This window comes from Gadus macrocephalus, chromosome 18 (genome assembly GCF_031168955.1).
Source record: "Gadus macrocephalus chromosome 18, ASM3116895v1".
Taxonomy (NCBI): domain Eukaryota; kingdom Metazoa; phylum Chordata; class Actinopteri; order Gadiformes; family Gadidae; genus Gadus; species Gadus macrocephalus.
In genome coordinates this window covers 18,910,062-18,982,150 of record NC_082399.1, presented here as the reverse complement: position 1 = coordinate 18,982,150, position 72,089 = coordinate 18,910,062, and the positions used below count along the sequence as shown (strand labels likewise).

Below are 72,089 nucleotides of genomic sequence, written 5' to 3'. Positions count from 1 at the left end.
AAGCTTACCAAAGGGTTGAAGGGCCAAACTCCACCATTTGGAAATGAGCAAAAAGTTATTCTAACGCTCAGAAAAGCATTTTGTGCTCATAAAAACAAGAAATTTTGATATCTCTGTCAATTTCAATGCAAACGTGTTACTAAGCTCAGCAAAGGGTTATAGGGCTATACTCCACCATTTGGAAGTAGTTTTGAGCAAAATCAACAATGTAAGGTCGAAAACACATTGTTGGTCAAAAAGTGATTCTTACGCTCTGAAAAGCATTTTGCGCACATAAAAACAAGAAATGTTGATATCTGTCAATTTCAATGCAAACGTGTTACTAAGCTTACCAAAGGGTTGAAGGGCCAAACTCCACCATTTGGAAGTGATCAAAAAGTGATTCTAACGCTCTGAAAAGCATTTTGCGCTCATAAAAACAAGAAATGTTGATATCTCTGTCAATTTCAATGCAAACGTGTTACTATGTTTACCAATTGGTTGAAGGGCCAAACTCCACCATTTGGAAGTGATCAAAAAGTGATTCTTACGCTCTGAAAAGCATTTTGCGCTCATAAAAACAAGAAATGTTGATATCTCTGTCAATTTCAATGCAAACGTGTTACTAAGCTCAGCAAAGGGTTATCGGGCCATACTCCACCATTTGGAAGTAGTTTTGAGCAAAATCAACCATGTAAAGTCAAAAACACATTGTTGGTCAAAAAGTGATTCTTACGCTCTGAAAAGCATTTTGCGCACATAAAAACAAGAAATGTCGATATCTCTGTCAATTTCAATGCAAACGTGTTACTAAACATACCAAAGGGTTGAAGGGCCAAACTCCACCATTTGGAAGTGATCAAAAAGTGATTCTAACACTCAGAAAAGCATTTTGCACTCATTAAAACAAGAAATGTTGATATCTCTGTCAATTTCAATGCAAAAGTGTTACTAAGCTCACCAAAGGGTTATAGGGCCATACTCCACCATTTGGAAGTAGTTTTGAGCAAAATCAACCATGTAAAGTCAAAAACACATCGTTGGTCAAAAAGTGATTCTTACGCTCTGAAAAGCATTTTGCGCTCATAAAAACAAGAAATGTTGATATCTCTGTCAATTTCAATGCAAACGTGTTACTAAGTTTGCCAAAGGATTGAAGGGCCAAACTCCACCATTTGGAAGTGATCAAAAAGTGATTCTAACGCTCAGAAAAGCATTTTGCGCTCATAAAGACAAGAAATGTTGATATCTCTGTCAATTTCAATGCAAACGTGTTACTAAGCTCAGCAAAGGGTTATAGGGCCATACTCCACCATGTGGAAGTAGTTTTGAGAAAAATCAACAATGTAAGGTCGAAAACACATTGTTGGTCAAAAAGTGATTCTTACGCTCTGAAAAGCATTTTGCGCTCATAAAAACAAGAAATGTTGATATCCCTGTCAATTTCAATGCAAACGTGTTACTCAGCACACCAAAGGGTTATAGGGCCATACTCCACCATTTGGAAGTAGTTTTGAGCAAAATCAACAATGTAAGGTCGAAAACACATTGTTGGTCAAAAAGTGATTCTTACGCTCTGAAAAGCATTTTGCGCACATAAAAACAAGAAATGTTGATATCTCTGTCAATTTCAATGCAAACGTGTTACTAAGCTTACCAAAGGGTTGAAGGGCCAAACTCCACCATTTGGAAATGAGCAAAAAGTTATTCTAACGCTCAGAAAAGCATTTTGTGCTCATAAAAACAAGAAATGTTGATATCTCTGTCAATTTCAATGCAAACGTGTTACTAAGCTCAGCAAAGGGTTATAGGGCCATACTCCACCATTCGGAAGTAGTTTTGAGCAAAATCAACAATGTCAAGTCAAAAGCACATTGTCGGTCAAAAAGTGATTCTTACGCTCTGAAAAGCATTTTGCGCTCATAAACAAGAAATGTTGATATCTCTGTCAATTTCAATGCAAACGTGTTACTAAGCTCACCAAAGGGTTATAGGGCCATACTCCACCATTTGGAAGTAGTTTTGAGCAAAATCAACAATGCAAAGTCAAAAACACATTGTCGGTCAAAAAGTGATTCTTACGCTCTGAAAAGCATTTTGCGCTCATAAACAAGAAATGTTGATATCTCTGTCAATTTCAATGCAAACGTGTTACTAAGCTCACCAAAGGGTTATATGGCCATACTCCACCATTTGGAAGTAGTTTTGAGCAAAATCAACCATGTAAAGTCAAAAACACATTGTTGGTCAAAAAGTGATTCTCACTCTCTGAAAAGCATTTTGCGCACATAAAAACAAGAAATGTTGATATCTCTGTCAATTTCAATGCAAACGTGTTACTAAGCTTACCAAAGGGTTGAAGGGCCAAACTCCACCATTTGGAAGTGATCAAAAAGTGATTCTAACGCTCAGAAAAGCATTTTGCGCTCATAAAAACAAGAAATGTTGATATCTCTGTCAATTTCAATGCAAACGTGTTACTAAGTTTACCAAAGGATTGAAGGGCCAAACTCCACCATTTGGAAGTGATCAAAAAGTGATTCTAACGCTCAGAAAAGCATTTTGCTCTCATAAAGACAAGAAATGTTGATATCTCTGTCAATTTCAATGCAAACGTGTTACTAAGCTCACCAAAGGGTTATAGGGCCATACTCCACCATTTGGAAGTAGTTTTGAGCAAAATCAACCATGTAAGGTCGAAAACACATTGTTGGTCAAAAAGTGATTCTTACGCTCTGAAAAGCATTTTGCGCTCATAAAAACAAGAAATGTTGATATCTCTGTCAATTTCAATGCAAACGTGTTACTAAGCTTACCAAAGGGTTGAAGGGCCAAACTCCACCATTTGGAAGTGATCAAAAAGTGATTCTAACGCTCTGAAAAGCATTTTGCGCTCATAAAAACAAGAAATGTTGATATCTCTGTCAATTTCAATGCAAACGTGTTACTATGTTTACCAATGGGTTGAAGGGCCAAACTCCACCATTTGGAAGTGATCAAAAAGTGATTCTTACGCTTTGAAAAGCATTTTGCGCTCATAAAAACAAGAAATGTTGATCTCTCTGTCAATTTCAATGCAAACGTGTTACTAAGTTCAGCAAAGGGTTATCGGGCCATACTCCACCATTTGGAAGTAGTTTTGAGCAAAATCAACCATGTAAAGTCAAAAACACATTGTTTGTCAAAAAGTGATTCTTATGCTCTGAAAAGCATTTTGCGCACATAAAAACAAGAAATGTTGATATCTGTCAATTTCAATGCAAACGTGTTACTAAGCTTACCAAAGGGTTGAAGGGCCAAACTCCACCATTTGGAAGTGATCAAAAAGTGATTCTAACGCTCAGAAAAGCATTTTGCGCTCATAAAGACAAGAAATGTTGATATCTCTGTCAATTTCAATGCAAACGTGTTACTAAGTTTACCAAAGGGTTGAAGGGCCAAACTCCACCATTTGGAAGTGATCAAAAAGTGATTCCAACGCTCTGAAAAGCATTTTGCGCTCATAAAAACAAGAAATGTTGATATCTCTGTCAATTTCAATGCAAACGTGTTACTAAGTTTACCAATGGGTTGAAGGGCCAAACTCCACCATTTGGAAGTGATCAAAATGTGATTCTAACGCTCTGAAAAGCATTTTGCGCTCATAAAAACAAGAAATGTTGATATCTCTGTCAATTTCAATGCAAACGTGTTACTAAGCTCACCAAAGGGTTATAGGGCCATACTCCACCATTTGGAAGTAGTTTTGAGCAAAATCAACCATGTAAAGTCAAAAACACATTGTTGGTCAAAAAGTGATTCTTACGCTCTGAAAAGCATTTTGCGCACATAAAAACAAGAAATGTCGATATCTCTGTCAATTTCAATGCAAACGTGTTACTAAGCTTACCAAAGGGTTGAAGGGCCAAACTCCACCATTTGGAAGCGATCAAAAAGTGATTCTAACGCTCTGAAAAGCATTTTGCGCTCATAAAAACAAGAAATGTTGATATCTCTGTCAATTTCAATGCAAACGTGTTACTAAGCTCACCAAAGGGTTATAGGGCTATACTCCACCATTTGGAAGTAGTTTTGAGCAACATCAACCATGTAAAGTCAAAAACACATTGTTGGTCAAAAAGTGATTCTTACGCTCTGAAAAGCATTTTGCGCACATAAAAACAAGAAATGTCGATATCTCTGTCAATTTCAATGCAAACGTGTTACTAAGCTTACCAAAGGGTTGAAGGGCCAAACTCCACCATTTGGAAGCGATCAAAAAGTGATTCTAACGCTCAGAAAAGCATTTTGCGCTCATAAAAACAAGAAATGTTGATATCTCTGTCAATTTCAATGCAAACGTGTTACTAAGCTCACCAAAGGGTTATGGGGCCATACTCCACCATTTGGAAGTAGTTTTTAGCAAAATCAACAATGAAAAGTCAAAAACACATTGTTGGTCAAAAAGTGATTCTTACGCTCTGAAAAGCATTTTGCGCACATAAAAACAAGAAATGTCGATATCTCTGTCAATTTCAATGCAAACGTGTTACTAAGCTTACCAAAGGGTTGAAGGGCCAAACTCCACCATTTGGAAGCGATCAAAAAGTGATTCTAACGCTCAGAAAAGCATTTTGCGCTCATAAAAACAAGAAATGTTGATATCTCTGTCAATTTCAATGCAAACGTGTTACTAAGCTCACCAAAGGGTTATGGGGCCATACTCCACCATTTGGAAGTAGTTTTTAGCAAAATCAACAATGAAAAGTCAAAAACACATTGTTGGTCAAAAAGTGATTCTTACGCTCTGAAAAGCATTTTGCGCACATAAAAACAAGAAATGTCGATATCTCTGTCAATTTCAATGCAAACGTGTTACTAAGCTTACCAATGGGTTGAAGGGCCAAACTCCACCATTTGGAAGTGATCAAAAAGTGATTCTTACGCTCTGAAAAGCATTTTGCGCTCATGAAAACAAGAAATGTTGATATCTCTGTCAATTTCAAAGCAAACGTGTTACTAAGCTCAGCAAAGGGTTATAGGGCCATACTCCACCATTTGGAAGTAGTTTTGAGCAAAATCAACCATGTAAAGTCAAAAACACATCGTTGGTCAAAAAGTGATTCTTACGCTCTGAAAAGCATTTTGCGCTCATAAGAACAAGAAATGTTGATATCTCTGTCAATTTCAATGCAAACGTGTTACTAAGTTTACCAAAGGATTGAAGGGCCAAACTCCACCATTTGGAAGTGATCAAAAAGTGATTCTAACGCTCAGAAAAGCATTTTGCGCTCATAAAGACAAGAAATGTTGATATCTCTGTCAATTTCAATGCAAACGTGTTACTAAGCTCAGCAAAGGGTTATAGGGCCATACTCCACCATTTGGAAGTAGTTTTGAGCAAAATCAACAATGTAAGGTCGAAAACACATTGTTGGTCAAAAAGTGATTCTTACGCTCTGAAAAGCATTTTGCGCACATAAAAACAAGAAATGTTGATATCTCTGTCAATTTCAATGCAAACGTGTTACTAAGCTTACCAAAGGGTTGAAGGGCCAAACTCCACCATTTGGAAATGAGCAAAAAGTTATTCTAACGCTCAGAAAAGCATTTTGTGCTCATAAAAACAAGAAATTTTGATATCTCTGTCAATTTCAATGCAAACGTGTTACTAAGCTCAGCAAAGGGTTATAGGGCTATACTCCACCATTTGGAAGTAGTTTTGAGCAAAATCAACAATGTAAGGTCGAAAACACATTGTTGGTCAAAAAGTGATTCTTACGCTCTGAAAAGCATTTTGCGCACATAAAAACAAGAAATGTTGATATCTGTCAATTTCAATGCAAACGTGTTACTAAGCTTACCAAAGGGTTGAAGGGCCAAACTCCACCATTTGGAAGTGATCAAAAAGTGATTCTAACGCTCTGAAAAGCATTTTGCGCTCATAAAAACAAGAAATGTTGATATCTCTGTCAATTTCAATGCAAACGTGTTACTATGTTTACCAATTGGTTGAAGGGCCAAACTCCACCATTTGGAAGTGATCAAAAAGTGATTCTTACGCTCTGAAAAGCATTTTGCGCTCATAAAAACAAGAAATGTTGATATCTCTGTCAATTTCAATGCAAACGTGTTACTAAGCTCAGCAAAGGGTTATCGGGCCATACTCCACCATTTGGAAGTAGTTTTGAGCAAAATCAACCATGTAAAGTCAAAAACACATTGTTGGTCAAAAAGTGATTCTTACGCTCTGAAAAGCATTTTGCGCACATAAAAACAAGAAATGTCGATATCTCTGTCAATTTCAATGCAAACGTGTTACTAAACATACCAAAGGGTTGAAGGGCCAAACTCCACCATTTGGAAGTGATCAAAAAGTGATTCTAACACTCAGAAAAGCATTTTGCACTCATTAAAACAAGAAATGTTGATATCTCTGTCAATTTCAATGCAAAAGTGTTACTAAGCTCACCAAAGGGTTATAGGGCCATACTCCACCATTTGGAAGTAGTTTTGAGCAAAATCAACCATGTAAAGTCAAAAACACATCGTTGGTCAAAAAGTGATTCTTACGCTCTGAAAAGCATTTTGCGCTCATAAAAACAAGAAATGTTGATATCTCTGTCAATTTCAATGCAAACGTGTTACTAAGTTTGCCAAAGGATTGAAGGGCCAAACTCCACCATTTGGAAGTGATCAAAAAGTGATTCTAACGCTCAGAAAAGCATTTTGCGCTCATAAAGACAAGAAATGTTGATATCTCTGTCAATTTCAATGCAAACGTGTTACTAAGCTCAGCAAAGGGTTATAGGGCCATACTCCACCATGTGGAAGTAGTTTTGAGAAAAATCAACAATGTAAGGTCGAAAACACATTGTTGGTCAAAAAGTGATTCTTACGCTCTGAAAAGCATTTTGCGCTCATAAAAACAAGAAATGTTGATATCCCTGTCAATTTCAATGCAAACGTGTTACTCAGCACACCAAAGGGTTATAGGGCCATACTCCACCATTTGGAAGTAGTTTTGAGCAAAATCAACAATGTAAGGTCGAAAACACATTGTTGGTCAAAAAGTGATTCTTACGCTCTGAAAAGCATTTTGCGCACATAAAAACAAGAAATGTTGATATCTCTGTCAATTTCAATGCAAACGTGTTACTAAGCTTACCAAAGGGTTGAAGGGCCAAACTCCACCATTTGGAAATGAGCAAAAAGTTATTCTAACGCTCAGAAAAGCATTTTGTGCTCATAAAAACAAGAAATGTTGATATCTCTGTCAATTTCAATGCAAACGTGTTACTAAGCTCAGCAAAGGGTTATAGGGCCATACTCCACCATTCGGAAGTAGTTTTGAGCAAAATCAACAATGTCAAGTCAAAAGCACATTGTCGGTCAAAAAGTGATTCTTACGCTCTGAAAAGCATTTTGCGCTCATAAACAAGAAATGTTGATATCTCTGTCAATTTCAATGCAAACGTGTTACTAAGCTCACCAAAGGGTTATAGGGCCATACTCCACCATTTGGAAGTAGTTTTGAGCAAAATCAACAATGCAAAGTCAAAAACACATTGTCGGTCAAAAAGTGATTCTTACGCTCTGAAAAGCATTTTGCGCTCATAAACAAGAAATGTTGATATCTCTGTCAATTTCAATGCAAACGTGTTACTAAGCTCACCAAAGGGTTATATGGCCATACTCCACCATTTGGAAGTAGTTTTGAGCAAAATCAACCATGTAAAGTCAAAAACACATTGTTGGTCAAAAAGTGATTCTCACTCTCTGAAAAGCATTTTGCGCACATAAAAACAAGAAATGTTGATATCTCTGTCAATTTCAATGCAAACGTGTTACTAAGCTTACCAAAGGGTTGAAGGGCCAAACTCCACCATTTGGAAGTGATCAAAAAGTGATTCTAACGCTCAGAAAAGCATTTTGCGCTCATAAAAACAAGAAATGTTGATATCTCTGTCAATTTCAATGCAAACGTGTTACTAAGTTTACCAAAGGATTGAAGGGCCAAACTCCACCATTTGGAAGTGATCAAAAAGTGATTCTAACGCTCAGAAAAGCATTTTGCTCTCATAAAGACAAGAAATGTTGATATCTCTGTCAATTTCAATGCAAACGTGTTACTAAGCTCACCAAAGGGTTATAGGGCCATACTCCACCATTTGGAAGTAGTTTTGAGCAAAATCAACCATGTAAGGTCGAAAACACATTGTTGGTCAAAAAGTGATTCTTACGCTCTGAAAAGCATTTTGCGCTCATAAAAACAAGAAATGTTGATATCTCTGTCAATTTCAATGCAAACGTGTTACTAAGCTTACCAAAGGGTTGAAGGGCCAAACTCCACCATTTGGAAGTGATCAAAAAGTGATTCTAACGCTCTGAAAAGCATTTTGCGCTCATAAAAACAAGAAATGTTGATATCTCTGTCAATTTCAATGCAAACGTGTTACTATGTTTACCAATGGGTTGAAGGGCCAAACTCCACCATTTGGAAGTGATCAAAAAGTGATTCTTACGCTTTGAAAAGCATTTTGCGCTCATAAAAACAAGAAATGTTGATCTCTCTGTCAATTTCAATGCAAACGTGTTACTAAGTTCAGCAAAGGGTTATCGGGCCATACTCCACCATTTGGAAGTAGTTTTGAGCAAAATCAACCATGTAAAGTCAAAAACACATTGTTTGTCAAAAAGTGATTCTTATGCTCTGAAAAGCATTTTGCGCACATAAAAACAAGAAATGTTGATATCTGTCAATTTCAATGCAAACGTGTTACTAAGCTTACCAAAGGGTTGAAGGGCCAAACTCCACCATTTGGAAGTGATCAAAAAGTGATTCTAACGCTCAGAAAAGCATTTTGCGCTCATAAAGACAAGAAATGTTGATATCTCTGTCAATTTCAATGCAAACGTGTTACTAAGTTTACCAAAGGGTTGAAGGGCCAAACTCCACCATTTGGAAGTGATCAAAAAGTGATTCCAACGCTCTGAAAAGCATTTTGCGCTCATAAAAACAAGAAATGTTGATATCTCTGTCAATTTCAATGCAAACGTGTTACTAAGTTTACCAATGGGTTGAAGGGCCAAACTCCACCATTTGGAAGTGATCAAAATGTGATTCTAACGCTCTGAAAAGCATTTTGCGCTCATAAAAACAAGAAATGTTGATATCTCTGTCAATTTCAATGCAAACGTGTTACTAAGCTCACCAAAGGGTTATAGGGCCATACTCCACCATTTGGAAGTAGTTTTGAGCAAAATCAACCATGTAAAGTCAAAAACACATTGTTGGTCAAAAAGTGATTCTTACGCTCTGAAAAGCATTTTGCGCACATAAAAACAAGAAATGTCGATATCTCTGTCAATTTCAATGCAAACGTGTTACTAAGCTTACCAAAGGGTTGAAGGGCCAAACTCCACCATTTGGAAGCGATCAAAAAGTGATTCTAACGCTCTGAAAAGCATTTTGCGCTCATAAAAACAAGAAATGTTGATATCTCTGTCAATTTCAATGCAAACGTGTTACTAAGCTCACCAAAGGGTTATAGGGCTATACTCCACCATTTGGAAGTAGTTTTGAGCAACATCAACCATGTAAAGTCAAAAACACATTGTTGGTCAAAAAGTGATTCTTACGCTCTGAAAAGCATTTTGCGCACATAAAAACAAGAAATGTCGATATCTCTGTCAATTTCAATGCAAACGTGTTACTAAGCTTACCAAAGGGTTGAAGGGCCAAACTCCACCATTTGGAAGCGATCAAAAAGTGATTCTAACGCTCAGAAAAGCATTTTGCGCTCATAAAAACAAGAAATGTTGATATCTCTGTCAATTTCAATGCAAACGTGTTACTAAGCTCACCAAAGGGTTATGGGGCCATACTCCACCATTTGGAAGTAGTTTTTAGCAAAATCAACAATGAAAAGTCAAAAACACATTGTTGGTCAAAAAGTGATTCTTACGCTCTGAAAAGCATTTTGCGCACATAAAAACAAGAAATGTCGATATCTCTGTCAATTTCAATGCAAACGTGTTACTAAGCATACCAAAGGGTTGAAGGGCCAAACTCCACCATTTGGAAGTGATCAAAAAGTGATTCTAACACTCAGAAAAGCATTTTGCGCTCATAAAAACAAGAAATGTTGATATCTCTGTCAATTTCAATGCAAAAGTGTTACTAAGCTCACCAAAGGGTTATAGGGCCATACTCCACCATTTGGAAGTAGTTTTTAGCAAAATCAACAATGAAAAGTCAAAAACACATTGTTGGTCAAAAAGTGATTCTTACGCTCTGAAAAGCATTTTGCGCACATAAAAAAGAGAAATGTTGATATCTGTCAATTTCAATTCAAACGTGTTACTAAGCTTACCAATGGGTTGAAGGGCCAAACTCCACCATTTGGAAGTGATCAAAAAGTGATTCTTACGCTCTGAAAAGCATTTTGCGCTCATGAAAACAAGAAATGTTGATATCTCTGTCAATTTCAAAGCAAACGTGTTACTAAGCTCAGCAAAGGGTTATAGGGCCATACTCCACCATTTGGAAGTAGTTTTGAGCAAAATCAACCATGTAAAGTCAAAAACACATCGTTGGTCAAAAAGTGATTCTTACGCTCTGAAAAGCATTTTGCGCTCATAAGAACAAGAAATGTTGATATCTCTGTCAATTTCAATGCAAACGTGTTACTAAGTTTACCAAAGGATTGAAGGGCCAAACTCCACCATTTGGAAGTGATCAAAAAGTGATTCTAACGCTCAGAAAAGCATTTTGCGCTCATAAAGACAAGAAATGTTGATATCTCTGTCAATTTCAATGCAAACGTGTTACTAAGCTCAGCAAAGGGTTATAGGGCCATACTCCACCATTTGGAAGTAGTTTTGAGCAAAATCAACAATGTAAGGTCGAAAACACATTGTTGGTCAAAAAGTGATTCTTACGCTCTGAAAAGCATTTTGCGCTCATAAAAACAAGAAATGTTGATATCCCTGTCAATTTCAATGCAAACGTGTTACTCAGCACACCAAAGGGTTATAGGGCCATACTCCACCATTTGGAAGTAGTTTTGAGCAAAATCAACAATGTAAGGTCGAAAACACATTGTTGGTCAAAAAGTGATTCTTACGCTCTGAAAAGCATTTTGCGCACATAAAAACAAGAAATGTTGATATCTCTGTCAATTTCAATGGAAACGTGTTACTAAGCTTACCAAAGGGTTGAAGGGCCAAACTCCACCATTTGGAAATGAGCAAAAAGTTATTCTAACGCTCAGAAAAGCATTTTGCGCTCATAAAAACAAGAAATGTTGATATCTCTGTCAATTTCAATGCAAACGTGTTACTAAGCTCAGCAAAGGGTTATCGGGCCATACTCCACCATTTGGAAGTAGTTTTGAGCAAAATCAACCATGTAAAGTCAAAAACACATTGTTGGTCAAAAAGTGATTCTTACGCTCTGAAAAGCATTTTGCGCACATAAAAACAAGAAACGTTGATATCTCTGTCAATTTCAATGCAAACGTGTTACTAAGCTTACCAAAGGGTTGAAGGGCCAAACTCCACCATTTGGAAGTGATCAAAAAGTGATTCTAACGCTCTGAAAAGCATTTTGCGCTCATAAAAACAAGAAATGTTGATATCTCTGTCAATTTCAATGCAAACGTGTTACTATGTTTACCAATTGGTTGAAGGGCCAAACTCCACCATTTGGAAGTGATCAAAAAGTGATTCTTACGCTCTGAAAAGCATTTTGCGCTCATAAAAACAAGAAATGTTGATATCTCTGTCAATTTCAATGCAAACGTGTTACTAAGCTCAGCAAAGGGTTATCGGGCCATACTCCACCATTTGGAAGTAGTTTTGAGCAAAATCAACCATGTAAAGTCAAAAACACATTGTTGGTCAAAAAGTGATTCTTACGCTCTGAAAAGCATTTTGCGCACATAAAAACAAGAAACGTTGATATCTCTGTCAATTTCAATGCAAACGTGTTACTAAGCTCACCAAAGGGTTATAGGGCCATACTCCACCATTCGGAAGTAGTTTTGAGCAAAATCAACAATGTCAAGTCAAAAGCACATTGTCGGTCAAAAAGTGATTCTTACGCTCTGAAAAGCATTTTGCGCTCATAAACAAGAAATGTTGATATCTTTGTCAATTTCAATGCAAACGTGTTACTAAGCTCACCAAAGGGTTATAGGGCCATACTCCACCATTTGGAAGTAGTTTTGAGCAAAATCAACAATGTAAAGTCAAAAACACATTGTCGGTCAAAAAGTGATTCTTACGCTCTGAAAAGCATTTTGCGCTCATAAACAAGAAATGTTGATATCTCTGTCAATTTCAATGCAAACGTGTTACTAAGCTCACCAAAGGGTTATAGGGCCATACTCCACCATTTGGAAGTAGTTTTGAGCAAAATCAACAATGTAAAGTCAAAAACACATTGTCGGTCAAAAAGTGATTCTTACGCTCTGAAAAGCATTTTGCGCTCATAAACAAGAAATGTTGATATCTCTGTCAATTTCAATGCAAACGTGTTCCTAAGCTTGCCAAAGGGTTATAGGGCCATACTCCACCCTTTGGAAGTGATCAAAAAGTGATTCTAACGCGGTAACACTTTATAATAACTACACACAATTCATAATTTATTAAGCATTTGTTACCTATTAGGTAATGGTTTGTTCACCATTAGTTATTCATTGTTCATACATAACGTGTCATTAGTAAAGCATTTTTTTCCCACAGTTATAAATGGTTTGTTCATAGTAAATAAGCCTTCTAAAAAAGTAATTTTACCATTATTATCTAGGTACTTAGGAATGTATAAGGCCGGTTAAAACATGGAAGTTGATGATTAACAGACTATCTAGACCTACATTTGTTCATGCCTTAAATAAAATGTTATGATTTAGAAATAGGCCTCAACTAATAGCTGGGGTGTTAATACATGTGTTACAAAAACTCACCAATTAGGTTATCCATGATTAATTCATGAGTTACTACGGATTAGTTGACTACATGGTGTGAGCCCATCTAAAGTGAGCACTTTCTATGCTTTACAAAGCATTTATAAATGAATTGCAAACCTGGACACAAATATGTATTATTCTATTTGGACATGCCTTCAGAACTATGCCTACGGATAGTTAGTGTTACTGCATCTTTAACAAGCACTTAACAACACTTCAATTCATGATTAACTCATGAGTTACTACTGATTAGTTGACTATATGGTGTGAGCCCATCTAAAGTGAGGACTTGCTATGCTTTACAAAGCATTTATAAATGAGTGGCAAACATAACCTGGACACAAATATGTATTATTCTATTTGGACATGCCTTCAGAAATATGCCTACGGATAATTAGTGTTACTGCATCTTTAACAAGCACTTAACAACACTTCAATTCATGATTAACTCATGAGTTACTACGGATTAGTTGACTACATGGTGTGAGCCCATCTAAAGTGAGGACTTGCTATGCTTTTCAAAGTATTTATAAATGAGTGGCAAAAGCTAGCAAATACCAAAGAGACACAAGTAAAATAAGTATTATTTTAAGAAAAGGGAAAGAAATGTCAAAGTGTTGAAAACGTACAAATATTTATTTAAAACTAAATACATTATAATTATTATTTTCAACACAAATTGTGTTTTTAACAGTGACTAAGATCACACACCCCAGGGGGAAAAAAAGAAACTGAAAATAAACTATGAACAATGGTATTGAACAAACATTAAAAAAAGGCAAATTACAATAAATAAAAAAATACAATTAATGCATACTTATGTTGTCATAAAACAAACAAACAACAATATAAACATATGTATGTACAATTAATTAACACTACCTAGGCCTACTTATATTTTTTTGAGATGTCGTGCATTAGCCGACCAAATGCACCATGGTGGTGCTTTTTCGCCAGCCACTCGTTCCACTCTATGAGGGACAAATGGTCAGAGAGCAGACTTTCTGACCGATTTCCCCTCAGTCTCCATATCTGCTCCTTGTAAGAGCGCCAGGCCCTCTCCACGTGCTGAGTATGAGCCCCAGTACGCGGATCAACATACCACCTACTGTGATTCACAGTATGATGGTGGTACCCAAGCCCTGAGAGTACACGGTAGGAACGCCATTCATCACTTATAATTGATGTCCCTGGTCTGACATGGTGAACTATTAAAGGCACGAGGTGCCCCCTGGATCTCTTCTCCACAAGGCGCAAAACTGGCCTCCTTGCCTCTCCATTCACGCCAAGCATCCCAAATACCCACTTCCGCCGTCTCCACCCACCAGCCATCCTTCCTCTTCCATACTTATACAGGAAAAAAACAATACAGATATAATCAGTTATATATTTTACTATTATACAATCATATTACAATAAAAAAATAACTTGATTAACTACTGTTTTTCACAAGTATCAAAATGTTGTAAACTAAAGCTAAAAACATACCTTTCGTTTGTGTCGAAAATGGCTCTCATCAATAGCTACAAACTCCCTTCTCCCACCAATCTGCTGACGTGTCCGCCTCCTCAACCTCTCCATCGCAAACACACATACCTCCCTTATTTTTTTGGCCATTTTGGTCAGAGTGGCTGAACTGGCTGCAATGCTGTCTTCCATCATGTCAATTTGTCTAAGTCTAAGACCCTGTGAAAATCTTAAAAGGTAAATACAAAAAATGTTGTACTGTTAATATTGTAGAATGTATGTGTGTGTTTGCTTGGATCACTTTATCCAGGACGGTAACTCCGGTCAGAGAGTAGACGCATACACAGGGAACAGTTCAGGATGTTTATATCTCTTGCAGACGAATGACATCAATGATGGCTTCAATAAGCAACCGAATGAATGACGGAATGGATGAACAGATGTATGAATAAATGAATGATGTAGGAATGTTTTTTCTGTAAGACAGAATAAGAAATAGACAAATAGTTATTACTAGATTTACCTACTAAAACACCGGGCTCTAGTACTAACAACATCTCATAAATGCTATCTAAACATAACTGGCATAAATAGCTGCCACATGCACACGTTAACACAATAATGCAATAGTGCAATATAACGGCCGACATGGTGCGGCTGCGTGACGCACACGTGCTACACGAGGTGCAGGCTAATACACTAGCTACCCAGTTCGTGAGTAAATCAATTAACACAGTAACAGAACCACACAAATCACGGCTACTATAAGGAACCGAGTTACGGAATGTATATAACATTTATATAACGTAGATACACGTAGTTCAATATTACTCACTCTTCACGAACGCATTCTCTGTCATGGCGTGTTAAGCGGTCGCGCGCAACGAGCTCTGGCGCAGCCCCGTACAACTCGTAACTCTAGGACCCTACGGCGCTACCTGGGCTGCCCAAAGTGCCTGAATAGAAATAACGCTATATATTATACGATACGATATTACAAACTATAGGGAATTTACAACAGCCGCCCCCTGAATAGCATGGCTATTATGTAAACAAAATAAATTCCCTAAGGTGCTACAGGAGTCCCTGGATCAGCGTTGTCATCCGGAACAGCTGGCAGCCGGACAAGGCGTGCTACTGGTCGCAGGTAAGTCTTGTCCCCCACTTGGACCTCAGCAGACCGGATGCATCCATCGGCACTGGCATTCAGCCTGACCACCTTCCCAACGGGCCAATGAGCACGCGGCAGCTGAGGATCGACGATCATCACGACAGTGTCCTGGAGAAGATCATCGGTAGGTTGGTGCCACTTCTGGCGGACCTGAAGAGACGGTAAGTAGCTTCTGATGAATTGTGTCCAGAAGTGATCCACCATCATTTGACAATGACGCCACCGTCTCCTGGTGAGTGGGTCCGGAGCGTAGGACACTTGTGGCAAGGAGGCGTCCCGCCGCCCCATCAGCAACATGTTTGGTGTCACAGGATCCGGATCCCCAACGTCTGACGACACGTATCCTAAGGGCTTGGAATTGAGGATGCCTTCTACCTCAATTAAGACTGTGAGCAGGACTTCTTCTTGGAGGGACTGAGCACCAATCACCACCTGCAGGGCTTTCTTGACGGATTGTATCTCACGCTCCCAGGCGCCACCAAAGTGGGGAGCCGCTGGTGGGTTGAACTTGAATTTGATCCGTTGCTTGGCAAGTCTCTCTTGTAGCTGTGGTTCCATTGCAGCGAACGCCTCCTTCAGCTCTCTCTCTGCACCTCGGAAGTTTGTTCCCTGATCAGAGAGAACCTCGAAAGGGGTGCCTCTACGTGCGATGAATCGCCTCAATGCTAGGAGGAAGACGTCGGCGTCGATACTATTTAGCAGATCTAAGTGGACACATCGAGTGGTGAGACATTTGAATATGACACCCCATCGTTTCTCCCTGCGCCGCCCGACCTTGATGACGTATGGTCCAAAGCAGTCCACTCCCGTCGAGAAGAACGGAGGCTTGAAGATCCGCAGGCGGGCAGGGGGTAGGTCCGCCATGATTGGAACCACTGGCTGCCCTCTCCATTTTCTGCATTCCGTACAAGTCCTCTGATGGTGCTTGATAGCCTGTCTCCCACGGAGGACCCAGTACTTGCGCCTGATCTCGGCGAAGACCCTATTGGGTCCTGGGTGGAGTAGTCGTGCATCCACGTCCTTGATAAGGAGTCTTGTTACCGCATGGCAGGGATCGAGAACTATGGGGTGGATGTCGGTAGAACAGGAAGTGTCCATACGACGAAAGCGTCCACCGACTCGGATAAGACCCATTGTTGGATCCATCTCCGGTGTAAGCGTACTGAGCTTACTGCTGGGCAGTACTGGTTTACCGGCCCTGAGACACTTAATCTCTCCTGGGAAGCAGTCTGCTTGGCTAGCCTTCAGCAGGAGGGCTTCGGCGTCAAGAAGGTCCGGTTGAGGTAGTGATGGGTCAGCCGCCGCCCCATCAAATAACGGCTGGGTGGCGTTGACCAGGTCTGACCAGCTGTCGAACTGTGTGACGTCTGGTGTTTGAGGTGCCAGACTCATCTGTGTGAGGCCGCAGAAGATACTGTGCTTGAGCTCAGCAGCATCTTCTGGCTCTGTGGAGGTGGGAAGCGATGGCCAATTTTTAGGTGGACCACGGAGGAACGATGGCCCTTGAATCCACCGATTTGGCGCCGCCAGCTCAACCAAAGTCTTGCCGCGGGTGAGATCGTCGGCTGGATTGTTGGCCGTGTCCACATACCGCCAGGTGTGCAAGGACGTCAGGTCATGAATCTCTGAGACTCTGGTTCCAACGAAGACCTTGAACCTGCAGGACTCGGATGTCAACCAGGTTAAGACGGTGGTGGAGTCAGTCCAAAGGAAGGTCTGGGTGATGCTTAAGGTGAGCTCTCGATGAACGAGGGAGGACAGCTGGGCTCCTGTCAATGCTGCACAGAGCTCTAGACGTGGCATTGACTGCTGGCGCTTCGGAGCCACCCTAGACCTTGCCATAACGAATGAGACATGGACAGTGTCTTCACTCTTCGTTGTGAGGTAAACTACCGAACCGTATGCCTGTTCAGAGGCATCACAAAAGACATGCATTGTATACTTTGTGGCATCATTGGCGATGTCCTGTGGTGCGTAGGTTCGCGGTAGGGAGATATTTACCAGCTCCGGAAGTTCCCTCTCCCAGCTGGACCAGGCCTCAAGGATGTCAGGAGGAAGGTTTGGGTCGTCCCAGCTCCTCTTCTTCGCCCACAGTTTCTGGACGAGAACCTTGGCCCGCGTTGTGTAGGGAATGATGAATCCAAGAGGATCATATTGTCTGGCCAGCACCTTGTACACGTGGCGCATGGTGGGAATCTCGCTCTCCATCGGCTTGGGCTTGTAGCCAAGTTGATCGGTCGGACAATGCCACCGTAGGCCCAGAGCCGGCTCCTGAGGGTCGGTGCTCTTCTCAGCTAACCATAGCTCTGTGCTCTCTGATCTAGCAGTGGAAGGCAGATGGGAGACGACAGATGGGAAGTTACTTGCCCACTGCCGGATCTCGAATCCTCCCGAGGCCAGACACTGCCGCATCTTGTCCACGAGGAGCTTGGCAGACTCGGGTGTTGAAAGGCTCTGGAGACAGTTGTCCACGTAGAAAGACTGCTCTATGGACTGCAGGATGTCTTCGTTTCCCTCTGCGTGGTCTTTGACGTGCTTCTGCAGCGCAAACGTTGCACAGCATGGGCTGCTTGTTGTACCGAACGGCAAGACTTGCCACTGGTAGATGTTAGGTTGCTCTTCGCGTCGCAGGTTCCTCCAGGCGAACCTCAGCAATGGCCGGTCCTCTGGCAGGAGCCGAACCTGATGGAACATTGCCCGGATATCTCCACTGATGGCGACAGCATACTGCCGGAATCGCAGGAGGACCCCGATGAGCGATGGTCCAAGGGTTGGACCTGGGAGGAGTTGCTCATTAAGGGAGAGGCCGCAGTAGGTGAAGGAGCAGTCAAAGACTAGGCGATCCTTGCCGTTGTGATGGACGAGGTGATGGGGAATAAACCATGACTCACTGGACTTATCCGTCTCTTCTTTGCTGAGCTTGGTAACGCACCCCCCATCGATGAGCTTTTGGATCTCTGCTTCGTAGACTTTAGCCTTAGCTGGGTCTTTTTCCAGTCGGCGTTCTGTGCTGCGGAGCATTGGCATGACTGCTTCAGCAGCGGCTTTCAGCAGTGGCGCGTCCTTAGCCCGGAGCAGAGGTGTGGCGTACCGGAATGTGTCAATGACCTTCACCCTCTCAGTGCGTGCTTCCAGGATGCTCACGGCCTCTTGGTCCAGACGGGACCGTACTGCTAGCTTCTCGCTTCGAAACGGGAGGACGTCGAGCTGCCAGAGACGTTCAACATGTTGGTAGTAGTCGTCTGGCGCTGGCTTGAGAGATGTGAAGTAGCATGAAGCAGCATGAGACCCGAGACCATCTGGACCCTGGAGCACCCAGCCGAGCGCTGTGTGTACAGCTGCGGGTCCACCTCTGGGGCCGAACCTGACGGGCTCTTTGGCTGTGATCAGGTGGGTGCAATCTGCACCGATTAGCAGTAGCGGACGCACCTTACTGAAGTTATGCAGCTGGAGGCCCCTCAAGTGGCGATAGCGCTTCTGAAGTGCAGTTACGGGGTAAGATTGCTCTGACAGGGCTAGCCGTCCCGCTGTGAAGGCACCCTTAACCAGGTGCTGTTCTGAAGGCCGTGCCAGGGAGGCCACATGGAAGTTTACCGACGCACCAGTGAGGCGAGCCACATCTTGGCGGACCGTCCGCAGAGCGAGAGATTCGGCTTCGCCTTTGAGTTCCAGGTGACGAACGGCAGCTGGCAGTATTATTGTGCGTTCGGCCCCATCGTCAAGGATCGCGTAGGTGTGCAGCGACTTACTCCCATGGCTAAGGATGATTGGCACCACCTTGAGGTACACCTTTCCTCCTTGCTTGGAGTTGGCTAGTGAGGCGCGATCCTCTGGCGTGATGAGGTAGACACCGGGACCTGGCTTGGTGATGGTATGGAGAACTCTGAGGTGAACCTCCTGACATTCACTGCACGCTTTCTTCAGGGTGCAGGCATCTTGCTTATGGTTGGTACGACCACACTTACGACAACGCTTGCCGTCTGCTATCCACTTCTCGATCTCTTCCGGTGAGTGCCGGACGATGTCTGGACACTGTGATAGGTAGTGATCGGCACTCTTGCAGAAGAGACATATCCTCTCGAACTTCTGCTGCTTGGCCTCCGACCTAAACGTGTCTGAAAGCTGACGGCTGTCAGGTTTAGGCTTGTCGGAGCCATGATAAACTGAGAGGTTGCGAGGCCTGGGCACAGGAACTTGCCTATCTCTGTTGGGGGCCTGTGGCCCTTCAGTCCGATGGCGCTGTGCCATTCTTGCGGACAGTCTTTGAGCTTCAGCCTTCACCCTGAGCCAGTCTGAGAGGTCTCGAAGGTTGTATGGGTTTAGGCTGTTTGTATTGAGGCGACCTTGAACCTGTAGATGCTCCACGAAGCCGTCCCTCGAGTGCTTAGGGAGCTTACTCAGGAGCCGATCGACATGGCCGGTCGACATCACTTCCATTCCGTTGGGCCCTTCCAGCGATGTAAGCATTCCCACTAGCAGGTCGACGCTAAGGGCGAAGCTCTGGAAGGCTTTGGAATCTCCTGCTTTGAGGTCAGGAGAGTTCAGGATCGTGGCAATCTCACTTTGTGCGAGTTGATGTGGCTGTCCGTATTGCCGCTGTAAGGCCTGCATGGCGGCGGTGTAGGGCTGCGCATAATGCCTGCAGGACTGTGCAATCAACCTGGCTTCATCCAGAACCAGGTGCTCCATAAGTACACGGTACTTGTAATGCTCAGAGAGTTCAGTGTGGGGACTGAGTAGGTGGTCCAGCGCCATTTTAAGGTCAGTGAAGTCTCTTTCATTGTCGTTGACCAACTTAGGCAGTTTTGGTACAGGGACTGGCTGCCTGGGAGGCTGGAGAGTGGATGGCATCTGTGTTGGTGTATACTGGGGCTGAAGGGCATACTGGACCGGTGCTGGAGGCACCAGCTGATAGGCTGGCTGAGTTGTTGGAGCAGGCTGGGGGTGGTACACCGGTTGTGGATGATGGCTCAGATGGTACTGTGGTAGAGGCACCAGCTGATAGGCTGGCTGAGTTGTTGGAGCAGGCTTGGGGTGGTACACCGGTTGTGGATGATGGCTCAGCTGGTACGGTGGAAGAGGCGCCAGCTGATAGGCTGGCTGAGTTGGGATGACTGGCGGAGGCTGATACGCTGTCTGCTGGGGGACAGCAGGTGTGTATGGTAAGGGCGCCACTGCCCATGTGGGTGGTTGACAGGTAAACTGCTGAGGCATGCCTCCTGGGTGCTGGCCCACTGGCTGGAGAGCAGCTGCAGCTGGTAGCTGGTGTGCGGGGTACTGCGCTGTTGCAGTCTGGGGTTGATATGTAGGCTGTGCAGGCGTAGATGGAGCATATTGATACGCTGTCCGGGGTTGATATGTAGGCTGTGCAGGCGTAGATGGAGCATATTGATACGCTGTCTGGGGTTGATATGTAGGCTGTGCAGGCGTAGCTGGAGCATATTGATACGCTGTCTGTGGTTGATATGTAGGCTGTGCAGGCGTAGATGGAGCATATTGATATGCTGTCTGGGCAAGTGTCATTGGCGTAGGCTGATATAGGGCCTGTACGGCCGTTGGCATATTGGCGCACATGATCTGCACAGGCGATGACACATGCTGGTTTGGATGGAAGGCAGGCTGGTACCCCGCTGCTGTTGACAGTTGTTGGCCCACTGCTTGCATCGCCTGGGAGTTAGACTGTGTCATGACCATACTCGTCGCAGTGGGAACTGGCGGCCTAGGAACTGCTCCGAATAGCGGTGCAGAAGTTATTGTTGATGGCAGGGACTGAGTCAACGTGTAGCTCTGCTGCCTTTGGCCTAGTGTACAACCTGTTTGAGACCGCAATACTGCGGTTGTTGTGCACAGCGACGATGTTAGCGACAGGTTATCTTGAGGCTGGGTAGATGGTCCCGGCTGGGGGGATAACGACTGCTGCTGAATAACACGTCTGTCTGGTTGGGGGTCCAACCAAGGTGATTGGTTCGACGGGACACCTAGACCAGTATATGGCGTGTGCTGTTGCGTAGGAGGACCTGGTCCGCTTGCATCGAAGCTGTATTCTGTTAAGTGCCGACTGTAGCGGCTCTGTTCGGAGGTGGGTGGCGATTGGAGCCCCACAGACACGTGCTGGTGGCTGGGCAGACTGCTAGCATCCGATGCTAAGTCCCATTGACTCGCCTTATCGTCGACTGCTCCTGGCGAAAAGGGACAGGGAGGGGGCCCGAGCGCGGTGTATAGCTGGTCACCTGTTGTAGCGGCAGACTCGGTCTGCAGGCTGAGTGACCGCAGCTGCTGTGCGCTGGCGCTCTCAATGTCGTCTTTGAAGGAGGCAGTATAAGGCATGAGGGACTGTGGTAAGCTGACCTGATAGCCCTGCATGTGTGCTGGAAGTTGTCGCGGCCTTCCTCGTCCTTGTGTTCCGCTTTCGGCTGCTGCTGTTCTCTGTGCGTCCATGGCTCCGTCGTGGGTGAAGTACTCCGGCTCGAAGGACCAATATTGTAGAATGTATGTGTGTGTTTGCTTGGATCACTTTATCCAGGACGGTAACTCCGGTCAGAGAGTAGACGCATACACAGGGAACAGTTCAGGATGTTTATATCTCTTGCAGACGAATGACATCAATGATGGCTTCAATAAGCAACCGAATGAATGATGGAATGGATGAACAGATGTATGAATAAATGAATGATGTAGGAATGTTTTTTCTGTAAGACAGAATAAGAAATAGACAAATAGTTATTACTAGATTTACCTACTAAAACACCGGGCTCTAGTACTAACAACATCTCATAAATACTATCTAAACATAACTGGCATAAATAGCTGCCACATGCACACGTTAACACAATAATGCAATAGTGCAATATAACGGCCGACATGGTGCGGCTGCGTGACGCACACGTGCTACACGAGGTGCAGGCTAATACACTAGCTACCCAGTTCGTGAGTAAATCAATTAACACAGTAACAGAACCACACAAATCACGGCTACTATAAGGAACCGAGTTACGGAATGTATATAACATTTATATAACGTAGATACACGTAGTTCAATATTACTCACTCTTCACGAACGCATTCTCTGTCATGGCGTGTTAAGCGGTCGCGCGCAACGAGCTCTGGCGCAGCCCCGTACAACTCGTAACTCTAGGACCCTACGGCGCTACCTGGGCTGCCCAAAGTGCCTGAATAGAAATAACGCTATATATTATACGATACGATATTACAAACTATAGGGAATTTACAACAGTTAATACATTTAACACGATCAAAGAGACCAGCAAAAAGCAAAACAATACACTGTATTGTTTCTTCAATAATTAATTCAGCTTGACTGGCTTAAAGTCTTGCTACGCAGTTTCTTAGCTAACATTTATTTTGTAACATATAGCAATCATCTCCTAACGATCCACTAGCTGCCTGTCCGCTGAATATGCTAGCTCTCTGTTTTGTTTGAAACATCAACAGCCGTGACGGCACCCAAAAATACTTCGAGAACCTTCAACATAGAAATGTGGTTAACATCATATTCATTCAATCGAGCACATATTAACCGAGCACTCTATACTATTCATTTTGTTATTTTATTTATTTTTAAAAAGAAAATGCTTTGCATGTTTCAAGTACTCAAAATATAGGCTATTTTTCTTGGTGTGTTTTACTTTTCTACACTTCCTCTGCTCAAGTGCATGGTGCTATTTCAAAAGGTCCTTGCTCACTTAACTGCTGAACTTTAAAGGCTCTCTGTCTCTACTACCTAGCAGCCACCATGTCTAGCAACACAACAGTCTTTCTACGCATTATCTGTTTTAGCTTTCAATGACATGTTACGTCACTTTTGCATTGTCATGCACTGGTAATTCCTTGGAATAACATTTGTCGTTATTTTTGCTAATAGGGTTGTATAAAGGTGGTTATATTATATACCTATTGTTAACCTTACACATATCGCATAACACTAAAAAGTACCAACATAGCCAATAATAACAAGCAATGACAAATATAATGTTAACTCAACAATAGCACATACATTACAATAATACGAATAATAATGCAATCATAATACATTGAGTGTAGGCTTAAACATGTTCAGCCTCAAAACAAATAGTAATCAATTAAAATAAAAAGGTAAAACTATAAAAAGTTACTAAAAGTCCATAATCAATTACATTAACAGAATGGCGAGGTGATTTCTTAAAACTCAAATGTATTGCTTACCTACCTGTACATGAATTGCATCCAATTTTTCAGAGAGACCTTTGAATGACTGAACATATGACTGAACATATGAACATATGAATGACTTATGCCGCACAGATTTTTGTGTGGGCTTTCTGTAATGTGCAGCCCGTCGACAGATCCTAACAAACAGTAACATACCGTTGTTGTTATTTAGAGAGGTGCATCATACAATTAAAATACAATCAGCACAATTGTACATGTCCCCATATTTTACTATAAACTACAAAATACATGATAAGGAAAAGCCCACATATCGAGAACTATGAATGGAAATGTCATGCATATTACTGAACAGCGCCAAAAGATGTAGTGGCCATAAATAGGCTAAATTCACGAGAAGAGAGTGTGCGCGCTTTAGTTCAAATGTGTGTGGCATACCCCCCATTTTGTTTTTTCTTTGGTCCCTCTTTCATGATTTTGTGGCCTTTTATTTTATTTACTTACGATGCTGTTGCATGTTTTGGCCTATAGATGGCGCTGTTAAACCAGAGTTAATGCAGTTTGCATGACGGTTAGGATGAAAAAGAGCTAACAGAGACGAAGTTGTCGAGTTGTCGAGAGAGAGAAAAGGGAAGCAGTCGTTGCTTATGAAGTGAGCTGAAATATGTGTAAATGTGTAAATAAATGAAGGCAATCTTTCCCAGCACACTGTTTAGAGTTACTTTCTTCAAGTGTGCAACATGTGCACCCCAAGTAGGCTCAGTCTTGTCCCATATGAAGTTGAAATAAATTACTTTTACGTTTTTTTACAATAAAAAATTGCAGCATATCATGCTATTCAAACTGAATGTATCTCATCTCAGCTATCCATTTCTTGCCAAGCATATTGGTCCACACAGTTCTATTTCATGTAGGCTACGTCGTCGACGCTTCACCTTAGCGCGCGCTGAAAATTCAAACTATGCACCTATCAGCGTGGGCACCGCCCACATTTCCCACGGTATCGTGTATATAGCACGGTGCATACCGTCGCTCATCCTCCCTTTTCTTTCAGCACTTGTGCTTATCAGCGAGAAATTGAGAACTACTATTAAGAAGATGAGAACATCAACACGGATCTCCCAAGCCGGTGGCAGCGGCTCGGGCGAGGCCGCGGACAAACGGCCCTTTTCAGGGCCACCTGAGAGCGCTCCTGGAGCAAGGTCCTTTTCAGGACTCCTATGCGCCTCCTGTCCCGCCTCCCTGGCACCGGGTGACGGGCATTTGGCGTGCTTTCGGTGCCTCGGCGCCGACCACGCCGCGGCTGCTATGGCGGCCTCCGTCTCCTGTGTCGCCTGCCGGGAGCTGCCTGAAGAGTGGATCCTCTCCAGGCATCTCTTCTTTTCCCCTGCGGTGGAACTGGCTGACGCCATCGACCTGTACAGGGCCGGCCCTGACGTTGACGATGGCATCATCGACGCCTCCCTGGACGGCGACTCGGCGTCCGGTTTTTCCCGCTCTCGGGTTACAACCGCCACCGTCATACAACACGAGGGTCCGCGCCGGATGACCGATCTCTTCCGGGAGATCATGGGTGAGGCGGCGGCCATCAAAGGGATTCCCATGCTGGCCCTGCCTCTTGCCCCCGTATCTGACGATATGCAGGGCGAGTGCTTTCGCACCCCATCTTTTTCCCGGCGGGTTACACAGTGCCCCTTGTTCCCGCCTTTGCAGCACTTGTTTATTGCTGCAGGTGAGGACCCTTCGACCCTGAAGGCTCCGGTAAGATCCTACACGGATTTCACCAACGTGGAGGGTTGGGCCGATACTCAGGCGAGGGGGATCCCTCGCCTGGAGCCTCCCCTTGCAGCGCTTCTCTGTCCGGGCGCCGGATGGCTCCCTAACGAAAAGCCGCTGCCCCCCGACCGCCTCCAGAAGCAGATTGTCGGCCTAACAGACAGGGTGTTCGTTTGTGCCTCTCAATCCGCGGCGGCGGTCAACAACATCGCCCTGCTCTCCTCTGCCATGGTCTCCTTGTCGGCTGACAGGGAGGCCTACGGCCCGGAGGAAGCCGCGAGATGGCTGGCGGTTTCCCGCTTTTCCAGCGCCATCCTCCAGCTATGCCAGCCGATAGCCGTTTCGGCCGGCCAGCATATGGCGTGGGCTACCATGATTCAAAGGGTCATATGGCTCTCCCACACTGCGGTGCCGGAACGAGAGCGGGCCAGCCTCGTCCAGGGTCCACTAGCGCCGGATGGCCTATTTGGTCCCAGGTTCTCCGAGGTGCTCGCGCACCAGCAGTCAGTCCGTGAGAATCGTTCCCGGTTCGGGGCGATTCTCACGGGCTCCTCCCGCCAGCAGGCTGAGAGGAAGCGGGGTCTAGGCCGGTCCCAGCGTTCCATGGGGCCGCCTCCGACTCCAGCCCCGGTGCAGCAGCCGCAGCCGCCGCGCACGGGGAGAGCAGCAGCGCCACGGACCGGGAAGTTCAGGACGCTTGCTCCTACTTTTTCTTTCCCTATTAAAGAAAAAAGTAAAGACCGTTCAGCCGAACGGCAGTACATGGTACCTAAAGAGCGATATTCCTCAGGCCACCTGCGTCATACGCTTGTGGTGCGCTCCTCCATGTTGCCTCTTTCCCCCTCTCAGCCCGGTGGCTGTAGGGTGGCGGTCGGACGGCGTGTTCACATGGCCTCTGGTTCACCTGCTTCTAAGAAGCGGCGTCCCTTGGAGCCTCGTGGACGGATCAGAGACTCGTTGCACGAGCCCGTGGATACGGCCGCTTGTAGGCCTACCGGTCCCCTGGTTCCCCACATTAAAGGTGAGGAGATGGGTCCGCGCGCTGTGGCTACAGCCTGCGGACAGCGCATGCGCACAGGTGCGGCGGCCGGACGGCTCGCTCCCTGTTCAGCGGTCACGAGCGCAACGTCTAGACAGCTCATTGTTTTTACAGCGGCTGGTTCTGGTACGTCTCCTACGCTCGCTGAGCCTCCTCCCTTTCGTGGGAAGCCCCCCTTGGTTCACACGCAGTGTGGAGGCGGTAGGGGCAGAGGAATACGGGTTATTCCTGGACGGTCTTCCTCAGCTGTCGGCTCGCCCTCTCTCCAACCGCTATGCGTGTTGGCAAGAGCGGTGCGTTCTGCCATCGTGGTTGGACACCACGTTGAGATGGGGCCATCCCATACAGTTCAAGCGTTGTCCCCCACCCTTTATGGGGTTGGTGGAGACCACGCTACGGGACCCGGCTGCGAGCACGGCTCTGGCAGCAGAGGTGGCACGTCTCTTGGTAAAGGGGGCCATCACTGTCGTTCCCCCCCACGAGTCTCACCTAGGTTTTTATTCCCGCTACTTCCTGGTTTCCAAGAAGTCAGGGGAAATGAGACCTATTCTGGATCTTCGCGTGTTCAACAGATTCGTTGCCACGAGAAAGTTCAGAATGCTCACGGTCGGAGCATTGTTCCGGTGTGTGAGAGAGGGCGATTGGTTCACATCCCTGGATCTCAAGGATGCTTACTTCCACGTCCCTGTTCGGCAGGCGCACAGGAAGTTTCTCCGCTTTGCCTTTATGGAGATGGCGTACGAGTACCAGTGTCTGCCGTTCGGCTATTCCCTGGCTCCGCGCACCTTCTCGAAGTGTGTGGAGACGGCGTTGGAACCGCTCAGGCGTCAGGGAAAGAGGATTCTCTTCTACCTTGACGATCTGCTTATTCTGAGCAACTCAGAAGAGACCGCGAGAAGGGACACCATGTTGGTGATAAACCATCTCTCCTTCCTGGGTTTTGCCATCAACTGGGAGAAGAGCTCCCCGCTCCCCAGCCGGCAGACAGTCTACTTGGGGCTTTGCCTAGACTCAGCCACCATGACTGCGATGCTTTCGCCTCCTCGGCGAGACGCCATCCTGTCGGCGCTCTCCCGTTTTCACGTTCGCAGAAACGTGACCGCACTGTCCACCATGCGCCTGTTGGGGCTGATGGCAGCTGCCCACCCCGTGGTCCCCCTGGGTCTGCTTTTTATGCGCAGACTCCAGCGGTGGTTTGCTCGCCAACGGTTGGACCCCAGGCGACACAAGCTCAGGGTGCTCCTCGTCCCCCGTTCGGTGTCGCCAGACCTGGAATATTGGAAAGGACCCTCCGCCCTTCTCAAGGGTGTTCCCCTGGGCAGGGTGGCGTCCTACGTAGTGGTCTTCACGGACGCCTCGTTGACGGGTTGGGGAGGAACGTGCCTCTCTCACTCGGTCGGAGACGAGTGGCGCACGCCCCCTACAGCACACATAAATGTGTTGGAGCTCGACGCTGTGAGGAAAGTGCTGTTGCATTTCTTTCACCTGGTGCGCGGCCGCCACGTTCTGATCAGGACAGACAGCGTGTCGGCGGCGGCGTACATCAACAGACAGGGGGGAGTCCGCTCCCCTGCTCTCCACCGAAAGGCGGTCGAGCTCTGGCTTTGGGCTCATCAGTATCTCCTCAGTCTGAGAGCCCTGCATATCGCGGGCGCCCAGAACTTTGGGGCGGACCTCATGTCTCGAGGCGGTCCCCGCCGAGACGAGTGGCGGTTACATCCCGACATTGTCAGACTGATCTGGCAGAGGTTCGGGACAGCGCAGGTGGACCTCTTCGCGTCCAGGGAGAACACGCACTGCAGGTGGTGGTTCTCCCTCAGCCCTCGGGATCTTCCCCCGTTGGGGGTAAATGCGTTGGCACACACCTTGGCCGCGGGCTCTCTTGTATGCGTTTCCCCCGCTCCAGCTGATCCTTCCTCTTCTGGAACGGGTCAGACAGGAGGGTCTGTCCCTGATATTAGTGGCCCCGGAGAACCGTTCAGCTCTGTGGTTTCCAGAGCTGGCCGCGCTCTCACGGTCAGCGCCGTGGCCAGTACCGTTCAGGCCGGATGCGCTTTCACAGGCCCACGGGACGGTGCACCACCCGCCCGATGTCTCGGGACGGCTGTTGGTTTGGCTCCTGAGAGGTCTCAGGCAAAGGTTTGCCTGAGACGGTTATCAACACTATTCAGAGCGCTCGTGCGCCTTCTACTTCTTCCCTCTATGCGGCGAAGTGGTGCGCCTTCTCTAATTGGTGTGAGAAGAACCACGCTTTCCCATCTCAATGCGAGGTGGGAAGCGTGCTTTAGTTTCTGCAAAACTTATTGGAAAAAGGTTTGGCCTTCTCCACTATCAAGGTCTATGCGGCAGCCGTTTCGGCTGGCCATGCAGGCTGTGATGGTGGACCGATCTTCAGCCATCCACTGGTCAAGAGATTCTTGCGTGGGGCTAGTCGGGTTAGGCCTGTTTCACGCGTGCTTACACCACGCTGGGATCTCCCCACCGTGTTGCGCGGATTGTCCAGGGATCCTTTCGAGCCCCTTTGGATGCCCTGTCATTTAAGACGGCGCTCTTGTTGGCCTTGGTTTCTGCCAAGCGGGCCGGTGAGCTAACCGCTCTGTCTGTCAGCCCGAGTTGCTTGTTGCTAAACGAGGACAGCTCCTTCGCGTTGCTCAGACCTAATCCTGCGTTCCTCCCGAAGAACATTAATAGTTATTTTCGGTCGAGGGATATTGTGCTTAAGGCTTTTCACCCCCCGCCTCATTCTAGTGAGGCGGAGGCGGAGTTGCATCTCCTGTGCCCGGTTCGGGCGTTGGCTATGTACGTGAATCGCTCGGCCGCGTTCCGCTCCACACAACAGTTGTTTGTGTGTTATAGCGACGCTAGCAGGGGCCGCGCTCTCTCTAAGCAGCGGTTTTCTCGCTGGGTATGTGAGGGTGTTTGCTTAGCCTACTCTCGGCAGGGCTTGGCGCCACCGTTGGGCGTTAAAGCTCACTCCACACGGAGCGTGGCCGCTTCAACGGCTCTACTCAAGGGCGTTTCGGTGGAAGACATCTGCGCGGCTGCGTCATGGTCTTCCCCCGGCCCCTTTGTTCGTTTTTACATGTTAGACATGTCCAGGGGCTCACTCGGCAACTCTGTGCTGGAGTCCGGGACCCCTTTTACGGCTTAAGAATATAAACATGTTCTTTAAAGCGGCGTGGTTGGATTTCCTCTCGCCGGCTGGCGAGTTGGACTTGATTACCAGTCTTACTCTTCCACCTTTTTTCAAATGAAAAACAGGCTAGGAGGGGTTTCTATTGGCTCGCCAATTGTCTGGTGGTTTTGTTTACCAGTGTGGCACTCCCGCCGTTTTTTCTTCTAAAAACGGCCGAGAGAGTCCCCTTATTGGAGAGTCGGATTCTATGGCTCCGCCCCCCGGTAGTAGCGGACCTAATGGAAACCGTGTTGCTCTGGTTTTTCTTTTCCTTTTCATGGGTTCCATGAAGCACGGATTAGAGCCGGAGTCTTTACAGACTCACTTTTTTCTCCCTTGATCATTGCCTTGCTTGATCTAGGAGGAATTAGTTTTTTATTAAGCTGTTGTGTTTTACACATCCTTGGCTTTTTTGAGTCTTAATGTGTTCTGGTGACTTAGGTCGTTTTGACTGGGGTCCAGCAGGAGTACATTGATCGGGCTCCGCTCGCAGCTTCACCTTAGCCCATAAGGCGAAGCCTAGACGGCGTAGCCTACATGAAATAGAACGATAGTTATGTTATTATAACTCTAGTTCTATGATTGTAGGCGTAGCCGTCTAGTTTCCCACCTGCTGTACCCTCCAAATGCTGAAAGAAAAGCGTGGAGGATGAGCGACGGTATGCACCGTGCTATATACACGATACCGTGGGAAATGTGGGCGGTGCCCACGCTGATAGGTGCATAGTTTGAATTTTCGACGGCTACGCCTACAATCATAGAACTAGAGTTATAATAACATAACTATCATTTCCTCTTCTCTTCAGCTCCATGCCATGATAGCATTTACTGCATTTCATTTTTCTTCTCAAAAGTTTCTTCCTCTGAAACCACTTAATAAGCTTCCAAGCATTTTGTTTAGAGACATCCTGATGTAGAAGATTTCTCACACTCCTGAATCTTGTCATTGCACTGGTGAATGATGCCGCCAGGATCGTGCTGCGCCACAGAATCTTAAAGGTACGGCCACACCAACCGCGTTACTCGCGTTAGGGGCGTCCAAACTCTGCATTTTTGCATAGGGAACCATTGGTATAGGCGCGTAGACGCGTTACATGCGTTGAAGCGTCGCGTTAGGGGCGTTGGGCGCGGCAGACGCACGTAATTACGCACGTAAACGCAGTAACGCACCCAACGCACCAACGCCCGGAGTTCAGAAATGTGAACTTTCAACGCGTGGCGCTTAGCCGCGATAGCCAATCAGCGTGGAGCTTGACCCGACGTCACTGGCAGAGAGTAGTGAGCTTGGACAGAAGCATACGGCCGACATCTTTCTTTATTCTGGGTGGAAATAGTAACATAGTTACGCTATTAAATGCGTTTATGGAAACATTTTTAGCGAGAAATGTGCATTTTACTTTCATAATGTTCGCTCGGTGAATGTGAAGGATGTTTGGTTTGATAGTTATGACGAAGAGGGAACGCTCCGTTCACTTGCATGGACAGAGTCTCTGGATGCTAAGCAACCTCAATGTCTTGGCGGACTATTTCTCTGCTGATCAACACTACGAATGCTGGAAACACACCAGACACACCATGTGAAGTTATTTAACCCGATTATTGTTATTTATATCAGAGATTATTTAATCTAACCCGATCTTCACCCTGCTACCCTCTGGCAGGCGCTACCGGGCCACTACAGAACTTAATAATCACACTACACTCCTACCCTCCACCCAGCACAACTGCACTTTTGTTAGTGGTTGCACAAACAAATTTCGTTGTGTATCCAATGCACAATGACAAATAAAGTCTATTCTATTCTATTCTAAACGCTTCACCCAAACACGGCGGCGTTTGGGTTTCCTACCTCGGACTCCAGCGCAGCCACGGCCGACAACTATCTTTATTCTGGGTGGAAATAGTAACATTGTTACGCCATTAAATGCGTTTATGGAAACATTTTTAGCGAGAAATGTGCATTTTACTTTCATAATGTTCGCTCGGTGAATGTGAAGGATGTTTGGTTTGATAGTTATGACGAAGAGGGAACGCTCCGTTCACTTGCATGGACAGAGTGTCTGGATGCTAAGCAACCTCAACGTCTTGGCGGACTATTTCTCTGCTGATCAACACTACGAATGGTGGAAACACACCAGACACACCATGTGAAGTTATTTAACCCGATTATTGTTATTTATATCAGAGATTATTTAATCTAACCCGATCTAAGCTCTATCACCCAAACACGGCGGCGTTTGGGGTTCCTACCTCGGACTCCAGCGCAGCCACGGCCGACAACTATCTTTATTCTGGGTGGAAATAGGTTACGCCATTAAATGCGTTTATGGAAACATTTTTAGCGAGAAATGTGCATTTAACTTTCATAATGTTCGCTCGGTGAATGTGAAGGATGTTTGGTTTGATAGTTATGACGAAGAGGGAACGCTCTGTTCACTTGCATGGACATGGACTCATCTAGCTGCGTTGGCGCATTGACGCGTTGGAAGCGTTGAACCACCACACAATGATCAAGCGTCAGGTTAGGCGCGTTACTCGCGTTATCCAACGCGTGTAACGCGTTTGGTGTGGCCGCACCGTAACGCCTGCGTTCAGTAGGGATTATTTTCTCAAAACACCTACCCTTTGATTTTATATTTTTTAATCTCAGAAAATGCTATAAATCTATTATGCGGCTTGACCTTTTGACCTACCCATTTCAAAACACATCTGGTGAACTCAGCTAACTTCCCCACACATAACACAAAGCTTATTTTTTCCAAAATCCCACCTTTTGATTTTATACTATTTTTTTAATGTTAAAAAAGGCTATAAACCTATTATGCGGCTTGACCTTTTGACCTACCCATATCAAAACACATCTGGTGAACTCAGCTAACTTCCCCACACATAACACAAAGCTTCTTTTCTCAAAACACCTACCCTTTGATTTTATATATATTTTTTAATCTCAGAAAAAGCTATAAATCTATTATGCGGCTTGACCTTTTGACCTACACATATCAAAACACATCTGGTGAACTCAGCTAACTTCCCCACACATAACACAAAGCTTCTTTTCTCAAAACACCTACCCTTTGATTTTATATATTTTTTTTAATCTCAGAAAAAGCTATAAATCTATTATGCGGCTTGACCTTTTGACCTACACATATCAAAACACATCTGGTGAACTCAGCTAACTTCCCCACACATAACGCAAAGCTTATTTTTTTCCAAAATCCTACCTTTTGATTTTATACTATTTTTTTAATGTTAAAAAAGGCTATAAACCTAATATGCGGCTTGACCTTTTGACCTACCCATATCAAAACACATCTGGTGAACTCAGCTAACTGCCCCACACATAACACAAAGCTTATTTTTTCCAAAATCCCACCTTTTGATTTTAAACTATTTTTTTAATGTTAAAAAAGGCTATAAACCTATTTTGCGGCTTGACCTTTTGACCTACACATATCAAAACACATCTGGTGAACTCAGCTAACTTCCCCACACATAACACAAAGCTTATTTTTTCCAAAATCCTACCTTTTGATTTTATACTATTTTTTTAATGTTAAAAAAGGCTATAAACCTATTATGCAGCTTGACCTTTTGACCTACCCATATCAAAACACATCTGGTGAACTCAACTAACTGCCCCACACATAACACAAAGCTTATTTTCTCAAAACACCTACCCTTTGATTTTATATATATTTTTTAATCTCAGAAAAAGCTATAAATCTATTATGCAGCTTGACCTTTTGACCTACACATATCAAAACACATCTGGTGAACTCAGCTAACTTCCCCACACATAACACAAAGCTTATTTTTTCCAAAATCCTACCTTTTGATTTTATACTATTTTTTTAATGTTAAAAAAGGCTATAAACCTAATATGCGGCTTGACCTTTAGACCTACCCATATCAAAACACATCTGGTGAACTCAGCTAACTGCCCCACACATAACACAAAGCTTATTTTCTCAAAACACCTACCCTGTGATTTTATTTTATTTTTTTACTCTCAGAAAATGCTATAAATCTATTATGCGGCTTGACCTTTTGACCTACCCATTTCAAAACACATCTGGTGAACTCGGCTAACTGCCACACACATAACACAAAGCTTCTTTTTTCCAAAATTCAAACTTTTGATTTTATACTATTTTTTTAATGTTAAAAAGGCTATAAATCTATTATGCGGCTTGACCTTTTAACCTACCCATATCAATACACATCTGGTGAACTCAGCTAACTTCCCCACACATAACACAAAGCTTATTTTCTCAAAACACCTACCCTTTGATTTTATATATATTTTTTAATCTCAGAAAAAGCTATAAATCTATTATGCGGCTTGACCTTTTGACCTACACATATCAAAACACATCTGGTGAACTCAGCTAACTTCCCCACACATAACACAAAGCTTCTTTTCTCAAAACACCTACCCTTTGATTTTATATATTTTTTTTAATCTCAGAAAAAGCTATAAATCTATTATGCGGCTTGACCTTTTGACCTACACATATCAAAACACATCTGGTGAACTCAGCTAACTTCCCCACACATAACACAAAGCTTATTTTTTTCCATAATCCTACCTTTTGATTTTATACTATTTTTTTAATGTTAAAAAAGGCTATAAACCTAATATGCGGCTTGACCTTTTGACCTACCCATATCAAAACACATCTGGTGAACTCGGCTAACTGCCACACACATAACACAAAGCTTATTTTTTCCAAAATCCCACCTTTTGATTTTATAAAAAAAATTTAATGTTAAAAAGGCTATAAATCTATTATGCGGCTTGACCTTTTAACCTACCCATATCAAAACACATCTGGTGAACTCAGCTAACTGCCCCACACATAACACAAAGCTTATTTTCTCAAAATACCTACCCTGTGATTTTATACATATTTTTTACTCTCAGAAAATGCTATAAATCTATTATGCGGCTTGGCCTTTTGACCTACCCATATCAAAACACATCTGGTGAACTCAACTAACTGCCCCACACATAACACAAAGCTTATTTTTTCCAAAAAGTCACCTTTTGATTTTATACTATTTTTTTAATGTTAAAAAAGGCTATAAATCTATTATGCGGCTTGACCTTTTGACCTATTCATTAAATTACTTAGTGTGTATAAAAAGTACAGCCTTCCTACATTTTTAGCACGCAAACTTATATAGCATAGGTCACAGGTATGTTTTGATATGGGTAGGTCAAAAGGTCAAGCCGCATAATAGATTTGTAGCTTTTTCTGAGATTAAAAAATATATATAAAATCAAAGGGTAGGTGTTTTGAGAAAATAAGCTTTTTGTTATGTGTGGAAGTTAGATGGGTTCACCAGATGTGTTTTGATATGGATGGGTAGGTCAAAAGGTCAAGCTGCATAATAGTTGTATAGCCTTTTTTAACATTAAAAAAATTGTATAAAATCAAAAGGTGGGTTTTTGGAAAAAAGAAGCTTTGTGTTATGTGTGGGGCAGTTATATGGGTTCATCACACGTGTTTTGATATGGGTAGGTCAAAAGGTCAAGCCGCATAATAGATTTATAGCTTTTTCTGAGATTAAAAAATATATATAAAATCAAAAGGTGGGATTTTGGAAAAAACAAGCTTTGTGTTATGTGTGGGGCAGTTATCTGAGTTCACCAGATGTGTTTTGATATGTGTAGGTCAAAAGGTCAAGCCGCATAATAGGTTTATAGCCTTTTTTAACATTAAAAAAATAGTATAAAATCAAAAGGTGGGATTTTGGAAAAAATAAGCTTTGTGTTATGTGTGGGGCAGTTAGCTGAGTTCACCAGATGTGTTTTGATATGGGTAGGTCAAAAGGTCAAGCCGCATATTAGGTTTATAGCCTTTTTTAACATTAAAAAAATAGTATAAAATCAAAAGGTAGGATTTTGGAAAAAATAAGCTTTGTGTTATGTGTGGGGAAGTTAGCTGAGTTCACCAGATGTGTTTTGATATGTGTAGGTCAAAAGGTCAAGCCGCATAATAGATTTATAGCTTTTTCTGAGATTAAAAAATATATATAAAACCAAAGGGTAGGTGTTTTGAGAAAAGAAGCTTTGTGTTATGTGTGGGGCAGTTAGCTGAGTTCACCAGATGTGTTTTGATATGGGTAGGTCAAAAGGTCAAGCCGCATAATAGGTTTATAGCCTTTTTTAACATTAAAAAAATAGTATAAAATCAAAAGGTGGGATTTTGGAAAAAATAAGCTTTGTGTTATGTGTGGGGAAGTTAGCTGAGTTCACCAGATGTGTTTTGAAATGGGTAGGTCAAAAGGTCAAGCCGCATAATAGATTTATAGCATTTTCTGAGATTAAAAAATATATATAAAATCAAAGGGTAGGTGTTTTGAGAAAATAAGCTTTGTGTTATGTGTGGGGAAGTTAGATGGGTTCACCAGATGTGTTTTGATATGGGTAGGTCAAAAGGTCAAGCCGCATAATAGATTTATAGCCTTTTTTAACATTAAAAAAATTGTATAAAATCAAAAGGTGGGATTTTCGAAAAAATAAGCTTTGTGTTATGTGTGAGGAAGTTAGCTGAGTTCACCAGATGTGTTTTGATATGGGTAGGTCAAAAGGTCAAGCCGCATAATAGGTTTATAGCCTTTTTTAACATTAAAAAAATAGTATAAAATCAAAAGGTGGGATTTTGGAAAAAATAAGCTTTGTGTTATGTGTGGGGCAGTTAGCTGAGTTCACCAGATGTGTTTTGATATGGGTAGGTCAAAAGGTCAAGCCGCATAATAGATTTATAGCATTTTATGAGAGTAAAAAATATAAAATCAAAGGGTAGGTGTTTTGAGAAAATAAGCTTTGTGTTATGTGTGTGGCAGTTAGCTGAGTTCACCAGATGTGTTTTGATATGTGTAGGTCAAAAGGTCAAGCCGCATAATAGATTTATAGCCTTTTTTATCATTACACTTTTTTAGAAAATCAAATGTTTTTTTTTTTAAAGAAATAAGCTTTGTTTTACATAGGTAGGCCTTGTATTAACACATCTAAGTTGGTTTGACACAAATTCGTCCATCGAAGCCAGTGCTAAATAGATTTTTCGAATGTGTCGAATATCCGACGTCCAATATAAAACTAACTTTACCACGGTGACATCCATTATGTCGCCGCCGGTCCAGAGATGTGTCAGGTGTGCGCAAGAGACATAACGGACACTTTTGTTACTGCCATGTATACAGTACATTCGGAACACATTTTAGGAACAGATAATAATAATAATAATAATAATACATTTAATTTAGAGGCGCCTTTCAAGACACCCAAGGTCACCTAAATCTATGCCGCATAGAAATCTATGCGGATCAGATGTGCCATGTAAACGCGGCTAATGAGGTAGATTGCTTGCTAGCTTGCTAGCTACTTATACAGTACAGCCACATATAGTAGCTAGCTACTCATATGCGGGGGCACTGAACTGCATAAGCAGTTTAATGAATAAGAAGTGAGAGTTTACTGTAGCCTAACTACCATGGAACGTCAACAAATTAATTCAGCATGTTTCTCCTGATTTCAGCAAACCAAATTAATCTTGTGAATGTATTATAAAGACAGTATAAGATAACCAAATTAAAACCTCTGAATGCAGTCTGTAATGAACTAATTGTATAGTATTTCACACTGCATACCTGAACAATAAGCTATACAGGCGTTAGAAAAGGAAATTGACTGAAATCCATTAGTTTAATTTCTTTCTGTCAGATGAGGTTACTTTAATAGGCTAACAGTTAATGTTTTATAGGCTACTTTATGAAACCTGTGCTTGAATAGAAGAAACACATTTTACTGAATTCCTGTGATTTGTCCAGTGTCCGGTGATTTGACTTTAATTAGATTTTCTACATTCATTCAATAATGACATATGTATTTCTTTTAGGTGTGTCAGCAGCCCCCACAGCACAGCTGGCACTAAACAATAAAGCACATAAGTTGCAGATGTGCAAAAAGAAAATGGAATGGCAGAATGAGAAAATAGAGGAGTTGACCAAGGAGAGAGATTTCCTCAAGGAACAACTAGTATCCGGCAAGTCTCCCAACACAATGTTTAGTCAAAGTGTTGGTTTGTTTTTAGTAGGGTAGAAGGAAGGCATTGCGTGTCCTCTTCGCCTCCAGTCCACCACAGTCATCTGCCGAGTGGTCCAAGAATGTACAGATCCATATTAGCAGATTTGCACATTCCCTTTCCACAGTCCATCAGGTTATTGAACTGCTGTTATTAACACACAACCGCAAACTCATGATGTTAAAGTCTTCGCTTAGTAAGGTTCTGGTTTAAGAGGCAGTCTTTGCTTTCATCGGAAATAGTACTATTATTGCTTGGCAGCAGGCTACATCTATCAATTAATGACAGGAACGTCTGTCTCTCAGTCTGCGTGTGTTTGTGTACCTGTTATTCGCATATCTCCCGAATACAATTTACATTAGCATTGTGATTGTTGTTTTAACATTCGCATTAGTATTAAAATTACTTTAAAAAGTAGTGGGGGAAAAAGTGTGACCATGAACTTGCAGGATCTGGCTGTGCATTGTATGCGTGCACATATGTGTTGTTATGTATTATGTGTTGTGACTCTTATGTTTGGATTTTAATCTTTTTAAACGGCTCTTAAAAAAGATGAGCCCAAAGCAACTGCCGGTTCCAGTAGTGTCTCTACACTGGACTCATCTTCCTCCGAGATGAGTTCAAAGAGAACCGACTCAGAGTCATCCAACAGCTCATCCTCAGAGGACAAAAAGAGGAAGAAGAAGGGGAAAGGGAGAAAGAAGGCATCCAAGATGGTTAAAATGGAAAAAACAATGCAAAGAGGTTAGAAATACTAATTTCACCACTTTCCACTCACCTGGGTGCTAGATCACTCCTGCTTCGCTGTGTTGTGTTCTCCAGGCTGGCTCTTCCCATATGATGTGACATTGCATGTGTGATTGTTTCTAGCACTCACACAGTGAATTTTAGAGGAATAGCTTGTGGTCATCTCATATTCTATGTGTGTGTGTGTGTGTGTGTCTGTGTGTGTGTGTGTGTGTGTGTGTGTGTGTGTGTGTGTGTGTGTGTGAAGGGTAGTAGATTTTGTGTATGTGTATATGTGTGCTCCTGCACTCTGTGTGTGTGTGCTCCTTCCCTCTGTGTGTGTGTGTGCTCCTTCACCCTGTGTGTGTGTGTGTGTGTGTGCTTGTGGCCCTTCACTGGAGGCGGAATCTGGCTGTTTTGGAAAGGCATTCCACCACTGTAGCTTCTCCTGCCTCTCACCGGCAACACATACTGAGCATAGTTGCCGTTGTGTGTGTGTGTGTGTGTGTGTGTGCCTGTGTGTGTGTGCAAGGAGATAGTGTGTGTGTGTGTGTGTGTGTGTGTGTGTGTGTTAAAGGTGAGTACAGTATGAGTACAGTAATATAAATGACAAAACTACTACTATAGATAGCACTAATTGTATGTTCTCTTAATTGCAGCCCGGAATCCCGAGCAGGCTTTGGCCCGGTACAAAAAGATTTTTAAATACTACAAGAGGCTTGGAACCATGTCTGGGGCATTTCGAAAGGTCGGTGTTGACCGTAATACAGTGGTGGTCAATGCACCAATCGCAGAGCTTTCCATTGCTGCCCCAGACCAGTAGAAGGAAGCTTTGAAAACGTATACCCATTCCACAAAATTGAAAGCATTTGCGGAACACTGTGCCTTGACAATTCTAGGCGATGTAGAAATAGTTGACGCAGTCAACACGCTTAAAGCCAGTGGTAAGCTGCTACCACTGAAAAATAAATAATTATGTGCATTTTGTATTATGCTTTACATGTGTTCCTGTAAAGTAATTTTTACATTTTCTGTACAATACCACTGTTCATATTTTATCTGTATTTTTTTGTTGTGTGTTCTTTGTTGAAAAGAAGAATTTATGAGTTTAAAATAAATATTTGTACGTTTTCAGCACTTCAGCACATAGCTTCTTTCCCTTTTCTTAAAATAATATTTTGTTTTAACTTATGTCTCTTTGGTATCTGCTAGCCACTCATTTATAAATACTTTGTAAAGCATAGCAAGTCCTCACTTTAGATGGGCTCACACCATGTAGTCAACTAATCTGTAGTAACTCATGAGTTAATCATGAATTGAAGTGTTGTTAAGTGCTTGTTAAAGATGCAGTAACACTAACTATCCGTAGGCATATTTCTGAAGGCATGTCCAAATAGAATAATACATATTTGTGTCCAGGTTATGTTTGCCACTCATTTATAAATGCTTTGTAAAGCATAGCAAGTCCTCACTTTAGATGGGCTCACACCATATAGTCAACTAATCAGTAGTAACTCATGAGTTAATCATGAATTAAGTGTTGTTAAGTCAACTAATCCGTAGTAACTCATGAATTAATCATGGGTAACCTAATTGGTAAGTATTTGTAACATATGTATTAACACCCCAGCTATTAGTTGAGGCCTATTTCTAAATCATAACATTTTATTTAAGGCATGAACAAATGTAGGTCTAGATAGTCTGTTAATCATCAACTTCCATGTTTTAACCGGCCTTATACATTCCTAAGTACCTAGATAATAATGGTAAAATTACTTTTTTAGAAGGCTTATTTACTATGAACAAACCATTTATAACTGTGAAAAAATGCTTTACTAATGATACGTTATGTATGAACAATAAATAACTAATGGTGAACAAACTATTATTTAATAGTTTTTTAGAAGGCTTATTTACTATGAACAAACCCATTTATGAGGGACAGGGTGACTCCATCACAGAGGATTGAGGGATAGGGTGACTCCTCCATTACAGAGGAGTGATGAGGGACAGGGTGACTCCATCACAGAGGAGTGAGGGACAAGGTGACTCCTCCATCACAGAGGAGTGAGGGACAAGGTGACTATCACACAGGAGTGAGGGACAAGGTGACTATCACAGAGGAGTGAGGGACAAGGTGACTATCAAAGAGGAGTGAGGGACAGGGCGACTCCATCACAGAGGAGTGAGGGACAAGGTGACTATCACAGAGGAGTGAGGGACAAGGTGACTATCACAGAGGAGTGAGGGACAAGGTGACTATCACAGAGGAGTGAGGGACAGGGCGACTCCATCACAGAGGAGTGAGGGACAAGGTGACTATCACAGAGGAGTGAGGGACAGGGCGACTCCATCACAGAGGAGTGAGGGACAAGGTGACTATCACAGAGGAGTGAGGGACAGGGCGACTCCATCACAGAGGAGTGAGGGACAAGGTGACTATCACAGAGGAGTGAGGGACAAGGTGACTATCACAGAGGAGTGAGGGACAGGGCGACTCCATCACAGAGGAGTGAGGGACAAGGTGACTATCACAGAGGAGTGAGGGACAAGGTGACTATCACAGAGGAGTGAGGGACAAGGTGACTATCACAGAGGAGTGAGGGACAGGGCGACTCCATCACAGAGGAGTGAGGGACAAGGTGACTATCACAGAGGAGTGAGGGACAAGGTGACTATCACAGAGGAGTGAGGGACAGGGCGACTCCATCACAGAGGAGTGAGGGACAGGGTTAGGGTGTAGTTTATTAGCTCCATTATGGGTCTGTCAGCATGTCAGTGTCCTTAATTAAAAGCGTTCAAGCCTGTGTTCACCCGTTAGAACTCTGTAACAAAGGACAGTTATCCTTAGGAGTACCGCACAATCACATCAATTGTTTATTTTTCTGATAAGATTGCCAACGTGAGTTGTGGATTTTTTGTGTTTGGCTGTTTTGTATTTCATATTGCATTTTACATTTAGCGTGAGAAACATAAAGCAGACACTTTCTCAAACTAGGATAGTCTGAGTGACGCTCAAAAGCAATGTTACTGCGCAGTTACACCACCAGAGGGGGCCATCTCTCACTCTCTCGCCACGGTCCACTTGTCCAATTCCAGCAAGAAATACTTAATTGTTCTTCTGTCCGAATGTTATCGTAAACCATTTACTTCCTGGGCTTTTGTAATGTTTTTTCAGATGCATCATTCTCATTCACTCCAGAGTTTTACAAGCTCCATAAGTCACTAGTCCAAGCAGAAGTTAAGTCATTACCCTTTGCTATTCTAAACGTAATCATCAGTGTCTTATTAACCGTGCTTTGGAATCACAGAAAGAATAATTATTACATTTCCTGTTAATTCTCTAATACCGATATGCTTGAACAGAACAGGATAGGCAAAATTGTAAAAAGTCATTTTTATTTATATTTATTTTCAAGCCTGAAACATAAATAAAAGATTGCAATTTTTTTCTAAGAACATTGAGCACACATATGGAACGGCTAGAAATGTTACATTTATTTTATGATCCCAATGTCCAATTGTAAATAACAGTACAGGCACTTTTTACACAGCTTGTGTTAAACGGAGAGCTAACGGGAGAACAGAACGACGTCAAAAGACGGGAGAGCGAGAGAAAGAAATAATAGAGTGAATTTACCGTGCATACTCATGCACGTTTCTATAAAGGTCAGTAACTTACAAATATACTCACATTCTTTCCTAAATGTTCTTTTGTTTTTTCACATTGTGAGTAAAAACAACACAAATCCGGAATACAAGTACAACAGATTAAAAACACACCCCACCATAACCAAGGGACTACTCGCTGACTCTGAGTGGTATAAACCAACAGACCCAGCGTCTACAGGCTACAGGGATCTACCTCACTATAATGGAGGCGTTAGCCCAATCAATCAACCTCCCTACCTTAACGTCTACATAGGTGACACTGGCTACACTCAATTCAAGAAGATCTGTACAGTTTTCTTTATTGCTAGAAGCTATGTCCTAGCTGTTGCTAGGCAACCATCTTTTCTTTATTTTTTACCGCCTCAACGGTAGGTGTATTGTCGATAAAAATATGCCCTACATTCTGAAATTTCGGCTGAAACGTTAGAAAAGACAGCGACAGGATGTGAAGACTGCTGCCCACCTCAGAGTGGATCAGACCTCCAGGCTTCTGCCCTCCTCCGGGTGGATCAGGCTGAGACGACCTCTAATCTGCTGCTTCAGACTGCTGCCCTCCTCAGGATGGATCAGACTGAGACAACCTCCAGGTCACTGACTCATACTCTGACACGTCCATTGTCACCACAGTTAGGGCAGCGCCACCGCGTTTGGGCTATAGAAATATGCTTTGCAGTCCTCTGCTTTTCTTAGTATACATTTTTCTAGTTTCTTTTTCGCGGATGAAGCGCTGACGGGTGCAGCAGCACACGTCATAAATAAGAGCAACGACAGAGGAGGAGGGGAGGATTCATTTGGCTTTTGGGCATGAACGTGTGTGTCGAAGAATCACAACTTATCTGATGGTGCCCCACAGTGTGTGTGTGTGTGTGTGTGTGTGTGTGTGTGTGTGTGTGTGTGTGTGTGTGTGTGTGTGTGTGTGTGTGTGTGTGTGTGTGTGTGTGTGTGTGTGTGTGTGTGTGTGTGTGTGTGTGTGTGTGTGTGTGGCCCCGTGGTGGTTGTCAGGGCGACGTCAGACCAGGCTCGTCTTAACGTCGGACTCCTCGGCGTTGTAGTTCTTCAGCCGCTCGCCAGCGCCCGCCGTGGACTCGGGCTCCTTGCTGCGGCGTTTCCACGGCGACCCCTCCCGCTCCTCGCTCACTTGCCCGAGCGCCGCCGCGTCTCCTGCAGCGAGAGGCGGGAGTGCGCCGGGGCCCGCATCAGGGCCATCGCCGTGGCCGCACCCGTCCCCACGCCGCTCAGCCGCCACGGCAACAGGCCCAGGAAGTGGCCCGGCGCCGTGGGGGATGTGTCCAGCGTCAGGCTCAGCGTCCGCTGGGGTGGCGGCGCACTGTGGGAGGTGTGGCTCCGCATCAGGGGGTTGGGCCGGTCCGGGGTCCTAGAGAGTGGAGAGAGAGCAAGAGCGAGAGAGAGAGAGAGGGGGGGGGGGGGGTGGAGAGGAAAATAGGAGAGAGGAATAAAAAGAGAGGGGGAGGAGGAGGGAGGGAGGGAGGGAGGGAGGTTGAAGGCAGGGGGAGGTAAGAAGGGGATAATGACAGAAATGAGCAAAAAGGACAATTTTGACAAAAAGGGAAAATATTTGTTCAAAGTAGGACAGATTGGTTGAAGTTGGGATGGATAGATGACACAATTGGTATATGAGTGGAATAATGTACGGTTAGATGATCGATTAATTGATGAGTTGCCATGGGAACGGAGCAATGACTGGATGTATGGACGGTAGCCGAATGGTAAGGGTTTGAGGGTTTGAAAATCAGACCCATTAGGCATGGGTAAGACTGAATAGGTCTGTAGAGGGCAAGCTAATCTTTAGCCGTCACACCACATCTCAAACCTGACCGACAAAACATGTCTTGGCACCTTACAGCCAGTCTGAAACAGCCTGTCTGTAACAGCCTGTATGTAACAGCCTAGACCCAAATTTGCCACAGCTGAACGCTCCTTCAGCAGAGACCCACTCTTATTCCTCCTTAAGCACTGAAGGAGTGGCCAATTATCTGCATAGTGAGAGGAAAGATTTGGAGGATGTTTTGTTTCTCCCCGTTTGAAGTGACATTCGAGGAGTCGAGGAGAAGAGAAGACAAAGGGAAGATGTCAGGTTTTTGTCTTAGCGGTTAAACCAGGTGCAGTGGCCGGAAAGGAAAACAGTTAATAAATTGGGCCAATAAAATAAGTTTGCATGTCCAACTTCTTGGGGAACAGTGCGGCATGGACTGGTTTCGCATGTTGCCTTGGAAACATCATCATGGTAACGTGCAGTGTTCCTCGAGAGCTCAGAGCACAAGCATTTTGAAATATGTTTTACTGCGGTAGGCCATGAGGGAGGCGCCTTGACGTCTCTTAAGGAGCGTGACGATGATGTCAAGTGTGGCAGAGCTCTAGGACCTGTGTGCCTATGGGGACATGCTATTAACATAGCTAGCATGTTCAATGCAGGCAAACATGTTCTGACGGTACTAACAAGCTCTCGGAGGGCTCTTTTCAAGCATTGCATTTAAAAACGTTGTAGTGGAGGGTGCAGGGGAAAAGCAATATTTTGTGTGTGATGGCCCATTTTGAGTGACATGTACACAAAACAGTAGCACTGCCATTGCCAAGTGGTTGCTCAGGAAGCACAGAAGCAACAAGGCACACGATTGGGCGATGAGCAGCGGTTGGAGGAAGTGGCAAGCGGGGACAGTTCAGGGAAAGTTATTATTTCAGAGTCACACTCTCACAAAAGATACACAGTTAGTCTCTCACAATACAAACAGAAATATTTGCCATATGTGAGCAGTGGAGTACAGGGGGTGTTTGGATGACTATCAGATATTATTGTTATTAGAAGCCAGATATAATATGCAAAAGAGGTGGCTTGGAGTTGCAAAGTATCAGCACGGTTTAGGTTAATTTTTACGCATATTGCGTGGGACTGAAATGTTTAAAAGTACCAATATAAACTGACGGACAGAGACCAACAAACCAAATGGTAAACAAACAGACCAGCAGACAGACAAACAGTAAGACAAGAGAGCTAGCTGCATGTTCATAAGCCTGTACCTTTGGGTATAGCGACAATACTAAAATAAATGAGTAGATTGGGAGGGCTATGATGTGGAGCTATGATATGGTGACTGTCTTTCTCAAGGAGATCATAGCAGTCGTAGCCAGGTGGTTAGAAAGGGTCCGATTCGATTCAGGTCTCAACCTTAGGCCTGTAGCGTCTGGACGGAGGCCGGTTTTGGGATATGGCTTATGGAGGATGATGTTTTGCTGCTAACAGGAAGCTAACGATGAGCACACAAGCATAAGCGACTGTTGATTGGAAGCATCTGTGGACAGGGCATGTCAATAGAACATAACTCTATGATCAAGATCAATAACTTAAAAGTACAATGATGGTCTTGGCCGGTTCTACCATGGACGAGTGTTTAGGTATGCTAATGCTAATATAGCTAGCATAGTTGGGACGGTGATGGTCAGTGGATGGAACTAAAATATAAACTTTAGCCAACTGTTAATGGTTTCCTGTGAGATCCTAGTACTTAGAAACCGAGCATTAGAACGGTGCTCAGAGTTAACCTTGGTCAATCAAAAGACCAAAGAGGACCTCTGGTTCTGACGGGGCCAGTGCTTCCAGGGTTCTGGAGCTGCTGGCTCAACACAGATACAAATAGAGGTGCAGGAGCTAGGGCCTGGCAGGTGAGCATGCAACTGCGGGTGCTGGGTTGTGAGCTAGCTGGGTCAGTAGGGGCGGGGCTAGTTAAACTAGAACGAGGGGAGGTATAGAGGGGTCGGGGCGGGGTCACATACGTGCGGCATTCCCCACTGTAGATCGTGGTATACCTCTCAATACAAGGGCTGGACAGCCTCCTTGCCTGACGTATCTGAAAACAACACAGTGCAAAGCTCAGTCTCAAAGAATGAAGTGTCTTCAGGCCCCGCGCGGCCTCCATGTTGGAGCTGAACTCCATTTTGGAGCCAAGTCTTCCTTTCAGAATGGTACTTTGTGATTTAAAAACAAAAGGGAGGGAGGAGAAAGTTTCGGGACAGATGAGGATAGAGAGACAAATATAGGGGGAGAGGCTCCTTTGTGTGGAGGGTAGAGACGGGGAGAGAGAGGTGCTGGGGGTGTGTGGTGTGTGGTCGAGTTATGTGGACAAATGACATGGTCCTTATTGTGTAGAAAAGAAACCAAACCTCTGATGTCATCATCAGAATGACACAACCACAACAGGTATGGGAATTTATACCTGGGAAAAAGAAAAGCTGAAATAATGCAAAATAAACAATATCAAATATGGCAACAGGTTCATGCACATTCCGTAACACTGGGTGAAGGTAAATAGACATTAGGTGTTTGTTATTTGTTCTCGGTGATATGAAGTTATATCGTAGTATCCTGAGATATCCCTGTTATGATCACGTTATGTTGTTGTTGTTATGGAGTGTGGCTGGGGATGGCTGGGTGAAGCAGTCTTGGCTGGTTAAGGCTGCACCCTTTAAAAACAAAGAGGGTGCATTGGGCCATAATCACCCCGATAAACCAGCTGTCCCCACACGCACCCAAGCACAACTCCGACATGTCTGGGGGCAACACCTGCTCTGCCCCTTACCCTCAAGAAAAAACAAAACGGTTTATGCTTAATCTACCGGTGTTCTGATGTCAGCCCACTGGGCCACTTATTACTGAGAGATGAATCCAGTGGTTTTCTAGAAGATTTGTTGTGCAGCTAATTACTAATAAATATATTTTTCTACCGCAATGTTAAAATAGTATTGATAAAAAAAAAGAAAAGAACAACACACATCTGTGATGGCTGTTGTTTTGACCCACACTCAGGGGCCAAATGACACCCTGTCAAATGACTTCCTCTTCCTTCTGATGACCACAGCGCATGACTTGCATTGGAGCAAAATCCGTGGCCATATCACGGAAATTGGCGTTTTTCCGTGATGATTCCACAGATTTTGAGTTAAGCGTCCGCGGTAATTTCACGGATTCCTGTGAGACCAGGTTGGGTCCAGGTTGGGTCGCTGATATTAAGGGGCCCTCAGGTCTGGGAGGTGTACTCACTGTAGCGGCCGAGCGCCCGGGGCCCCTCTGAGCCACAATAGCCCCTGAGATAGCCTTGATCCAGCTGTGCATGTCCTCTGGACTGTCCGACTGCGAGAGAGACAGAGAGACAGATAGATCTTCAAAATTCGTATTTAAAATACATTTTTAGATGCAAAAAATTATTGCGTTAATCAACCTCTGGAGAATAATCTCAACCTCTAAGCTAGTTCAACCTGACCAAAAACAAGATGAGAGAGACAGGGCAACACGAAAGCAGCAAAAAAGGCCCAATAGTTTTAAGATGTAAAGCCACAGTCTTTTCACTGATTAGGTGTTTATCCAAAACTATTGACACTGAATGTGGACACATATCATTGAGGTGAGGTCCAATCAGAAGAAAAGGAATGAAAGAATTCAGCCTATCAGAACATTCACCTGTACGTAGAAGGTCCGTGATTGGGTAACCACCTCAAACAGGTTGTCCCTCATCATCAAATCACTGAGAAGAATCAAACAAACAAAAGGTTTGGTCAATTCACAGAGCAAATCCCCGTTTGATCATATGTCCGACCTGGGAATATAGGAAGAATAAAAAGCACTCAGAACTGCTAATGGTTAAGTCTTTCATCAGTGAGGTCTCTCAGCCATAAGGTAACATATAAAAGTGAGATTTTCAGCATGAAATGCTCAAGCTAAATCAGTCAACATACAGATACTAGGGCCCTATGATTTCCGCTATAACGAAAACGCGGACGGAATCACGGAATTGGACAATAAAAACGGAATCTACTGATAATTATTTTTATTTATTTATATTTATTTTTTAAATTATACAGGAAAGTATTAAAATGTGGCTAATATTTAAATTTAAAACGGGCCTATCTCAGTAAAATAACTGATTTCCAGCAGGTTCCTGTTCTGCAGCACATATAACATGTAACAGGGACAAGGCACATCACAAGTCACATTTACAATATGCAGCGGAATACAGCGGAATTCGCCATTATTTTGGTGAAATTCAGTTTCGAGGGAAAAGGGAAACAACACAGGTGACATTACTGAATGTTTAGCAGTCACTCCCACAATAATGTAAAAAAAAATCCCCGGTCCACCACTCCAGCCTAGGTGGCGGGAATGCAAACAATAGGTCCCGCTCCCGCTCCTAACAAGTAGCCGAAGAAGAAGTTGAAGCGCCCGTAATTCGGTTCTAACCCCCAAATTCAGAGCCGAACATAGGCGTCGATTACGGGGGGGACATGTCCCCCCCAGTATTTAAAATACGAATTTTGTCCCCACCACTTTTAAAAATGTGCAAACCAATTACGACTGAAAAAATCCCTGCATACTCAACCGAAATCGTCGAGTCTAAAATCATGCGATAGGCAAGCATGAAGACATCATTTATTAGATTGGCCTACCTAATAAACCGTTGGAACACACAAGACCGGATCCCATAGCAACGCCGGTAAACAAACCCCGAGAAGCCCAATCCCTATGAGAGCTCCCCGCGCTACGGCCATCCGGAGGCGCACAGAGCTTTTGGCCGTGATATTATATATACAATTATATCTCATCTCATCTTCATCCGCTTATCCGGGGTCGGGTCGCGGGGGGAGCAGCTCAAGCAGGGGGCCCCAGACTTCCCTTTCCCGGGCCACATTGACCAGCTCTAACGGGGGGATCCCGAGGCGTTCCCAGGCCAGTGTTGAGATATAATCTCTCCACCTAGTCCTGGGTCTTCCCCGAGGTCTCCTCCCCACTGGACGTGCCTGAAACACCTCCCAAAGGAGGCTCCCAGTGGGCATCCTTACCACCCAGCTGACTCCTTTCTAAGTAAAGGAGCAGCGGCTCTAATCCGAGTTCCTCACGGATGGCTGAGCTTCTCACCCTATCCCTAAGGGAGACGCCAGCCACCCTTCTGAGAAAACTCATCTCGGCCGCTTGTACCCGCGATCTCGTCCTTTCGGTCATCACCCAACCCTCATGACCATAGGTGAGGATTGGAACGAAGATCGACCGGTAGATCGATACAATTATATTATATTATATACTATTATATATAGAGCTCCGAGAGTCGCAAACGGCAACAATCACTTTCTCCTCCATGCTGCAGTTCACTCCGGACTGCACTGCACTGAGTTTGACAGTTGAATGCTGATTGGCTGTTATGTTACACATGTCACTCAGTGGCCACGCTGTTGAACGCTGATTGGCTATCATCACGCAAAATTCGCGTCAAAGTTGAAATATTTCAACTTGAGCGAATTTGTCGCGCCACAAATCCTCGAGAACGCGCTCGCCTGTGCACGGCGAAAGTGTGGCACGACAAATCAAAACAAATCAAAAAATTCGCCCGATACCCGTCTCTACGTTAACTTTGTATGGGATCTTGTCGCCCCATCGCGTTTGGTGTGAACACACTGAAGAAGTTTCAAGACAGACAGCCAAAATTGACATTTTATTCAGAAAATAGCCGGTCCTTTTGCTTCCTGTAAAAAGCATGTTTGTGACACTGGATAACGATATGGATACATAATCTAGCCTGAATGTGGAGGGCCACATAAGGTAAGAAATTGGTTCACGTAAACTTTGCTGCTGGTTCTGTTTGCTTGTGATGACCTGGCCAAAGGTTACCCACGGTCCTAAGCGATTGTGATCTGATTCTGGTTGGTGCTCCAGCTAGTATGCATTGTATACATAGATTGCAGCTAGTAGCAGCTACACACGGTGCGATTGCTATGCCAATGTGGTTATAGTTGTTTTGTCTGATTGAGATATGTGACGACTTGGAGCCTGGTAGGCCTATCCTGACATAAATATGTTCTTGCATAACCTGTGTGATTATCCTAAACTGTAGGGGATTTTATTTGCGGGCAATTTGCTTATGATGTTGTAACGAGTGAAGTCTACATTGGTCCTTCGCAAGTGTTTACTGGTGGTCAGGATTTGGCAGATGCAATTCTCCTCTGGGCGCTTTTTTTATTTTTTTATGCAGCATAACATATGCCACCAGCAGCCCTTGCTCGTCTTTAAAAGGCTGATGCTCAGTACCTCGTTTCCTTTCGTACCCCCTTTACAGTCTGGCATTGCTTGTCTGGTAAACTTTGTTGATGTCAAGATAAGTGTTAAATTGCCAACACTGTTCTTTGTCCTGTGTGTATTAGTATTACATATCCCGAGCCAATACCCTGATGTTTCCAACGCCGTTTTGCAAAACAAGCCAAATTACCAACTGTGGTTTTCAACGTTTATTGTTGGATTTTCAACACCTCACAATACACTGTAGAGCATATTGTAATGCAGCGTTGAATGGATGAATAGCTTACATAAGGGTACCCAGGACTTTTCAAACCACACTCAAGCTTATGGTTATTGTCCCCACCACTTCTAAAGACGAACTGACGCCCTTGGAGCCGAACAATATCCAAAACACTTCTATCACTCAGGTGATCAGCTGTTTTGTAGAATATGTCAACATAATATCGATTGGAAACGCAAAGATACGTGCGATGACCATTTGAAGTCCAAAATCCATATAAAAAACAATGAACGCCGTAGCCAGGGCACGCCCCTTCAAACCACAATTTGAGTTTATAAAAAAATAGTTTATAAGCACTTTATTATTTTTGTCATGTTGTTTTTATTTGAAGCACTAAAAACAGTGCAATGTTGGGATGTTTTAATAAATGTAGTCTTCTATCTGATTAAATTGTAAGAATTGTATTCGTTTGCACTTATTTGACACTCGTTTTGATGATTTAAATTGCTTTAAGTGAAAAAAACGGAATTCATGAAAATTAAAACGGAAAAAACGGAATTTGGAAAAAAATAAAAAGGAATTTGGAAAAAAATAAAACGGATTTCATAGGGCCCTAAGATACCTTACTTATTTAAACATATAGCACTCATATATATGGATGTTTTATGGAGTTATTAGCTTGATTAAAACGTAAAAGATTAGTCGCTAACAGTCATCAAGGTTATAAACAAATCTCCATGTTTGTAGTTTTTATTGTATCCAACTTGTAGGCTACCAATAAATGCAACATACACACAGGAATGGGGACGGACGGAGGGAAGGACGGACAGACATGAAGACGGACGGGCGGGCAGGCAGGCAGGCAGGCAGGCAGGCAGGCAGGCAGGCAGGCAGACAGACAGACAGACAGACAGACAGACAGACAGACAGACAGACAGACAGACAGACAGACAGACAGACAGACAGACAGACAGGAGTAGCTGACCTCTGTTTGCACTCCTGCACTTTGTGCACCTCCTTCAGGGGTATCACCTTCAACGGCTCCCTGTCCTGAGGAGAGAGGAGAGAAGGAGCAGGGGAAAGGGGAGGGGAGAGGAGAAAGGAGAGGAGGAGCGGGGGAGAGGAGGAGCAGGGGAGAGGGGAGGGGAGAGGAGAGAGGAGAAAAGCAAAAAAGGAGGTGTCAGAGTATGAAGGTATTATTGTAGCTAAAGTCTTTAGCACCTGTAACTGCAGAATTTAAATGCGTACACTAAAGTCACAGTAAATTTGAAGTCGTATATATTTATTTTGCATGTGTACTCTAAAGTCACAAATGTGTAACAGTACATTTGTAGTCGTAAATATTTTTTATACCATTGTAAACACAAAATAGGGTCTACTAGTACGTAAATCTGTGTTACAGGTGCACAAATCCTTTTGCTACAATTATTGCAGCGCAGTTGGTGCAAAACACATTCGCACACCCGTGTTTCATAATCTGAGAACATGCCCAAAAGGTGTGCATTCGTAAACCCAAATTTGAACTAATGCATCAGAAGTTGCACATCTGTGAACGCTATGTTAATTCAGCATTTTAATGAGTGAGCACAAATCCATTTTACAACTGCTCGAATCCGCTCCTGCAAGTCTCAGCTGTGTTTTTTTTTGCAGGTTGTTTTGCACCACGTCTAGGTGGTAAATGTGTAGCAAAAGTATTCGTATCCGTAGATGCCAGAGCGTCCGTGAGCTGGACAAAATAGTCCCGCCCATTCCTAATCCAATGAAAATCGCCGGCAGGGATGCATTTCTCAAATTATACTGGGACCCACCGCGTGCCAGCCATGGAGCTATAAAGATCGCAGCATACTCAGCGCGGGATACGTTTCTTTCTGGAGAAGTGAAGAGGGCGTCCTACTGAACGGAGGTGGGTATCCTACATTACGTTAAATGAAATGACTTAGTTCAAGTGAATTCCCCTCAAAGTATTTCATTAACATGCCGCAAATCATCATCATCATCATCATCCACCTTTTATTATTAGACTCAAGGTCCATTTAAAAACATACAATACAAGAAATAATGTCCTTCAATGTATTTTAATGGTCGCCATAACATAAGTTCAGAAATGTTAATGCAATACTTTGGGGAGAATTCACTTGAACTAAGTCATTTCATATAACATAATGTAGGATACCCACGAATACTTTTGCTACACATTTACCACCTAGACGTGGTGCAAAACAACCTGCAAAAAAACCCAGAGCTGAGACTTGCAGGAGCAGATTCGAGCAGTTGTAAAATGGATTTGTGCTTGCTCATTAAAATGCTGAATTAACATAGCGTTCACAGATGTGCAACTTCTGATGCATTAGTTCCAATTTGAGTTTACGAATGCACACCTTTTGGGCATGTTCTCAGATTATGAAACACGGGTGTGCGAATGTGTTTTGCACCAACTGCGCTGCAATAATTGTAGCAAAAGGATTTGTGCACCTGTAACACAGATTTGTGTACTCGTAGACCCTATTTTGTGTTTACAATGGTATAAAAAATATTTACGACCACAAATGTACTGTTACACATATGTGACTTTAGAGTACACATGCAAAATAAATATATACGACTTCAAATTTACTGTGACTTTAGTGTACGCATTCAAATTCTGCAGTTACAGGTGCTAAAAACTTTTGCTACAATAATACCTTCATATAGAGGAGGAGGAGAAACGAAAGCTGTATCAGACCTAAGGCAACAGAAACCAAACGCGTTACTGGACTCATTGAAGTAAAGCCTTATTTTCTTTCAGGAGCATTACTGAAAACATTAGAATGAGTGTAACATTTAGAAGCGTACATTATACATTGATCAAATGACCTTTCACCCAAAAATGTAAAATTAATCATGCTAGGTTAAGATATGAGAGATATGTTCTTGTTTATTGATTTTTCTTCAAACACGGTTTTGACAATATTCAGAAGCAGATAGATGAATGGAACCAAAAAGAGAAAAATGCCTAAAACACACCAAGCAGCCTGTTCTAAACCCTGTGTACCTCTTGTCTCAACAGGCTCCACCACATAACATCCTCCTCACAACAGCACTGTGCAGCAGGTAACTGATCCTTAAAAAGCCACTAGCAGCAAAAGGAAAATAACTCTGCACCCTATCAATGGAAAAGGCAGCTCTGTATATGTATTAGGGCTGGGCGAGATGGACCAAAACTCATATCGATATTTTCAAGAAGAATGTATAAGATATATATCGATTTGTTGACGTAATAACATAGTTGCCTTTGCCAAGCTCCAACTCGTCATTCTATATCGGTGGCGTCGCTGTGCTTTCAATTCCAGCGCGCCTGCGTTGCTTTGCTTGTTAACCTGTCTTACTGATTACAAACTAAATCCTAAATTTGGGTGTAGGCAAGGGTAGCTAAACATTTTAAAATCAATCGCAATAATGCAATGTTATGAACTGCTCAGACAGCCATGAAGCAACACACCTGTGGGTATAAGGCGGAGCCAGCAGCCCTGCGGCCCATAATGCAGCAGGCTTGAGCGCACTTGACAAACACGTGCACGTGCACGCATGTGCATGCCCAGGCCTAAGGCAATGATGTTAGTAAGACAGTCAATCCCACTTCGACATAAGATGTAGAAGTAATACACACACTTACACTGAGATGAGATAGGACCGTCCCCCGTCCCCCACACACACACACTAGCCTGAGAAAAGATAGGAACCACACACACACTAACCCTGAGACGAAATAGGAACCACACACACACACACACTGATGACAGGAACCACACACAAACACACAGATGAGATAGGAACCCCACACAAACACACACACACGCATGAAATTTGAACCACACACACGCACACACGCGCGCACGCACACGCACACGCACGCGCTGCCTCTCTGCATCGGTGAAGGAATGCCAGAGCGCACGTCTTCACGAGTCCAGACGAGCCACTGCAGGGCGTGTGTGCAACGCAGCACGACAAACATCCTCGCTCATGATGGGTTTCACAATATATCCTCAGATAAATGTTAGGGGTCCGAAGCAGGGTCATGGGCTCCGGTAAAATATCCTTTCTTTATCCGGGAAGTTCCTAACTGAGGGAAATTAAGTATGGAAGGACCAGCCATGATGAGAGCTGGTTTAACACGCTACACACTAAGGAAGACTGCTTCAATGCCTCATTTCATATGCCCTTTGGCAAAGGGTACATTAGACCATCCTAAATGTGATGAACAGAGGTAATGCTGTCTCACTGTATATGAATACATACAGTAACAACCCTAATATCTATACCTTTGGTCAGCATCCACTGAATAAAGAGAAAGTATTGATCCAACATGGTGCTTTGAGATCACTGTTTGGGGGTAGGGCTTGGGATGGTATGTTGAGAATGTGTTAAAGGGGACCTATTAAGCTTTTTCGACTTTTATGACCTATAAACGTTGTTATAGGATTGATAGTCATGTTTAACCATACACAAAAAACGATGTCGATTTTCGGGAAACTCTTCCTCTCATCTGGGGCTTTCAGCATTCTCTTTCAACGCTCGGTTTCGTCCTTCTCCGCCCCCTCGCCCCCATCCTGCCAACCCAACTCCGTTGTGATTGGTTACCTTCCTTGAAGCGCGTGAGCGGGCAGTTTGACCAGGCATATGGGGGTGCGGCAGGAGTGCATCTACGTAGATGATTTCCCGGAAATGTGAACAAGTGAATCGCAAACGTTGTCCCGAGTGTTTAGCGCTCTGCACAGCCACCCCAGACTGTCAGCAGGGAATACGTCGAAATGCATGTACGTCATTATTTGACACTTTAGTATGGTTAAACATGACTATCAATCATTATAACAACTTTTAGGTCATAAAAGTCGAAAAAGCATAATAGGTCCCCTTTAAGTATAATGGTCAAATCAACTGCGTGTATGCGTTTGGGTGTGCGTGTGGCGTGTGTGTGTTGTCTGTGTGCCTGTGCCTGTGCGCACGCGTCTCCCTGTCTCACCAGGTCAGATTTGAAGTAGCTGACGGCATTCTCGTCCAGCATGAAGTACCTTCTCTTCCAGTTCTTCATCTGAGGAAGAGGAGGGTCATGAGGAAGATCAGAGAATGACACATATCATATCAAAACATGACGCAAGTCATTCTAACTGACGGGTCATAGTATCTAGTGATCTATTCAGAACAACTTGAGAACTACTGCACACCTGAAGTCTACTTGCTTGCAGAGGTTTGAGTGTATTGTTGTATGTATTTAGTTAATTAGTTATACTAGAGGTTTCGCGAGCGAGTTGTGCGCGCTCAACCTCTGTCTGTAATTAAACCCATAGCAATACTGTGGAAACCCCAGCCGATAATGTAAAGAATTTCAGAGCGCATAATATATTAACATTTTGCCTATTATTTTACAACGTAAACAATTGTTCACCGCAAATTACCCTAAAAAAGCACGGCCAACAAAAGGCAACAGGCTGAACACTGAAGTGGTGTGAGAAATACAGACTTTCTACTCCTCATTCACATATAAGGTAATTTACATTTCCTAAGGAGAAAATACTACCTTAGGCCGTGTTCACATCTAGCGTTTTTTTTAAATCTGCCAGCGCTTGTTTGACATTATTTTCCTATGGAGCAGAGCGTTTCTGGATAAAGTCACGGCCGTTTCTTTAAACGCCTCTCCCAGCGTTTTTTTCTGCCATACGTAGCATTGAAAAAAGTTCAACTTTCAGGAAGAAAGCGGCCGACGTCATGCGTCTTTTGGGCAACTGACCAATCACAAGCGGAACATTGACACTTCGTCACGAAGGAAACTGTCAAAACAAGAAACAATGGCGGACAAATCACTCGGGAAAGTGCCGGTGGAGCGATTAATAGTTTTAATTCCAGAACATGTCGAGATCTACGACATGTCTAATGGGCACTAGCCAGGATACGTAGTAACGTCGGGTCTAAAATGGGTTCGTTGCTAGGCGATAGAAAAAACGCTCTCGGCGCTTATAGGACAAAAAACGCTGCCAGCTTTTTTTTTTGTTGAAAAAACTGTCGGCTCAACTTTTCCCTATTACAAAAAACGCTAGATGTGAACGCGGCCTCAGGGGTAGGATTATTCAAGAGTACAAATGTCAGGCCAAGACAAGCAGCAGTAGCCTACAGTCACACATAGCATACACACAAAACAAAAAAATAAAAATAAAACAACTAAAACTGTCAGTCAGGAGAAGGGTAATATACATGGTGGACTCTATAGACATAATTCACCATACTGTGTTATTGACATGTTTTCGTTCTGTGTAATAGGGACACTGTCTCTTTAAGATCACGTGTCTTATGTGTTGATATGCCGGTCGGTGTGATGTTTGAATTTAACAGATTTTATATGACAAAATGAAAGACCTTGCTTGTCGAGGTGAGAAATTGTCTCTTCCCTGCTTTTATCACAATTTCTACAGTCTATAGACAGAACGTGTTACCTGGGAGAGTTTGTCGACGGCGGAGCCGTTATGTTTAAAAACATAATGTCTTACCTGGCCGAGTGTGTCGCTGCGGTGTGTGTGCGTGCGTGCGTGGGTGTGTTCTTACCTGGGCGCTAGTGTCGATGGCGGGGCAGCTATGTTTAAAAACATAACGTCTTACCTGGGCGAGTGTCGCTGCGGTGCTTGCGTGTTCGTTCTAACCTGCGCTTGTGTCGATGGCGGAGCCGTTATGGTTAAGGGCGAGTGTCACTGCGGTGTGTGCACGTGCGTGTGTGTTCTTACCTGCGCGTGTGTCTATGGCGGAGCCGTTGTTTCAAAACATAACATCTTAGATCGGCGAGTGTATCGCTGCCTTTGTCTTGACGTACTTTGTGTGCGCATGCTTGTGTGTGCGTGCGCTTCCGTGCATGTGTCACTGCCTTTGTCTTGACGTGCGGTGTGTGCGCGTGTGTGCGTGCGTGTGTGTGTGTGTTTCCACGTATGTTCGTGCACATGTGCGTGTGGGTGCGGTGTATGTATGCGGTGTGTATGTATGTGCTTGCGGTGTATCTATGCATTTGCGCGTGCTGTCTGTGAGCTGCAGGCTGCTTGGCACATGCACACACATGAGTAACTGGTGCGACAGGCCTGCTATTATAGTAGTAAGATAGTTAGTTACTGTGTGTGTGTCCAGTATATTTGACTGTGTACATTTTGTGTGTGTGCGTGCGTGTTTGTCACCGTGTGTTTGTAGGCGCACGCGTGCGTTCGTGCATGTGTGTGTATTTGACTGTGTGTGTGTGTGACCGTGTGTGTGTGCGTGTGTCACAGTATGTGTGTGTGTGTACTGACCACTGCTCCCTGTTTTACACAGAAGCCCGCCTTGATGAGGGCCTGGTCCTGAGCCCCTCTGGACAAAAAGAAGGGAAGCTGGTTCTGGCCCCGCCTCCTCCCTCCTCGCTCCGCCCCATTATGCCCCTCCCCTTGTTCCTAACGCACACAAAAACACACACGCACACAGACACGCGCACACGTACAAACACACACAGACACACGCACACACACACACAAACAAAAACACACAAACAAACACACGCACACACACACACAAAGAATGCATGAACATATATGTCCGCAGGAGCATACCAGTAACACGCTTCAAAACCACCAGAGACCTCCTCTAGAGCTCCTGCGTATTACTTCTGAGAACGTGACACGAGGAGAAGAGGAAGAACAAGAGATGGAGAAGGAGGGAGGGTTCAGAAGGGAGTGTGTCTCTCTTAAACATCTGGACAAGGACGCTGATATGGCATCCATGAGGTTTGCATTCCAGCGCTGACTGCACAGGCTCAGGCTGCACAGGCTCAGAAAGGACAGGTGAGGGCCTGCCGTCAGGAAACAATTGCAGCTACTGCTGCCTCGAGCAGACGGACTCCCGCAGAGATGCAGGAGAGGCCGAGGGAAGTCAAGGAGAGGGTTTCTGCCTTGATGCCTTTTTAAGTGTCTGCTTGTGTGCGCAAGACAACTCCGAGGTCTTCAGTGGCCTCAATGAGGGGCCTCTGAAGGGCCAGGAGACACAGGACCCTCTAACCCTTAGCCTCTGAAGGGCCAGGAGATACAGGAGAGGTGCAGACCTATAGTGGCCGCATGCTACACAACCAAGGTCAAATAAATCCTAAGGTCATCATGACTGCCTATATGGGGTATTAAAAAGGCTTGAATGCTCTGTGGTGTGCAAGTGGGGCTGCTTCAGTAAAGAGATAAGAGAGAACATACGTCTGGTTCTGCAGACAGTGGATCTAGATGCGTTTGCATCGCTTTCTTTAACCTCCTGACTTTAGGATTTCTGACTTAAGTGTGTTCTCTACAGATGCCACCTGCAGTGTTTGTAGGTGTGTGTTATCAAGGAGCAGAGCGGTGGTTTGGATGAGTGGACAGGGGACTCTGTTGGGGGGGGGGGGGGGGTACCTGTGTGGCGGTGATGATTGGGACCCCTCCTATGATCTCCGTCTTGTACGACACCTGCTTCATGGCACCCAGCAGGTCCTGGGGGGTTTCTCCGTGGCTCTGGATCTGGGGCTGGGGGGCGTGGCTCTCGCCTGACTTTGGTACCTTGAAGAGATGTCCCCCAATGCACCACACACAGAGGAACGGGTTAAGGATTGCAGGTCACTATTAAGTGGTTGTCCGAGGAGTTACCAACTCCTCGGTGGTTGACGGGGAGAGGCATGAGCTTTGGAAGCCTCCGGTGCCATTTATACCTAACCCACTTCCGTGGGATTGGAACGTGTGACCGTAAGAGAGGCACACTGCAGAGGACTTAAGGGTTGGTAAGAAACACTGTTGAGGACCATCGTTATGTGGTCTTTTGAGAAGACATTTCGTTTAAATGCTAACACAAAAGGTTCCTAACGTAACATAATAAGAAAAATATCTGTGTTGATATGGGTTTGTGTGTTTATGTACGTGTGCGTTTATGTGTGTGTGCGCGTGTGTGTGTGTGTGTGTGTGTGTGTGTGTGTGTGTGTCTATGTATATCAAGTTTTGTAAATGCATATATATATATATATATGTGTGTATATGCATATATAAATAAGCATCAACATCATCCAATGCTACGCCCCTACCAACGACAGTGAAGAGGAAGACAAGGAGCAGTTCTACAACAGACTACAAGCCATAATCCAGAATTATCCTGCAAGAGACATCAACATCGCCATGGGAGACTTCAATGCAAAAATTGGAAGTGATAACAAGGGATACGAGGAGATCATGGGAAAACATGGTATAGGAGAGATGAATGAAAACGGAGAGAGATTTGCTGACCTATGTGCCACCAACAGCTTGGTCATAGGAGGAAGTGTCTTTCCGCACAAACGGATACACAAAGCCACTTGGATCTCACCTGACCTCTCCACTGAGAATCAGATAGACCATGTGTGCATCACAAAGAAGTTCCGAAGGTCCGTCCAAGATGTATGTGTCAGAAGAGGAGCGGATGTCGCATCGGACCACCATTTGCTGATTGCAAAGATGAAACTGAAGCTTAAGAGAAACTGGACCGGGGATAGGAATCAGAGACAGACAATCAACACAGCACTTCTACAGGACCCATTGAAGAGAGAAGAATTCAAGCTCACACACAGAAGAATAGGTTTCAAGCATTACAAGAACTGACCGAAAAAGACACAAACATCGATGAAACATGGAAGGCGGTGAAAGAAGCAGTGATCACAACATGTAAGGAAACACTTGGACCACGGAAATATCACAACAAAGAGTGGATATCAACAGAGTCACTGGCAAAGGTTGAGGAGAGGAAAAGAAAGAAGGCAGCAATGAATAACAGCCGCACCAGGGCAGAAAAAGCAAGAGCACAAAAAGAGTACTCGGATGCAAACAACAGAGTAAAGAAAAGCATCAAAACCGACAAGAAAAAATACATAGACACCCTAGCTAGAGAGGCAGAAGAGGCAGTCAAGCACAGAAACTGGAGAGACCTGTATGCCACCACCAAAAAGCTTGCAGGAAAGTTTAGTAAATCAGAAAGACCTGTAAAAGATAAGGAGGGGAAGCCTATCCCTGGAGAGGAAGGACAGAAAAGAAGATATATAATATTTTGAGGAGCTGCTCAACAGACCAACCCCAAAGGACCCACCAGACATCCAACAAGCAGACAAAGATCTACCAATAAACTGTAATGCACCCACAAAGGAAGAGATCCGCGAGGCCATAAAGAAGCTTAGGAACAACAAGACCCCAGGTCCCGATGGTATCCCAGCAGAGGCAATGAAAGCCGACTCGCAGACCATGGAAGAGATCCTACAACCTCTCTTCAAGAAGATCTGGGAAGAGGAGTACATCCCAACGGAATGGAAGGAGGGACACCTCACCAAGATACCGAAGAAAGGTGACTTAAGTAAATGTGCAAACTACAGAGGTGTTACACTGCAATCCATCCCAAGTAAAATTTTCAACAGAATCATATTGGACAGGATGATAGATGCTGTTGATCTCCAGCTCAGAGACCAATAGGCTGGCTTCCGCAAGGATAGATCATGTATAGATCAGATTGCAACCCTGCGCATCATCCTAGAGCAGTCACTGGAGTGGAACTCACCTCTGTATGTGAACTTTATTGATTATGAGAAGGCCTTTGACAGCTTAGATAGAAAAACACTCTGGAAGCTGCTCAGACATCATGGAGTTCCAGAGAAGCTCACCCACATCATCCAAAAGTCCTACGGAGGGATGGTCTGCAGGGTGATCCACATAGGGCAACTCACGGACGCCTTCCAAGTACACACAGGAGTAAGGCAGGGATGCCTGATGTCACCATTTCTCTTCCTCCTGGCGATAGATTGGGTAATGAAGCAATCCACAGAAGATAAGAGAAATGGCATACAGTGGATGATGTGGACACAGCTAGACGACCTTGATTTTGCAGATGACCTGGCCCTTCTCTCCCATACCCAACAGCAGATGCAGGATAAGACCAACACCATCGCACTCAGCTCGCCTCGGTTTAAGCATCCACAGGGGGAAGAGCAAGATTTTAAGGGTGAATGCTGCCGATACTTCGCCCATCAGTCTGGAGGGTGGGGCACTTGAGGAGGTGGAGGAGTTCACCTACCTAGGCAGCATTGTTGACAAACAGGGCGGAACTGATGCCGATGTACGCGTTAGGACTGGCAAGGCCAGAAGAGCATTCATCCAACTTAAGAACATCTGGAGTTCAAGGGACCTGGCCATCACAACAAAGATCCGGATCTTCAACACCAATGTAAAGTCAGTTCTGCTGTACGGAGCCGAAACATGGAGAACCACTGTGCGCACCATAAACAAAATCCAAACCTTCATCAATAACTGCCTTAGACAAATACTCCGTATCCACTGGCCCGACACCATCAGTAACAAAGATCTGTGGCAAAGAACCAACCAGCGACCTGCTGAGGAAGAGATCATCAAAAGACGTTGGAGATGGATAGGACATACTCTCCGCAAACCCGCCTCAAATGTAACAAGGCAATCTTTGAAGTGGAACCCCCAAGGAAAAAGGAAGAGAGGACGACCATGAAGTTCCTGGCGCAGAGAGGTGGAGGCAGACACCAAGCGGATGGGCTACACGTGGGGACAGCTGGAGAAGTTATCGCAGGACCGGGATGCTTGGAGAACCCTTGTTGACGGCCTAAACCCCAGTAGGGGTAAAAGGCGATGATGATGATGATGATATGCATATTATGAATGTGTATATATGTATGTGTGTGTGAATATTAATGTGTAAATGTATATACATATATATATATATATATATATGTGTGTGTGTATGCATGTATCTGGATGTGTGTATGCATGTCTGTGTATATACTGTATGCATATGAATGTGTATATGTGCTCACAGTGATCTTGGTTGCTTTGTTCAGCACACTGATCCACTCCACCAGATCCTGCTGGTCATTGGCCTGCAGGTAGATCTTCCTCATTCCTGCATTAATAACTAGAGAGAGAGAGAGAGAGAGAGAGAGAGAGAGAGAGAGAGAGAGAGAGAGAGAGAGAGAGAGAGAGAGAGAGAGCAATAACAGATGGAACAACAAGCCATGCATGCAAAACGTAAGCTATAAATAAGTGTGTGTGTGTGTGTGTGTGTGTGTGTGTGTGTGTGTGTGTGTGTGTGTGTGTGTGTGTGTGTGTGTGTGTGTGTGTGTGTGTGTGTGTGTGTGTGTGTGTGTGTGTGAACCAGTACAATGCGGGGGAGGGGGACATAGAGGCTCCAGGTTTCAATTGGGTCAGTAATATCCTGACCATGCACGCACAAACACATACACACTTCCACTCTCACACAAATACGTGCACTCCCCCCCCCCCCCCCCCCCCCCCATCAGTGAACTGTTTCCTGCTATTGAGCATCGAGCAACTACTGTAAAATTCTGTTAACTGGCAGACCGCTACGCTACTGTTAGCACCGGGAGAAAAGCCCTCCGACATCCCAGCGGAAACACGGCCGGCCAGAGGGGCAGGGAAGAGAGGAAGGGAAGGAAAGGATGAGGGAAGAGAAAGAATTTTTGAGAGAATTTTTTATCCCGCAAATCAGAAGCCAAAGATTGGTTTCCACAAATAGGGATGCGTTAAACACACGGGTGAGAATCAGACACTAGAAATAATCGGACCTTGAGAAGCTAAATGGGGCCGAGCTTACCGAAACAGAACTCCGCCTTCGGACGCAACTTGGTGGCATCGCTGACCTGGTGGTGGGGGGGGGGGGGGGGGGGAAGAGAGAGAGAGAGAGACAGAGAGAGATCAGAAAAATAGATATAGAGGTGGATTCAAAGATGAAAGGGAGATGAAAAGAAGAAGAGAGAGAGAAGAGCAGAAGTAGGCACAGAGGTCAATTGACACTAGAGAAGTGTTGTACATGGTGAGAGAATCACATGGATGAACTCTTGTACCATTGTCTTCGCCATAAATAGATGACAATAGCACTCTGTTTCGGGCACAACACATACCTAAGCCCTATCATCATAATGCTAACATTCTTTGTCAATGTTGCAGAACCGTATAAGATCTCACCGGTTCATTCCAGAAGCGACAGCTTTGGATGTTATGAACATTGAGATCGTTGGTAGCATGGTAGCTGTGAAGCGGTGTGTTTATTCGTAAAAACAGTATAGTACAGTATAAACTACTCAAAAGTTTTGACTAGATAGCAATACCTGCCTTAGACGACAAACATAGCCGTACCGGAACCACACTAATCAAGGACATCTCAAGTTTTGACTAGATAGCAACACCTGACGACAAAGATAGCTGTACCGGAACCGTTTACCCCGACAAACCTTTTCATCCGTAGTGCAGAATAGTAGAATGAGCTTACCTGAAGGGATTGGATGTTGCAACTAATCAGGATAGTTGCAACAGTTGACACGAATCAGGTAATTTTCTGGAGACTGTGTGCGCGCGTGCGTGCGCGTGTGTGCTCTGCGTGCATGTGTGTGGGTCTACATGTGTGCGTGTGTGTGGTTGTATGCGCTCTGCGTGCATGTGTGTGGGAGTGCTGCTAACCTTGGAGATATAGGTGAGTTTCAGCGAGCCCACATTCTCTGCTCCTATGGGCAGATTCTAGCAAAAGAAAAAAAAAGAACTCAGTACATAATACAACGCTATGATGCATAATCACCCAGCAGGCAAAAGTATATAAAAGTATATACTCTCAAAACCTATTGGGATGTATACAACGTAAATAAATGAGACTCATAAGTCCAAATCCAAAAGTACAGATGGTTTAGGGAAAACTTTGGGAAATGGACATATAGTTCTGATTTGAATTGATTTATAGTTTTAAGTTGATGCTGTTAAATACTTGAACACGGCCCAATACAGGTATGGAGAGGCTGAGCAGAGCTGAGGGAGACGAGGAGAGACGAGAGAGGAGGAGGCTAGAGGGGGGAGGAGGGGAGGAGGATGGGGAAGGAGAGGAGTTGACAGGAGAAGAGGAGGGGAGTTGAGAGGAGAAGAGGAGCGGGGATAAGGAGGCTAAGCCGGGAGGACTTGAGAGGAGTAGGGGAGGAGAAGAGTAGAGGAGATGAGGATGCTAGGGGAGGAGAGGAGTTGAGAGGAGAAGAGGAAAGGAGGAAGGGAGAAGAGGAGAGGAGATGAGGAGCGGAGAGGAGATGAGAGGAAGAAAGGAAGGGAGTAGATTAGAGAAAGAGAGAAGCAAAGAACAGAGAAGTGGACGGGAGGGACCAGGGGAGAAGAGCAAAGAAGAGAGACCAAGAATAGAAGACAAGAGGAAGAGAATGGGAGAGACAGGAAGTGTAGAAAAAAGAATAGAAACGAACAGCAGATGAGAACAAAGTGTAATAAATGATCTGTACGTTGTGGGGGTCCACAGTGGAACCAACATCTCAACGTTTATCAGCAAAAGAGGTCCCTGTAGTACCATTGACATTATAACAGCACCGCTAATTGACACACACACACACACACACACACACACACACACACACACACACACACACACACACACACACACACACACACACACACACACACACACACACACACACACACACACACACACACACACACACACACACACACACACACACACACACACACACACACTCAACCTCAGATAGGTATATTCCATCTCAGAGTTGCAAATTCAACCTCGGATGGGTATATTCAACCTCGGACTGGTATATTCAACCTCAGAGTGGTATATTCCATCATAGAGTGGTAAATAAACCTTAGAGTGTTATTCAACCTCAGAGTGGTATATTCTGCGTAATCCACAGTTACCTACAGCAATAAGGTACTTTCATCAATAACGCCATTGCTTATTTATCGACCTAATCAATTCAAGTAAAAAAATTTTTCTCTTATCTTTGAGCAGATTGTTTCAGTGTTGTCAAGGAAACATCTGGTCAATAGTTATTTACCTTCATTTAGTATTCAACTATTGGCCGGTTTATTTACCTGTTAGTGGGCCCCTAATACAGTACTTGAATACCTTCAAGAAATTCAGACTTGGTGCAGAATTACAGAAACTACAAGCCAGTCCCAAAATATGCTTTCCACAAACATGCCATTTTTTGAGGCGGGTCAAGGTGGAGGTTGGGGGTTTGGCCCTGAGCAGCTTGCGGCCACGGTACCATGCACTCGTGTTTACAGTGGATGTATCGCAATGGAGAGGCGCACACAGCTTTTGGCCGTGTTCTGTAAATATTCTAGAACACTCTGGGTGCTCCAGCGGCAGTCCTGGAGCTCTATTTACATCTACACATAATATCATATTATACGATATCTATATCATATAATATATATTATAACGGCCAAAAACTGTGTGCGCCTCCAGACGATATTATGAATCTCAAACGACTGCGTCGGGTTCTCCGACGTCTCTGCCTCTTCCACTTCCACATCAATCTGAAGTAGACTGAACATGGAGCTGAAAGGGATTGTTGCCCGCGATTGTTGACCGCGATGGTCTCCCTCCAGAGCCCCGCTACCCGCAACCGAGACGAAATACACATAATGACAACCCACATTACGTTACACTAATGTGGGGGTGAGTGTGTGTGTGTTTGGGTATCTAACCTGCGGGTTGTCCATGTACCAGAGCAGGCTGCCCTGCTGTGTGTCCAGGATGAAGTATCGCCGCAAGAAGCGGCCGCTGCCCTCGTTCTCCTCGACGTCCAGGAACCCACAGATGCGGTTGGACCGATCCACGTACGGCATGGCGCCGGCCTTCCCAGCTCCCTCGCACCGGGGGGCATCACCAGGGGACAGCCACTAGGGGACCAGGGGGCATCACCAGGGGACAGCCACTAGGGGACCGGGGGGCATCACCAGGGGACAGCCGCTAGGGGACCGGGGGGCATCAGCCACTAGGGGACGAGGCACAACCAGATAAAATACAACATGACCAAATAAGGACAAAGAATCATAAAATCAAAGCTTCTACGTACAGTTCTACGTACAGGTCTAGATACAGGTCATCAGGTCTACGTAAGGGTCTACATACAGGTCTATGTATAGGTCTAGATACAGGCCTAGATACAAGTCTAAAGGTCTACATACAGGTCTACATACAGGTCTACGTATAGGTCTAGATACAGGTCTAAAGGTCTACATACAGGTCTACATACAGGTCTACGTATAGGTCTAGATACAGGCCTAGATACAGGTCTAAAGGTCTACGTATAGGCCTAGATACAGGTCTACATACAGGTCTGTGTACAGATCTAGATACTACAGTTCTACGTACAGGTCTACATACAGGTCTAGCCAGGTCTTGATACAGGTCTACATACAGGTCTGCGTACAGGTCAGGATACAGGTCAAGGTACAGGTCTACACGTTTCAATTACAGGTCTACAAAGATATTATTTTGGGTTAGGGTCCGATGATGGATGGCAGTACGATGGTACGTTTTGCTCGGAGATGGAGACATAAACACACAGCCTCTATGTCAACCAGCAGCACATGCCCACACATACAGACTGGCTGGTGACAGACAGACAAAGGTCATAAATGGAAGTATCAGTTTGTGTTCCTCAATGACAAACCATAACAATTAGATTTGTATTAAAATGCGCATGTGTGTTTGCGTGTGCGTGTGTGTGGGTTTCACCTCAAGCATTCCTGTAGTGTGATGTCACAGCTGGGCAAATACTGACACTTACTGCCTCCAGCACACACACACAACTGTGTAAGCCTCTATTGGCAATACCATGCTCAGACAAGTTGCATTTTCAATGTGCTATTATCATGAGTTACGATTGCACATGTATATTTTTTAAACCTCACAGAAAACTTTTGTCTGTAGGTATCGTCAGTATGTCGGAATGTGTCTGGGCTGCTATTCTTACTACACTTGTTTTACATCAGGCATGATGATAATGGCGGATATAAGGCAGGATATAGTTGACAGCTGAAGAGGTCACCCAGGGTCACTAAGACCAGACCTGCGCCCTAAAGAGGTCACCCAGACCATCCCCACTGGTCTGCTGGGCTGATAGGTAATCCAGGGTCATCCAGACCATCCCTGCACTCTACTGCTGGGCTGAAGAAGGCCTATACAGTCACCCGCTGCATGTCTGTATGGATAGCTGGGCTATGTCACTAATCATATCATTCTGGCATAATGTCACAATCCAGGCCTCTGCTCCACTGACTTATTGTTCCGAGCTAGAAGAAAGCCCTGGAGAGGTGGCTAGGTGGAGCGACGCGTAAAGGTGTCAACTTTACTCGGCAATCAATCCTAGATGATAAATAAAGTCGATGATGTTACCAGGCCCATCACACCGACCGCCGTATGCCCTGGTAGCCACAGACCCTTCGTCAGTTGTTGGTTACATCTGGTTAACCTGACGCGTTTTTTTTACCATATAGTGTGACATTTATTCCCGTTCCGATCCTTATTTAAAAACGAGGCCAAAGCATGAGATCTGCGCGTCATACTCACAATAGTCGGGCTCTTCTGGAGTTGTATGTGGCGTTAGGGTCTGGCGTGGATGAGCCGAGTGTTGCTTCAGCCCATTTCCACCGCGACTACAGACCGACCCGGAGGAGAGCAGGGCGAGGAGAGGCTTTCACTTCCTATCTCCGCAAAGGATCACGGGAAATGTAGTTGACTAGGCCCTGCTCATCTATTTCCTAAACCAGCGACCTGCACGACCTGCTTGCACTACTTTTGTGTTTATTTAAGTCTTAGGCGACTTATCTTGTGGTTTTCTTATACATTTTATATCATTACGTTGTTGAAGGTAGCCTGGGATTCAAGCATTTCATTGCTGTTTTTGTGAATATGATGTTACGGTTAGCGGTGCAGGCGGGTAGGACCCAGATGCAGACGGTTTAGGGAGAACAGCACTTTATTTCTGCCAAAAGGCAGAGGCAAGGAGCAAGGGAACACGGGTGACAACTGAGAACACACAGGACGAACTAACCACAATGACAGCACCAGGAACAAAGGAAAGACAAGGGCTTAAGTAACAAACACAAGACACGCAACGAGGAACAGCTGAGACATATTAGGGGAGGGAGCAGTAATCGACACAGGAGGGAAACACACCAAAACACGACACAGACCATGACAGTACCCCATCCCTTAAGGGTCGACTCCCAGGCGACCCACGACAAGCAAAAAAAAAAACACGAAGAAAGTCAAACCCAAATAGGGTGGGTGGAGGGGAGCCAGGAGGGAATAAAAAAAAAAAAGGACTGGGGCAGAGCGGAGGGGTGTCAGGCGGGCAGCCAGAAAACTGCCCCAGGGCATGGCAGGGAGCCTCAGGCGGACGGCCTGGGGGGCAAGCAGAGGCAGAGTGAAGGCGGAACCCTTCAGGAGGCCGGCGGCAAGGACGATGAGGGCTCAGTCCCTCAGGAGGCCTGCAGCGGCAAGGTAACCCCTCTAAAGGCCCACAGCGGCGAAGGCGGAACCCTTCAGGAGGCCGGCGAAGGCGAGGTAGAGGGCGGGTCCCCTCAGGAGGAAGGCCAGGTAGAGGGCGGGTCCCCTCAGGAGGAAGGCCAGGTAGAGGGCGGGTCCCCTCTGGAGGAAGGCCAGGTAGAGGGCGGGTCCCCTCTGGAGGAAGGCCAGGTAGAGGGCGGGTCCCCTCTGGAGGAAGGCCAGGTAGAGGGCGGGTCCCCTCTGGAGGAAGGCCAGGTAGAGGGCGGGTCCCCTCTGGAGGAAGGCCAGGTAGAGGGCGGGTCCCCTCTGGAGGAAGGCCAGGTAGAGGGCTGGGCCCCCTCTGGAGGAAGGCCAGGTAGACGGCGGGTCCCCTCTGGAGGAAGGCCAGGTAGAGGGCGGGTCCCCTCTGGAGGATGGCCAGGTACCCTCTGGAGGAAGGCCAGGTAGAGGGCGGACACCCTCTGGAAGGCGGGACCCCTCAGGAAGGCAAGGTAGAGGGCTGGTCCCCTCTGGAGGAAGACGAGGTAGAGGGTGGACCCCCTCTGGAAGGCGGGACCCCCCAGGAAGGCAAGGTAGAGGGCTGGTCCCCCCTGGAGGAAGGCTAGGTAGAGGGCGGACCCCCTCTGGAGGAAGGCGGGACCCCTCAGGAAGGCAAGGTAGAGGGCTGGTCCACTCTGGAGGAGGGCGAGGTAGAGGGCAGGTCCCCTCTGGAGGAGGGCGAGGTAGAGGGCGGGTCCCCTCTGGAGGAGAGCGAGGTAGAGGGCGGACCCCCTCTAGAAGGCGGGTCCCCTCTGGAGGAAGGCCAGGTAGAGGGCGGACCCCCTCTGGAAGGCGGGACCCCACAGGCAGGAGCGGAGGGCGTGCCTCCCCTGGACGGTCTGGAGGGCAGGCCCCCTCCGGCAGGAGCAGAGGCCGGTCCCCCTCTGGAAGAAGAGGAGGAGTGGGCTCAGGAACCGGACAGGGCTCGGGGACCGGAGTCAGTGCGGGAGTTGGAGTGCCAGGAGGAACCGGGTGGTACCCCAAACTCACCACCCCCACTCTGATTGTCCGTAAAGGAGGAGGCTGGTAGCTGGGGACCGGGGGCAGAGGCTGGTAGCTGGGGACCGGGGGCAGAGGCTGGTAGCTGGGGACCGGGGGCAGAGGCTGGTAGCTGGGGACCGGGGGCAGAGGCTGGTAGCTGGGGACCGGGGGCAGAGGCTGGTAGCTGGGGACCGGGGGCAGAGGCTGGTAGCTGGGGACCGGGGGCAGAGGCTGGTAGCTGGGGACCGGGGGCAGAGGCTGGTAGCGGGGAACCGGAGGCAGAGGCTGAGAGCAGGAGCGTGAAGGCTTAGGCCGGTCACCAAAGTCCGGTGGCAGTGGCATGTAGCTCTCCGGCCAAAAGGTTGTGGCGTTGAGCAGCTCGACTGCCCACTCGGGTAAGACGTCCCTCAACTCGGGCCTTGACGCAACAGCCCTGCACGTACGCCCCAACACAGCCTCCTGCTCCTTCCTGCTGGGAATGTTCTCCCAGTCATCCATAGCTTTGATTATCGAAACTAACAAATCCTCCAACTCACGGAAAAATTTAGCGTCCGCTGGGGCCAATGGTGGTGCTGTCATACTATTACGGTTAGCGGTGCAGGCAGGCAGGTAAGACCCAGATGCAGACGGTTTAGGGAGAACAGCACTTTTTTTCTGCAAGGAGCAAGGAGCAAGGAGCAAGGAGCAAGGAGCAAGGAGCAAGGAGCAAGGAGCAAGGAGCAAGGAGCAAGGAGCAAGGAGCAAGGAGCAAGGAGCAAGGTGACAACTGAGAACACGCAGGACGAACTAACCACAATGACAGCGCCAGGAACAAATGAAAGACAAGGGCTTAAGTAACAAACACAAGACACGCAACGAGGAACAGCTGAGACATATTAGGGGAGGGAGCAGTAATCAACACAGGAGGGAAACACACCAAAACAGGACACAGGCCATGACATATGTCACATGAACCATCTTGAAAAACAACCACATCCTTCTTAAAGAATTATGCATCTTAAAATTATGCATTAATTGTTTAATGAATATGCTAGTTCTTGGAACAAAAACGGTTGGGAATCCCTGACCTCAATCCAAAATATCCTTTGTAACCATTGCTTGATGAAAATGCATCAATCATTGAGTATGTTAAAGTGCATAATATGGTGATTTTTATTCAAGGGTAGTTTAATAAACTATCACATTAGTGATGAAAATAACTACCTTATAAAAGGAAAAACATGGGATGTTATATCTTATATTTGTGTTATAATGCACTTAGCTTCCTTCTACTTTGCGTGTGTGTGTTTTTATCAAGCCACCAGTACAAAAGCTTTGTTGCTTTGTCACAAGTGTGACAATGGATCTGAGAGTTTCCTTGGTGGCTCTCTGCCCAATACATTGAGCGCTGAGTAAGTAGTCCACTTCCTGCTTCTGTTGGGGCCTATGGGGTCAGTTCCTTCTTGAACCTGAGAGCTCTGCCAAGCTGCTTTCAGGGCTCAACCTTATTAAACTGCATTTAACTTGACAGTCACTGCCATCTATTGGTGCACCAGGAGAACCTCCACCCCTCCACCCTCCCTTCGCCCTCCACCCCTCTCTTTCTCCCTCCACCCCTCCATCCCTCTGCCTCACCATCCCTCCACCCCTCAAACCCTCAACCCCAACATCCCTCCACCCCTCCATCCCCCCTCCATCCGCCCTCCCCTGAGGTGCGTAGTGAATCGTCTCAGTGTGAGATATCTCTGTCTCTACAGGCGGCTGCAGCCTCAATGCATCCACATTGTCCTCCGTACAAAAGAAGACCCCCACGTTAAAGATCCCTTCCCTCCTATGACAGTCGAATATGGCAGCCAGCCCTGTGGGCCGCTGTTGATATTGTTCAAACACACGCACATCCCTACGTGCACATTGGTCACACATGTGTGGACACAATAGCACCGACAGGCACCAAAGGAACACTATAATTTAAAAAGAGTAGAATTCAGGTTCACACATAACCAAACACATGCACACACACACACGCACGCACGCACGCACACACACACACACACACACACACACACACACACACACACACACACACACACACACACACACACACACACACACACACACACACACACACACACACACACTCGTCCAAATACATGCAAAGAAATAAACAGAGACATACATAAACACATATACACACACACAAAACATATACATACAGACTCACG

At 44.9% G+C, this 72,089-nt stretch overlaps 1 protein-coding gene across 6 annotated transcripts; it reads right to left on the bottom strand.

Moving 5' to 3' along the window:
• Positions 1 to 41,930: 41,930 nt before the first annotated feature.
• On the bottom strand, positions 41,931 to 68,077 carry LOC132446494 (pleckstrin homology domain-containing family A member 1-like). 6 transcript variants are annotated; one of them, XM_060036819.1, is made up of 13 exons: positions 67,927 to 68,070; positions 66,057 to 66,321; positions 64,020 to 64,076; positions 63,157 to 63,202; positions 62,360 to 62,457; positions 58,929 to 59,072; positions 57,813 to 57,950; positions 55,514 to 55,582; positions 51,500 to 51,564; positions 47,691 to 47,754; positions 47,274 to 47,363; positions 46,010 to 46,083; positions 41,931 to 43,595 (listed from the first exon to the last, which is right to left on the bottom strand). In XM_060036819.1, exons 2-13 carry the CDS (start codon positions 66,195 to 66,197, stop codon positions 43,355 to 43,357), a joined length of 1,227 nt encoding a protein of 408 aa, XP_059892802.1. In that variant the 5' UTR covers positions 66,198 to 66,321; positions 67,927 to 68,070; the 3' UTR covers positions 41,931 to 43,354. The 6 variants fall into 6 exon arrangements, with proteins under 6 accessions (XP_059892802.1, XP_059892804.1, XP_059892801.1 ...); XM_060036821.1 differs by having other exon boundaries at positions 46,043 to 46,083; XM_060036818.1 differs by lacking the exon at positions 46,010 to 46,083 and having other exon boundaries at positions 66,057 to 66,286; positions 67,927 to 68,077.
• Between the last annotated feature and the right edge of the window lie 4,012 nt (positions 68,078 to 72,089).

What these genes read in the sequence shown, in the direction of transcription:
- LOC132446494 (XM_060036818.1), bottom strand. Translation starts at nt 66,197, where the DNA reads ATGCCGTACGTGGATCGGTCCAACCGCATCTGTGGGTTCCTGGACGTC. An exon ending in GTGTAAAACAGGGAGCAGTG is followed by an intron (nt 55,583 to 57,812) that starts GTCAGTACACAC and finishes CCTCTTCCTCAG; the next exon opens with ATGAAGAACTGGAAGAGAAG. An exon ending in GCTACTTCAAATCTGACCTG is followed by an intron (nt 51,565 to 55,513) that starts GTGAGACAGGGA and finishes CTCTCTCCTCAG; the next exon opens with GACAGGGAGCCGTTGAAGGT.